The 69,488-nt window shown below is 50.5% G+C and overlaps 3 protein-coding genes across 3 annotated transcripts; 1 reads left to right on the forward strand and 2 right to left on the reverse strand.

Moving 5' to 3' along the window:
- Window positions 1-2,939: 2,939 nt before the first annotated feature.
- LOC121153908 (regulator of G protein signaling 9 binding protein) lies at window positions 2,940-3,824 on the reverse strand. Its single transcript, XM_040976676.1, has one exon. The coding sequence runs from the start codon at window positions 3,689-3,691 to the stop codon at window positions 2,978-2,980; it is 714 nt and encodes a 237-aa protein (XP_040832610.1). The 5' UTR covers window positions 3,692-3,824; the 3' UTR covers window positions 2,940-2,977.
- A 915-nt stretch (window positions 3,825-4,739) lies between these two features.
- On the forward strand, window positions 4,740-43,146 carry ANKRD27 (ankyrin repeat domain 27). The gene is made up of 29 exons (XM_040976487.1): window positions 4,740-4,830; window positions 15,705-15,836; window positions 18,612-18,722; window positions 20,516-20,672; window positions 20,890-21,044; window positions 21,494-21,553; window positions 21,645-21,698; window positions 21,798-21,863; window positions 21,946-22,022; window positions 22,590-22,711; window positions 23,463-23,541; window positions 24,376-24,508; window positions 27,356-27,448; window positions 28,015-28,145; window positions 28,456-28,538; window positions 29,819-29,934; window positions 30,559-30,651; window positions 32,197-32,394; window positions 32,579-32,653; window positions 32,748-32,867; window positions 33,777-33,821; window positions 35,338-35,463; window positions 36,626-36,823; window positions 37,560-37,679; window positions 39,060-39,221; window positions 40,084-40,195; window positions 41,504-41,582; window positions 41,760-41,832; window positions 43,030-43,146. The coding sequence occupies exons 2-29, from the start codon at window positions 15,735-15,737 to the stop codon at window positions 43,048-43,050; spliced, it is 2,961 nt and encodes a 986-aa protein (XP_040832421.1). The 5' UTR covers window positions 4,740-4,830; window positions 15,705-15,734; the 3' UTR covers window positions 43,051-43,146.
- A 3,408-nt stretch (window positions 43,147-46,554) lies between these two features.
- PDCD5 (programmed cell death 5) lies at window positions 46,555-51,308 on the reverse strand. The gene is made up of 6 exons (XM_040976488.1): window positions 51,156-51,308; window positions 50,149-50,186; window positions 48,442-48,503; window positions 47,671-47,762; window positions 47,021-47,092; window positions 46,555-46,708 (listed from the first exon to the last, which is right to left on the reverse strand). The coding sequence occupies exons 1-6, from the start codon at window positions 51,219-51,221 to the stop codon at window positions 46,661-46,663; spliced, it is 378 nt and encodes a 125-aa protein (XP_040832422.1). The 5' UTR covers window positions 51,222-51,308; the 3' UTR covers window positions 46,555-46,660.
- Between the last annotated feature and the right edge of the window lie 18,180 nt (window positions 51,309-69,488).

A 69,488-nucleotide genomic window follows, 5' to 3' on the forward strand; every position in this document is an offset into this window, starting at 1 on the left:
ACCTTCGGTAAATCATGACGCTTACTCACTAATCCTACTTACCAAAAGTATTTTTCCTTGTAGAATTTCAAAACATAAGCTTTTAGAACACACCGGGGGAAAAAAATAATTTACTAGCCTTTTTTTTTCCTCCTGCAAATATTATTTTACCATTAGCAAAAGTCCATAACTCATTCTTGGCATCCCAGCTCTTGTCTTTGCAGTGTCAACTAATGCCTACGGAATGCTTTTCCCTATTCCTTGTGTCATAATGTGAGATCAGCTCAACTCTTTCTAGAAGAGTAACAATGTTGACAGCAACCATCTAACTTGACTCACTTTTATCAGAAAGCAATCTAACATCCCATACAGAAAGGAGAACAGAGACAGGAGGTGGAGAGCAGTCTACTGGACAAGGCAGAAAGTGATTTCGCTTCTTACAGAGCGCAGTTGTATGAGGCAAGGCTGCAACTCCAAACAGTGCCTAAGTTCCCTAATGCTTATACTTTCCAAACTCAAACAGTTGTTTAGGTGGACCAGGCTGCAGCATGAATGTTATCATTCAGCTACTTTGTAACATTTCATCACTAATTGCAGGGGAAGACAACCCTCAGAAACAGGTCCTCATCTGACCTCAGCTAAATACCTACAGATCTGCCAAGTCCCTGCAAAGAGGAACAAGAAGGAAACCTGTTTGGTGTGGACTACACAGCAGCTACCTACTGTCCCTAATAAATTCTGCGAAACACTTTTTTTTTTTTCATTAGCCAGAACACCTAGATCATCATAGAAGGTTATAGTCTGAGAAACAGCAGTGTATCTTTATGACCCTTTGGGGGAAGGTGAAGAGACACTCTTTGCTGTGTTGTGGGAAGAGTTCAGAAACTTTTTATGTCTCATCAAAGGTTCCTTGGGTAGGGAGTACAGGTGCACCTGACCCTACAGTGGCCCCTATTTGGATCAACACCACAGCCCCACCCAACCGAGTGAGGTAGGGGGTGTTTTTATTTTAAGTATTGCTGTTTACAGCATTTTAATCTAGACTTGAGACCTGGGGGTTGGGGTGGAGGGACTTGTTTCAGAAACGTCTGAAAACAACCCAGGTTTTCCTTCTTTGAGATTCTGGAGCTGGTGTGCTGAGCAGGAGTGGACAGGGCTAGGCCGGAGATGTGGAAGGATTCTCAGAATGGAGTGCCCAGACAGCAACCCTGCTGCCCCTCAAGACACCCTTGTGAAAAACTGCTAGTTCCCTCCTGTTGGTCCCCATTGCTCATACTGATGTTAAAAAAAAAAAATCCTGGGCCCGGCGCGGTGGCACAAGTGGTTAAAGGTCCTCGCCTTGGACACCCGTGATCCCATATGGGCGCCGGTTCTAATCCTGGCAGCCCCGCTTCCCTTCCAGCTCCCTGCCTGTGGCCTGGGAAAGCAGCCGAGGACAGCCCAAAGCTTTGGGACCCTGCACCCGCGTGGGAGACCCGGAAGAGGCTCCTGGCTTCGGATCGGCATGGCATCGGCCGTTGCGCTCACTTGGGGAGTGAATCATCGGACGGAAGATCTTCCTCTCTGTCTCTCCTCTCTGTATATCCGCCTTTCCAATAAAAAAATAATAAAAATAAATCTTTAAAAAAATCCTTACCAGTTTTCAGCCAAATAAAAGTTTCTGTATTTTCTGGAGCCCAGGTGTAAAATGGCAGCATTAAACTATTCTGCCACCAAAACACCATCACCCCGTCTTTAAAAAGGGTAGATTTTAAACAGAGGTATACACATATTTAATAGCATAAATATCCTGGTATGAGTAAAGATGCCGTGTTGGACTCATTGGCACTTATGAATGCGTGGCCCAACGTCTTCAATAAAAAAAAATCGCCTTTGATCATTTGATCATAGTGAGGTGGTTATGCCCTTTTTATATGTATATATGATTACTGTTTCTACAAATCTTAAATTCCCAGTAAAGCTGCTACATTCTCAGTCTCAGAGCTGATTGGCTCAAAACATCTGTGGGCCAGTGTATGTCGGGACCCTCTGCTGGAGGAGGAGAGAGTTCTTGGGGAGGAGACAGGGGGCTGAGCAGCGTGCTTCACCGTAGCCTGCTCTCCTGCTGGCCAGCAAGCGAATTCTGTGGGATGGATAGGATTTAGCACTCGAGAGAGGATTCCCCAGCGCCGCTCCAAAGGAGGATCAAACACACCCGGTCTATACTGGTGGAAGAGCCACAATCCACCCCCCCTCCCAACCACCACCAGCACTAAGGAGAAAGTACCCGTTGAATGCAGCACGTGGCTCTTCCCAAAGCCCCTGTGCAGGTGTCTGCGGTGTGGATGGGGTGGCTGTGCCTCCGGAACAGATCCGGCGCCAAACCTCTCTTGCTGCCCTAATGGATCAGCTCTGCCAAGAAGCGCAATAGCGCACCGCAGAGGAAGCGCTCTGGGCAAACTTGTATCTGCACTCTCCCAAGTTTAGTCCCCAAAGGATTAAGGTCATCAAAAACTGCTTACTTCTCACTGCCTTTTGTTTCTCGTCCAGGAAACAGTTATCACCACTCACAGGGAACACAGCGGCTCCCCTCCCCCTATCCCTCTCCCTCAGGCGTCACTTCACTTCACCGCCTCTTTTCCAAACTGTCCCCCTGCAAAGCTTGGGAGACGCCGGCAGGGCGGGGACGCCAAACTGGGACCGCGCGTAAAGACGCCCAGCAGCACTGGTATTAACCCATTAACTCGGAAGGATCTGGGACGGCGACTGGCGAGCGTTTCTATTAATAGGGGATAAAGCTCTTGCAGACCTTAATGCCCTCGCGGCCCTGGGCCAAGTTAACTCCTCCCAAACCAGGGAGGGGAGACCACGTCCCGTCCAGGCAGACGCGCGCCTGAAACGCGCGTGTACACACGCACACCCGAGTCTCAAAACCGTTCCCTTTCACCAGGCGGACCCCAATCCCGCCCATAGTGGTGTCTCCAGGGAGGGAACTGGGAGGTGGGCGGACGGCTGTGGGTCAGCTCAGCTTTGCCACACATATGGCCAGGGCTACAGCGGCCAGCAGCACGGCACTGAAGAGGGTGGCAGCCAAGGCCTTGCTAGGATCGCAGGGTCCCGATCGCTCTTCCACCGACAGGCCTCCGGCCGAAGCTGCGCCCGCGCTAATGCTGGACTGGAGCTCAGCGCCTGCCGTCTGCCGGGCCTGCACTGTCCAGCGAGGCACGTTGACTTTCATCTCCATGTCTTGGATCATCTCGCCCACCTGAAGGACCTCACGCTCCAGCTCCTGTAGGTCGGCGACGTCGAAGTCGCGCTCCGCCTCGTGCCGAAGGTTGCGGGCGCTCAGGGCGCGTGCCGCCACCCCGGACGCGTCACCCGCCACCCCAGTGCGCACCAGCGGCCGCCGCGGCGCGTGCAATGGAAAAGCGGAGCCCAGCGCCAGCGCGCGCTGCATGTCGGCTTCCAGCAGGTCCAGGCAGCCGGAGAAGGTCACCCAGAGGCGCTCGAACTCGGTGCGCTCTTCGGCAGCCAGGCCCCGGTCGCGCAACTCGCCTGTCAACCGCGCTCCGGTGGCCACCGCCAGCTCGTGCGCCTTCTGCCGCGTCTTCTGCAGCTCCTCGCGCAGGTTCTGCGAGTCAGCCGAGCCGCCGACGGTCAGCACCAGGTGATGGTAGCACGCGGTCGTCCTGTTGAGCGCATCCAGCAGCGCTTTGCACTCTTCCCGTGCCATGGTGCCGCGCTCCTGCCCGGCTGCCGCCCCCTCTCCGTCTCAGACCCTCAGCGCCGCAGGATGCCGCTAGCCCTCGTGCTGGCCTTGGGCCGGGCGGCCTGACCACCGCTGCTCATGGCCCACGACTTGCTCTTGCTACCGTCGACCGACCCCGCGCGGACCCGCGACGTGCCTCCCCAAAGACTCGTGAGGCGAGACGGCGTCCCTGTTAGCTTGCTCGCACTGTCTTCCGCATCCTCTCCAGAGTCACGCGCGGTTTCCCTGCCGGACCCTCGCCTGCACCGCGGCTGCCCGCGACGCCGAGGCTGTCGCCTCCATGCTCTTCGGCCCTAGCCACAGGGCTAACGGACCGCCGGGGAGCAGCGCGTCTGGCCCGAGCGGCTGCCGAGGACCCGCCCACCGCGCCCGTCCCCGCTGGGCACCTCCACCCCCGGACCCAGGACAGGCGGGGCTGTGCGGGGGCGGTCACGTGTGGGGCCTCCATCTGTCCCTCCCCGGCAACCACGGTAGTGCTGCCCTGCTAACGATCGGCACGCCCACTCTTTTCCCATTTTGCAAAAGAGGAAACTGAGACCCCACGCGCAGTCCCCTCAAACAGAGGGGGGTTAGAACACAGGGACACTGAGTCCTGGGACCCTACTGGCAACTGGGAGCGGTGTGAGCAGTAGGCCCGGGCTCCTCTGACATCCAGGTGGAGCAGAGAGGTGCGCTCTGCCAGGCTGGCCCGTTCCCCGTCCGGCTCTCCCATCCGTCCCCGTCCAGGCCCCCTTTCCGCCCACCCAGCTTGGAGCCCACCTCTAGGGCCAGCCCAGCTCTTGGCCCCGCCCTTCCATGTCTGGACACGCGCAGTCGGCGGCGCTGGGCAGGGCTAGCCAGAGTAGGAAGCGCGGCGAGCCGCCCTGGTCCCTCCCCCGGAGGAGCCGGATTCCATGATTGCTCTACCCACGCGTCACTCGGAACAGTATCGGCCGCTCATTGGGCTTGTCTAGGACGAGGCTCCGCCCAACGGCGGAGCTAGGGGGTGGGCTGTGGCGCCCAGCGGCCGCGCCTGGGTGGTGGGCGCTGAGGTCCGAGCTGGGTCCCCGGAGCTGCAGCCCCAGTCCCGACGTGGGCTGGCAGTGAAACTATGTAGGTTTTAAGTAAGTGTCGTCCCGCGCCTCTCCTCTCCCCGGGTCTGCTGCGCTCCGGGCCTGGAGGCCCGGCGAGGCTGCGGAGGGGGAGGGGTTCTCTCCTTCCGTGGCGGGCGCCCCAGGCTGGGCCACTGCTGGCCCCTCGCCCCGTGGACCACCCCGTACGCCTCTCCCCTGCCGTCTCCAGGCCCTGGCCGCCGAGGGGCGCGCTCTGCCCACTCTGCCCCGCGCATGTGTGTCCAGGGGTCGGCGTCAGGAATGCACCCTCTTCTGAGCCCCGCGACTCCGGACGGGTGGACGGATCGACGGGCTGGGTGGTTGCCAGCCCCCCGCGCTCCGGCGTGGGGGGCTGTGGGTGCGGCTGGCGCCCCGAGTCACCCCTGCGGTTTCCTGGAGGCGAGCGGCCCGGGCGGAGGGGCGGCTTGGGGGAGGGTGCGTTTTGGGGCCTCACCCGGGGTTTGGTTGTGGTCCCCAGAGGTGATGGAGGTTCGCGGCCGAGGCAGGGGGGATGGGGGGGGGGAAATCCCTGCTTGCCTGCGGCGGGATGGGGGAGGGTCTCCTGGTGTCCCGTGGCGAAAATGAATGCAGGAAAACTCTTGAACACCCGGAGGTGTTCCCCGACTCCATCTGTTGGGTTTGTTCGTTGAAAAGGCATTTACTGCCCAGCTGCGCGCCAGCCTGGCGGTGCCTTTCTGGCCAGCCTTCAAAGTGTGCCCTTTGAGCACGGGTGGTCCCGACCTCATTGAGGGTTCAGGATGTTTGGGGACCTGAGAGAGGAGTATGGGCAGGCATGTTAAGGTGCACACGGACCGGAACTTCCCAGGCTTATGGGTTTTATTGGTGCGGAGAGGACTCTGATACACGCAGAGTGGAGCAGTGGTTGCATCCAGGGCGTGGTGTTGGCACACTGGCGTGCAGGGCTCGCTGCTCTTAGTTGTTTGTACTTTAAGCAGTATATCGAACGGCTTGAGGCCATTCTCCTCGGAAGGAAGGTCTCAGCTACCCATGGGTGTCGTGGCTACTTTAGAAGGGGAGCTTTGGGAGCAGAAGGCTGGATGTGAGAGTCTGGGCGCCAAGCAGCCAGGGTGAAGGTTGTGCTGCCCTGGGGAGTGTGTGCTGCGGGGGTGGGGACCCTTTGAAGAGTGCTACACACATCAGTGTTGGAAATATGACTTTGATGTGTTTCCTGTGTGGGCAGGTGCCATTAAATGGGAGCCCTGTGGGCCTTGGAGGGAGGAGATGCCGCATGGCAGTGGGAGTGGGGGCTTGTGAGCAGCACTAGTGGCAGGGAAGCCCCTCGGTGCTGCTTAGTTGCCCTATGTATTCCCAGCTTTAGCTCCCAGCCCTAGCTTGTTGTCGGCTTTACTGGAGTCTGGCTCCCGCCTAGGCTCAAGGTCTTAAGCATGCCTCCTTGTGGCTGCCAGATTGCATCGCCCTGGTGAGTCTGGTGTTTCCGTGACCTCTGCTCTGTTGGGACTGTGCTGTGTTGATCGCTCGCCAGTGCTGGGCAGGTGTCCAGCAGCTCCATCCGCTCCTCGAGGAGCTGGAGGAATATCGCTGTATCACGACCCGCTTGGACCAGAGCAGCCCCAACCTGATGTGTTCTGAGGTTGATTCTTACTGCCTGAGGTGCTGCGGTGTAAGCTTGGCGCTCCTGCCTTGTGCTCAGGACACGGGTGGAGACTTGGGTGCCTGGGGATGCCACTTGCAGCTCCAGGAGCTGGGTGGGCGGGTGCGTGGCATTCTGAAGGATGGTGATGTTCCTGTGTACTTTCTGTTCCTTCTGTTAACCCTGCACGTTCCAGCTGCTGCGGTGTGGGCCCAGGTCTGAGCACCTCACTTTGTTTAGGCGTTTTGCACTTGACTACTGTCTAAGATTAGACAGGCTAGATGTAGGCAGTGGATTCCCTGCCTCTGGGAGATATGATCACTTCATGAGAGCTTAAGTTCCTCTTTTTTTTTTTTTCTTTTAAAGATTTATTTATTTTTATTTTAAAGGCAGATTTTACAGAGAAGGAGAGACAAAGACTAATCTTCCATGTGTTGATTCACTCCCCAAGTGGCCAGAGCTGAGCTGGTCCAAAGCCAGGAGCTTCTTCAGGGTCTCTCCTGTGGGTTCACGGCCATGGCTTTGGGCCATCCCTCACTGCTTTTCCAGGTCACAAGCAGGGAGCTGGATTGGAAGTGGAGTAGCCGAGACATGAAACAGGGCGCATATGGGCTGCCAGCACCGCAGATGAAAGATTAACTTGGTGCACCATTGCACTGGGCCCTCGAGCTTCCTCTTAACACCCTCACTACAATGTGGCCGAGATCCTGTTCTGGTGACAGGCCAGAAGCACTGCAGTAACTCTCAGAGCATATGTTACATTGCTAAATTGCTTCCGTTGCTATTGACGGAAGAGAATGGAAAGTTTTCCTGTTCTTTGCTACCCCGACTTCTGAATCACAAATGAGAACCAACTGGAGAATCTTGCTTCTCCGTGGGCAGGCATGAGTTTGAGTAGGGGCCCTGGAAGGCTGGGAGCAGCTGTGGCTGGGATGGTTCTGCAGGGAGTGCAGTCCAGCGGGCTCAGGCCTCCGCATACTGGATTCTGCTCAGGCTGGCTGCATGCTGGCAGAATTCCTGGGCCTGTGTGGGCAGGCAGGACGGTGGGAGACCACAAAACTGTAAGTGTGCATGGCACCTCCAGAAATGCTCAACAGAAATGGGAGGTCTCCCCTGGCACCCCTGTTCAGAATGACTCGCCTCTGGGGGCGTTTGGTGTCTCCATGTCCACTGGATTTTCTGCCATTCCTTCCTCTAGGCCCAGGCAGAGCTGGGGTTTTTGGTAGGATAGCGTCAGTATTTTTTTGTATGCTGTTTTGAAATAGTAAATTCATTTTGACAAGGAAACTTGTCAGGATATTCAGGATATTTTAGCCTGTGATAAGATTCAGCCCTTGACCTGGCGCAGTAGCCTAGTGGCTAAAGTCCTCACCTTGCATGTGCTGGGAATCCCATACGGGCAATGTTCTAATCCCAGCGGCCCCGCTTCCCATCCAGCTCCCTGCTTGTGGTCTGGGAAAGCAGTTGAGGATGGCCCAAGCCTTGGTATTCTGCACCTATGTGGGAGACCCGGAGGAAGCTCCTGACTCATGGCTTCAGATTGGCGCAGCTTCAGCCATTTGACCACTTGGGGAGTGAAAAGGCAACTGATAGAATGAAAGAAAATATTAAAAAAAAAAAAAAGATTCAGCTTTGGCATTGCATGCCTTGATGCTATGTGAGCCTTTAGTTAGCACCAGGTGGGAAGGATGTGTGGTCCTGGACACAGCTCTTGGAACCCCTGCTGGATGGAAGGTGCCATTGCTGGTGACCAGGAACCCTAAAGGCCAGGAGAAGCAGTGGGCCCTGTGTGGGTGCAGCAGCTCAGAGCTGGGGCAGGGGAGTCTGCACGACTGGAGAATATGACCCTCCCTTCCCCTGCAATTTCACCTCTGCCTGGACTCTTTTAAAAAAAATCTATATTTATTTATTTTCATTAGAAAGGCACATCAGATTTACAGAGAGAAGGAGAGACAGAAAAATCTTCCATCCATTGGTTCACTCCCCAAATGGCTGCAACAGCTGGAACTGAGCTGATCCGGAGCCAGAACCTTGGAGCTTCTTTCCAGGTCTCCTATGAGGGTGCAGGGATCCAAACAAGCACTTGGACCATCCTCCACTGCTTTACTATGTCATAAGCAGGGAGCTGGATCAGAGGTGGATAAGCCAGGAACTTGAACCAGCAACTCACATGGGGGTGCCAGTGCTGCAGGTGGAGGATTAGCCTGTTAGGCCACTGCACCAGCCCCTTGCTTAGATTCTTAGTACATCCCTAAACTCATGAGCTGTAGCCAGAAAGTTTGCCCTCAGGTCTTCCATGCCCACACAGAAGGGGTTTCCACCTTCTGAGCTGCGGACTGCCCTCCTTCCATGCTGGGACTGCCTCCCCGAGCCTGCACTGCCCCATCTTCTGGGGTGCTCCCTTTCTCTGTCTGTCTCTCTTTCTCAAACTCTCTCTCTCTCCCTCCTGAGTTTCTTAGTCTCGGAGGTGGCATGCTGGCATTGTGCCAGCCGCTTGTCTGTGGGACAGGCGGCAGGTATGCTTCTTTCCCGGTTTCAGCCTAACCGTGCCTGTACATCCTGTTTCCCCTGAGAGTTTTGATCAAAGCATTGTACTGTAGTGCTGTGCACAGAGAGACAGCTTTGTTAGGACTCAAGAAGAAATACTTTGTTTCCTGGTATGACCTTGTCCTAACCAAGTTGCCTTGTCCGCCGTTGTTCTGTTGGGGACTCAGAAGAGGATCACCTGGGCCCTGGTAGTAGCTCAGTGCAGCTATCCGAATCATGGCTCAGCTGTCCCTGGGACCTGCATCATGCCCGGCTCTTCTCCCTAAAAGGATTTGCAAGGAGCTCGGGGGCCTTCTTCAGGCAGTGCCCTCCCGCCTCGGGAGAGGGAGTCTTAGCTGAGATGGGTCTGGCTGTAGCAAGGGGAATTGGGTGTGGGCCTTTGTAGCTGTCATGTGGACTTTGCCCATTAGGGAAATAAAGTTTGCCTGTGGAACATCTATGGCTCTCTCCCAGGCATATTTATTTTACATGATCAGTGGATAATAGTTGCTAAAGGGGTGAGTTTAAGAATACATTCTTGGGGCCCAGCACAGTGGTCCAGTAGCTACATTCTTGCCTTGCATGTGCCAGGATCCCATATTGGCACCAGTTCATGTCCCAGCTGCTCTACTTCCCATCCAGCTCCCTGGTTGTTGCCTGAGAAAGCAGAAGAGGGTGGCCCAAAGCCTTATGACACTTGTGGAAGTCCAGGAGGAAGCCCTTGGTTCCTGGCTTTGGATTGGCTCAGTTCCAGCCATTGTAGCCACTTGAGGAGCAAACCAGTGGATGGAAGATCTCTTTGTCTCTCCTCTCTGTAAATCTGCCTTTCCAATAAAAGAAATAAATATTTGAAAAGAATATATTCTGGAGTCCATGTGATAGCTGACCCTTAGTTTGTCCATCTGTGACATCATGAGGCTAACAGTGTTGGCTGAAAATAATTTTTTGTGAGGTTTAAAATAGACTGAAGGTATGTGGGAGTTATCCAGCTCGTAGTGCTCCCGAAGGGTGGCTGCTTTGAGCAATACTCTGGAGGGTTAGAACATGGAATAATGTTACATATGCTGTTCTGGTGTGGTCTCAAGGAGGCGTTACACAAATGATACAGGCATACAATTTTTCAGTCATTTTTCTTCTAGTTCATCATATATCAAGGATCTGTTTGCTCAGTGTTCTTCAATGCTACTTTTCTTTCCAAAATTATTTATTTCCATCTTATTTGGGAGGCAGTGAAAGAGACAGAAACAAAATCCATCCATTGGTTAACTACCCAGGTGGCCATAATAGCTAGGCTGCAGGGCCCTGAGGGACATCCAGGTCTTTCACGTGGGTGGCAAGGATGCGCCACCTGCTTCCTCCAGGATGGGAAACTGGATCAGAAGTAGAAGCGTGGGGACTCCAAACAGGCACTCCAACATGAGATGGGGATTTTCCAAGCAGCGACCTGAGGCTGCTGTGCCCCAATGCTTCCTCCTAATTCCTCGTTTCAGTGAAGAGAGAGGGTTTCAGGCTCAAGTTCAGAACGTGTAGGAGGGAATAGTATCTAGCCAGGTTTGAAGTAACATCAATTATCCCTATCTTCATTAACAACAACAAAATGTTTATTTCCCTCTACTTGAAAGGCATAATAACAGAAAGAAAAGATGAGAGAGATAATTAGATATATCTTCTACCTGCTGATTCACTTCCCGAATGTTTGTGCTAGGGCCAGGCTGAAGCCAGGAACCTGAAATTCCGTCTGGGTCTCCCACAGGAGGCAAGGGCCTAGGTCCTAGAACTGTCATCTGGTGTCTCCCAGGATGTCTCAGCAGGAAGTTGGATTGGAAACTGTAGCTCATACATGGGGTATGAGCATCCCAAGCAGTTACCTAACCTGCTGTAGCACAATACCCATCCCTGTTTTTATAATTTTAGACTGTCAGGCAGTCTTCTGTAATGCTGTCAGCCTGTTTAAAGGCAGTAGACATTTAAAGGAAAAGGTCAAACACTAACAACAGAACCTCTCTGTCTACGCATTGCTCAGAGGTGCCTGGTCAGAACGGGCTCTTGCACCACCCGAGAGCTGCTTACCAAGCTGTATGCCCTGGCACAGGACAGCATCCATAAAGCAGATGGCTTCCACTTTGTGATTCTCATGGAGATACCATGTGGGTAGGAGTAACTATGCAGTGTGTGTGTGATATGGCAGACCTGGTGATGATGGTGCACAGTAACCCTCTTGGGAACCCTGGAAGTGGGGACAGGCTGAAATGTGCATCGAGGTGTCCAGAGAGGTGCAGTGGCAAGGTCAGGGCTGTCATCTCCTTTCCCTTGCCTCTCTGCTGGATGGGAAAAACCATACTATTGTATGTGGTCAGCAGAACAGGCCAGGGACAATGGATGATCAACCACGGGATGTTTTTATAGTATACAAAATCGATACAGAACACATAAATTTAAAAAAAAATTTCATGTGATCTGAGTGGGGAAAACTTTAATTGCAGGACATGGAAAAAGACCTACTTAGAGAGACATACCATGCTTATAGATAGCATAACTAATTGTAAAGATGTTGACCCTGCTGCAGTCTAACGAAATTCCAACGAGAATTCAAGTCTGATTCTAATTCCTTCATAATCTGACAGTTGCATAGTGTGGGGGAAGGGAGGAGGATTTCTCAATGAGCTTTGATCTAGACTTATTATAAGACTTAGTCATGTAAAGTAATGTGGTCCAACCCTGCTCTGTTCAGTGTCTTAGTCACCAGCTGCTACACGAATATTTGAAGTGAATTGTGGTGTGCTGTTGGACTAGGGTCTAGCCTGGATGTTTGAGTGTCACATCCAAGTACCTGGATTTGATTCCTGGCTCTAGCTGTGGTTCCCAACTCCAACTTCCTTCTGCTGCAGACCCTGGGAGTCAGTGCTGATGGCTCTGGTGATTGTGTCCATCCCCACAGGAGAACTGGTTGAGCTCCTGCGTCCCGACTTAATGCACCAGCTCTTGTGGGCATCCGAGTGAACTGAGGATTGAGGCTCCGTGTTTCTCTCTCCATATCTCTCTGCCTTACAAATATACAAGAAGTGCCGTGCATATAAAATACCAAACTTGGCAGGGATTAAAAAAATAGATAGTAAAATGCCATAATGTAAAAACAATGATTGCATGTTGAAATAAAGTTTGGATATGTTAATGTAAGTGATTGAAATCAATTTAATCTTTTTTTAATGTCACTGGAAAATTAGAAACCACATATATAGTTGTATGCAGTGCATGTAATTATATTTCCTACATATTCTTGTGCTGGGCCAGACCAGTGATATACCCGAACCCCAACCATGCAAAAGACACGTGGCAGCATGGAGTCTTAACAAAAGCATTGGGTTATCAGCCAGTGTGGAAGGGATAACATGTCCATATGGAGAAAATTAGATGCTCAATCTACTATTTATTCAGAAATGAAATCCTGATTGATTTGAAGATCTGGATTTGGGAAACTGGAAGAATTTTAGAAGTTAGCAGGGACTGTTTATGGCTTTGGAGTCGGAAAGGATGTGGGTCCAGATTGCTTTTGCTACTTAACCAGCCCAAATCTTAGTGGTGTAAAACTGCTACAATTTGTTATTTGTCCCATTGTGCAGATTTCCCACATGGGTCCTCTACTGGCCCCACCTGGGATTTCCAACGTGACTTATGCCTTGCTGACAAATTGGCTATGCTACTGCGTGGTCTGGGCCTCCTCCATCCTCTTCCATCACCTGAACAAGTTCCAGCTTGGCAGGGTCAGGTGCTGAGGCAGCCACCGTGGAGTCTGCAGAACCTCTTGAGGCTGCTGGGCTTCTTGAGGTGGATGAAGCGGGTCACAGGGCTGGCTCGGGGGAGGGGCGTGGGGGGCAGACTGCAGGCGTTGGGGAAGTCACCTAGCAAAGGAGGAGGGAAAGTTGGGCCGGAGAAAGGAGGGATAGACATGACTGTACAAGATCGAAAAGGCCAAGATTGATAAATGGAGCTACGCTAAATGTTAAAGTATCTATTTCTGAAAACATTGGAAAAATGAAACAATTGATAGACTGGGAAGGTATTTTTGCAACATATTTTTGTATCCAGAGACACCAAAATGTATCCATCACAGGAGAAGGACCAACAGCCCAGTTGAAAGTCAGGCAAAAGACATAATTAAAGCAATTTGTAGACTTCAAGAGATGATGTTCAGCTTCATCTAATTTTTGTTTCTCTGATTTCATTATCAGAGAAATGAATGTTAAGAACAGGGAGACGCCGCTGTATGCTCACAGATGGTCTTGGTCCATGCAGGCTGCTACAATGAAGTGCCATGCACCCAGTGGCTTGTCACTGACAGAGATGAATGACCTACTGTGCTAGAGGCGGGAAGCTTAAGGTCAGGAGTCAAGCTGCTCAGACTTGCCTGCCGAGAGCCTGCCGTCTGCTTCAGAGCTGTCTTGTCTTATTTCTTTCTTAAAATTTTAGTTTCTATTTTATTTGAAAATTAGAGTAACCCAAGATAGAAATCTCTCATGTACTGGTTTACTCCCCTGAAACACCTGTCACAGCTAAGGCTGGACCAGGATGAGGCAAGAGCTCTGAACTCCTTCTGCGTCTCTCACATGGGCGGCAGGGGCCCAGGTCCCGGAACATCACCTGATATCTTCCGTGGTGTGTGTTAACAGGTAACTGAATCCAGAAGCAGTAGATCAGGTGCTCCCACTGGGGATGCTAGCAATCATCCCATCATCCATTGTGTAAGGTACCTGCCTGTGGAGGGGGTTTGTCAGGGGAAGCCCTTTTGTAAAGGTGGGCATCCCATTCCCAAGAGGTCTGCCCTCCTAACCTGTGATGCCCTGAAGGCATCACCTGGTGGGGGTGGGCGAGGGAAGCTTTCAGCACCCGAGGTTACCAATGGAAGTGAGGAGTTGGATGACACCAAGAAGTGTGGGTTAAGATGTGACATGAAGAAAGGGGCACGCTCAGTCACTTTGCAGGGGTGGAAGGCAACCCAGCACTGCCAGTGTCTGCTGCAGTGGCAAGCAAACGCATCCTTCGGCACTCTCCTGGGGCATCTGGGGAATGCCGCTAAGAACAGGTGTAAGGCCGGAAGATGTTCCTCGTACCATTGCTGTAATACAAGAAAGGTGGGACTCAAATATAGGATGTTGGATAAATCGTCACAGCTTCACGAGGCTGCACAGGAAGCAGTGAGTGAGAGCTGGATGGAGTGTGAAAAGGGACTGTTGACTGAGAAGGGTGTGTTCCAGAATAATTAGCATGTAGTATGGTGTAATACAATGAGATAAAGGCCGAGGCTCACAAAACAATATTTAATGTTTGTGACTAAGTATTCAAGAAATAGATACCCGGGCAGCAGGGTTGTGAGTGCCTTTGAAAGGGGGAGGAAAGGATGGGGTCAGAGAGAAAGGGATGTGGCAGGTGTGTGCGTGTGCATGCCAGTCTGTTGTTGTGCTTGCTGTGTGGTACAGTGAGTTATGTGGTCAGTTGAGACATCTGCATCCCAAGCCGGAGTGCCTGGGATTGAGTCCCAGCTCTGCTTCCAATCCAGCTTCCCGTTAATGTTCAATCTGGGCAGCAGTGGGTCCCTGCCACCCACTTGGGAGCCCTGGATGGAGTTCCTGACTCCTGCATTTGGCCTTGCCTAGCCTTGGCTGTTGCAGGCATCTGGGGAGTGAGCCAGCAGCAGATCAATGATCTTTGCCTCTGTTGCTCTGCCTTTAAAATGAAGGGGCCGGCATTGTGGCCTCCACCCGTGGTGCTACATCCCACAAGGGCACTAACTTGAGACCCGTCTGCTCCATTTCTAATCCAGCTCCCTGCTAATGTACCTGGAAAAGCAGTGGAAGATAATCCATGTGCTTGGGGCCGCTGTACCCATGTGGCAGACCTGGATGAGGCTACTGGCTTCTGCCTTCAGTCTGGTTTAGCTGTGGCCATTGTGGCCATTTGGGGAGTGAAGCAGTGGAAGCAATTTCTCTCTTTCTGTCTCTCTGTCCTTAAAAGTAGAATAGAATAGTCTTTAAATACAGAATTGACAAAGTGTTGTGATTTGCTAATTCCTTTTTTTTTTTTTTTAACTATTAGAAAGTCAGAGAGGAAGATCTTCCATCCATTGATTCACTCTCCAAGCAGCTGCAATGGCCACAGCTGCACCAATCCAAAGCCAGGAACCTGGAGCCTCTTCTGGGTCTCCCATGCAGGTTTAGGGCCCCAAGGCCTTGGGCCGTCCTCGACTGCTTTCCCAGGCCACAAGCAGGGAGCTGGATGGGAAGTGGAGCACGGGGGACATGCACCAGTGCCCATACGGATCCTGGTGCATACAGGTGAGGACTTTAATCTCTTGGCTACTGTGCTGAGCTCGATTTGGTAGTTCTGTATGGGTAGGTTTGCATTATGACTCAGTACTTTTTCATGTGCTTGAACTGTTTCAGCAAAGATACAGGGAGCATCTTTAGCACATTACAGTTTTGGCCATGGAGTATATAATAAAAATGGCCATTTAAACTTTGGTCATGAATTGGGCCTTAACAAGAATTTCTGACTTCAATGTACACATCATTTAATGAGCATATAGATCATTCCGGCATTGGTGAATTAAGTTTGATAGTGTCTGATGGCACGTTAAGGCTGGAGCAGAATGACAGGTGTTGAAAATGCCTTTTAGAAGTTGCTAGATGGAGGCTTGGATGTGTCCTGGACATCTGAAGGTACTCATTCTCTGCCTTGCCCTCCTCCATCCCAGGAAGCGCGCTTTGTCCCACCTGCAGCCCTTATGGCTCTGTATGATGAAGATCTCCTGAAAAACCCTTTCTACCTGGCTCTTCAGAAGTGGCGGCCGGACCTGTGCAGCAAGGTGGCCCAGGCCCACGGCACTGTAAGCATACTGGTCCCGAGGGTGGTTGGTTCCTGGGCGTGGGTGTGGACATGGGCAAGGCTAGAAGTTTGGAGTCGGGGAGGTTTCCAGGGAGCCCCCAGCTCAAGTGTGAATGAACAGCAAGGGATACCAGGAACTCCTCCAGAAGCCTGCTGGGCCTGCTGTCCCAGCCTCACCCTCTTCTGGGCCCTTCTAGGGATGCCCTGCAGGCCACTGCATTCTCAGGGTGCCTGCCTCAGTCTCTCTCTGGTTGGTGGACTGTGAGGGCTCCTAGGGCAATGATGATAGTTGATCCTATTGGCCATGTTCCTCCTCATGAGTCCATTGGAAGCAGGGAGCGTATGACATGTTGGTCTATAGCTCTGGTGAATGTCTCAGGAAAGAACTGGGAAAGAGGACACGGCCATGAAAGCTTTCAGGGGTGGTTAGGTCATGGGCGTGGGAGAAGCAGAAAGGAGGCATTAGCCATCCTGCTGTGTGGAGAGAGGGCCGGCCCCTTGGGGCGGGTCTTCCAGGTTTTTGGGTTGGTGGAGTTGGCCCGAGCTCCTGGGGATGTGTGTGTACTGGGTGCATTTTGGTGGCTGTGGCCATCTGCCTTCTTTCTTGGGCACTTTCCCCTTCTCATCTCCTGTTTGTGTTTCGCCTCCCATGCTGTGCGATTCTGCTCAGGTACACCAAGTGTCCAGGGTGTAAATGCAACGAGAAGTCAGGAAAAGTCAGGTTAGCACAGGTTGCCAACGGGGTCTGGCTGCCCCTCTGGGAAACCAGAACCAAGCTTCCTTCGCCTCTGCTGCAGAGGTCTGGTTTAAAGGCCCTTGGCAGCTGTCAGGATTAGTTCTGTGACTTACATGTTTGTTTCAGAATTTTTTTTTACTTTGGACTTTGTAAGTCATCATGTTCATTGAAAATAAAAATTGAGAGGCACTTTGTGAGATTCTGGGGGCTTCACGCATATGTGTGGGGAACACAGTGTTCCTTTAGGGAACCCTATAAACTGCTTGCAGGCTGGAGGATCGGGTGGGGACAGATGTCTGTCTGTATCTGTTGTTCTGCTTCCCTGTGCTGCCGGACATTTGGGAGGACGGGGTCTTGATTAGCCACCCTAGCTCCAGCCAGTCCCCCCTGGCATGTGGGCTGCTGTCTCCACAGCCGGCCAGGGTAGAGGGTAGGAGGAATGGGGCTGTCACCAGCAGCCTCCCTGCTACCCCGTCAGGTGTGCCTCTGCTTCCTGGGTGCACACCATCCCAGCATTCCAGAGTTGTGAACTGTGATGGCTTTTCAAACACAGCAATTGTTTTTGGAGCGCCTGAGACCTAGAGCTTCCTACTTGCCTGTTTCCTCAAGCTGAATGCTTTTTAGTATTTTTACTCTTTTTGAGTCATGAAATCTTAGTTCTGGAAGGAGGCTTACCTCTCTGCTTGAATCAGCCGCTTCCCTCGTAGCCACCTAATGTTGACTTGACCTTGGCCAGGCTACGTTGCAGGTGACAGCCCTCAGCTTCCCCTGCTTTGGGAGCTCCAAGGAGCATGGGGGAAGAGACCACCTGTGACACCATGAGAGCGTATCCTGGCGTGTTGCTGCTCCTGTCTCACACTCGCATGTGTGTCAGGCATTCCCCTGTGACACAAGCAGGAACCAAGGACCAATGACAGGCTGTAGACCATCTGCTTCTGGAGCTTTGTCCTGGCTGCCCTGGGCGGTGGCCCCATGAAGGGTGTTCTTGCTGGAGCGCCTTCCTTGGAGGCACATGTAATCCTGAAGAATCCTCTTACAGTGTTTGAGTCCTAGCAGGTGCACCTCTGGTCAGGATGCATGTGTCCCACACAGGAGTGCCAGAGTGGGTTCGGCTCTGAGCCCCGGGCCCTGACTCCAGCTTGCTGCTGAAGCAGTTCTTAGGAGGCTGGGCTGATGGCTGAAGAGTTTGGATTCCTGCCACTCACCTGGACTGAGTTTTCAACTCCTGGCTGTTTTAGGAATTTGGGGAGTGGAGCCTTGGATGAGAGGGCTTACTACCTCTCCAAAAAAAAAAAAAATTACGTGAATAACTGAAATTAAAAAAAGAAAAGAATCCTTGAGCTGAGCGGGGAGCTCCATGTGCTTGTGGTTGGCTGGGGTCAAGAGCTCCCCTGGTAGCTAGACTCCTCCCTCCTGCTGTGCTGTGCTGGGCCGCAGGGTGCTCTATGTTTGGTTTTGCACATTCTGGACTGAACCTGCTCCACAGCCCGAGTTGGGCACCCTGAGACATTTCCAGTGGGTGTGGCAGCCTGTGCTCGGGACCTTGGTCTCCAGCACCCACTGCATCGTCGCAGACTATGATCATAGCAAGGCTGAAAGCAGAGGAGGGGTAGTAAGGTCATAGTGACGTTGTCTTCAGCTGCAAGTGTTTCTCTCTCTCGAGTGGTGGGATTAAGTGCGACCACCCCATTTCCCTCCCCTGGACTCCTTCCTGTGTGGTTGGTCCTGGGAAGTGGGCTGTTGGCCACAGTGGGACATGGAGGGAGGTAGAGGCGGTGGCGGTGCTGAGTCCAGGAGGAGCCCGGCACTTCCCAGGTCCGAAGATTGTCCAGAACTGTATAGTCCTTGTCCAATTCCTGCCTGGTGTGGGGAGTGTCTGTTTCTGTCACAGCGGCTCACGGACCCAGTCTTAGTGGCCATGGGTGCGCTAGCCAGTGATGCCGGGCGACTCTTAGCCTGTGTGTCCTCCTGGAGACAGGTGGTTCTGCAGAAGCTTGAGTGGGGCCCCTGTCTCCCGATCTCCCTGTTGATTTCCTCCAGGTGCTGGTACCCTGCAAAGGCAGCCTGACAAGCAGCATTCAGTCCACGTGTCAGTTCGAGTCCTATGTCTTGGTTCCAGTGGATGAGCATTTTCAGACCTTAAATGGAAAGGTATTCAACTCTGGAGGGACCAGCCAGAGTTCACTCAGCGTTTGGGGTTGGGGAGGAGGATCCTGAACCCAGTTTCCTAGCCTTCCACGTCTGCATTCTTACGGGGTAACTGGTGACATGCACCCATGCATATATACACACAGCAGCCTGTGGAACTGCTGGAGGGGCTCCTGCCTTGGAGAAAGGGGAGCTGTTAATGCCTCAGGTCCCAGGGTGACGCCTTGGTGTCCAGAGGGGCCAGCGTCCCACTTGGCCCATGGGGTGGGAACACTTGCCATGCCAGGGAAAGCTTGTGGGTTTGTAAGTGAGCATCAGGAGTGGCTATCTTCTTTTAAAAAAAAGGGGGGGGGTTATTTATTTTAATTTCAAAAGCAGATTAGATTTATGGAAAGAAGGAGAGAGAGGGGAAGATCTTCCATCTGCCTGTTCACTCCCCAGATGGCCTCAATGGCCAGAGCTGAGCTGATCTGAAGCCAAGAGCTTCCTCTGAGTCTCTCATACTGGTGCAGCGTCCCAAGGCGTTGAGCCATCCTTGACTGCTTTCCCAGGCCACAAGCAGGGACCTGGATGGGAAGTGGAGTAGCCAGGACATGAACCTGTGCCCGTATGGGATCCTGGCGCTTGTAAGGGGAGGATTTAGCCACTGAACCATCACATCAGGCCCAGGGATGATTATTTTTTAAAGGTTTTTTATCCTAATGAGTTAATTTAAATAATTTAATCAGCACCTTATTTTTAATCTATGGAAAGTAGCTGTGGAATCTAGGAAACTTGGGGCACCCCTCCCCAGTGCCAGTCAAGGTCAGCCATTTTGCATTTGTCTGTCTTCATCTGTTCTCCACCTACACGCACAGGGTCCTCAGTCTTTCTCTATACCCCAAGGCAGTTCTGCGTATCCTTTTATTATTGTTGAAACACATATTTATTTGAAAGACTTGCAGAGACAGGGAGAGACAGAGAGAAGGAGAGGGAGAGAGGTCTTTCATATGTTGGTTTTACTCCCAGGTGGTCACAGCGGCTGGCGCTGGACCGGGCTGTGAGCTGGGAGCTCCTTCTCGTGTGGGTGCAGGGGCCCTGCTGCTTTCCCGGGCTCCTTAGCAGGGAGCTGGATCAGAAGCAGAGCATCCACACTCACATGGGATGCCACCATCACAGGCAGCACTTGACCCACATGTCCTTGGGGGAGCCCAGCTGCGCTGCCCTCCTACCTGGGACTCTGGTTGTGATTTGGGCCCTTGACTTGGCAGCTGAGGCTGGTGGGCATGATGGGGAAAGGCTGCAGAGTGGGGCTCCCAGAAGGTCTGCTCTGGGGTAGGGGGAGAGGAGCAGGCGTTTTCCTGCCCAGGACTTGCTTGCTCGTCATAGCTGTCTGTCACTAGTTCTTGTATGAACCGGATACTCTGTCTATAGAGAGCAGAGTAGTCCAACTCGTGGTGGCTGGGCCATCCCAGCCAGGGCTGAGTGAGCGGGGCGCAGGGCGGCAGGGCTGGGGGAGGCTAGCCTGTGTGTTCTCCAGCCCCTCCCTCAGCACAGAGGCACCCCCATTGTTGACTGTGCCAGACAGGAGAGTCTGTGTGTCTTCCCCCCCCGAAGGGTACAGGATTTCCTCTAGTGGAGGAATAGCCCTGGTGCTTCTTCCCTTGTGGTAATTGAGTATCACAGAAAACAAAGCAGGGGAGTGTTTGTGTGCCCAGCCAGAGTCACACTGCGGGGAGAATGGGGGTGATCTGGGAGGGGCTCTGTGGTCATGACCCCCGGCTGCTGGTGCAGTGGTGGGTGGCTTTCGTTTGCAGGAAGTCTTCATACAAGGGAACAGGATCAAGCTAGGAGCTGGCTTTGCCTGCCTTCTCTCAGTGCCCATTCTCTTTGAAGAAACTTTCTACAACGAGAAGGAAGAAAGTTTCAGCATCTTGTGTATAGCGCATCCTTTGGAAAAGAGAGAGAGCACAGGTAGGAAACATGGGTTTCTGGAACTTTCTCCTGGCGCAAGAATTAAAAAGCTAAGCATCTCAGGCTGTCCTCTTGTTAGAGGATGCTATCTGAATGGCAGCCCGTTGCCCTCTCTGCCCTCCGGCCTGGGAGGATGAGGCCCTGGGGTCTGTGAGAGGAGGACCAGGATGGGCCGCGTCCCCCCTCCCGGCCTCGACCCTGCACCTCTCTGTTTCAGAAGAGCCTTCGACGCCCTCAGATCCCTTCTCCCTGAAAACCATCGAGGATGTGCGAGAGTTTCTGGGAAGACACTCGGAGAAGTTTGACCGGAGCGTGGCATCCTTCCACCGTGCCTTCCGCGAGTGTGACAGGAAGAGCCTCCGTCAGCACATAGTCAGTAGCTCACGTGGTGCCGTGTGGGGCACACCCCGTCTCTTGCTCTGCACTTGATCTTAGCCAAAAGGCCGAGAAGCGATTCTTCTCTGGCTCTGAACCTGCCCTCGGGTGCCACCTCCACAGCTTGGAAACTCGGCTTCATGGGTTTCTCTGGGATGAAAAAAAGGGTGGCCTCAACCACTCTCGAAAAATTTGAACTCTGTGAAGTCTAAAAACAAGTAGTACTGTCATCTGTGTTAACCCTCAGGGGTAAATGCATGCTGACTTTTAATGCATGTATACCTTAGAAATGTATATTTTAAAAACAAGTCATCACAAAACTGACTCAGTGAAGCTTGCATGAGCCCCTGAAAGCTGATTGTGCGGGAAGTGCGTTGGGCGTGATGCTGAGCCGAGGGTCGAGGGTCGGTAAGGTGACACCCCCCCACCCCACCTCTGTTCCGCAGGACTCGGTGAATGCGCTCTACACCAAATGCCTCCAGCAGCTCCTGCGGGACTCCCACCTGGTGAGTGCACACAGCACCTCCTGCCCAGAGAGGGTGGTGGCATGCCCACCTGCAGGTCCAGGTCCCCTAAATCTGCTTCTCTTGCCTGCAGAAAACACTTGCCAAGCAGGAGGCCCAAATGAACCTGATGAAGCAGGCAGTGGAGGTGAGGGAGGGGAGGGCAGCCGCGGCCACACGGCCCTCTGTGGACCCACACACCCCCTCCCTGCCCCGTTGACCTTGGGCTCTGTTGCTGCTCTCACAGATGTACGTCCACCATGAGATTTACGACCTCATCTTTAAGTATGTGGGGACCGTGGAGGCAAGCGAGGTAGGTGCTCAGCGCAGGGCGGAAGCCTCCCCTTTGTACTCCTGGATGAGAAGTTTGAAGCCTCGTTGAAATCTGTTGTCAGGATGCCGCCTTTAACAAAATCACGAGAAGCCTTCAAGACCTTCAGCAGAGGGACATCGGTGTGAAACCTGAGTTCAGGTAAAGGGTGCGCTCGGAGCCTGGGGCACCGTCTGCGTCCTCGCGGCGTGCCCACGGGACCCTGCTGGTGTTGACGCACAGTGTGGTCACTCATGGGTGCAGAGGGAGGGCTGCCCTTTGCACCAGCATGCCAGCTGCGTGGGAGCTGAAGGGCATGGATTTTGTGCAGCCAGTCTGCACGTGGGCACCTAACCCACCCGGCTAGGGTGTGTGGGTAGGGTGTGGCTCCCTCCCTGCCATGCAGGCACCCGCCCTCCTGTTCATTTACCTTTCCCTTGGGGTGCACAGATGTCTCCAGTAGCAGTCCTTCTGGAGCTAAGTATTTCTGTTCACTCTACATCTCTGGCATAGCTCTGTTACCTAGCAGCCTAGATGGAGTTTCAAGCTCCCCCAGTGGTTGGTTGGTTTGTTTTGTTTTGTTTTCCTTGAGTCCAACGACTTCCTGGTACCTGTTTTGTCTGTTAAGTACTGTTACTGTTATAAGGAGCGTTACGACTCAAGGTGTGCCCTCAGATCCAGGAAGAAGGGCCCTCCAGCCGCCTTCTCAAGTTGTCCCTTTCCACACAGCTTCAATATCCCTCGTGCCAAGAGGGAGCTGGCACAGCTGAACAAGTGCACCTCCCCGCAGCAGAAGCTCATGTGTTTGCGCAAGGTGGTGCAGCTCATCACGCAGTCCCCCAGCCAGAGAGGTAGGTGCTGGGGCCAGGGCTGCCCACACCATCCTGAGGAGTGTGGGTGTCCCAGAGTCTGTTCTGATTGGGCCTGTGCTTACAAACTTTGTGGAGGCGGGGTTAGGGGGAGTGCTACATCAGACATGGTTAGGGTAGGATTAAAGAACAGCCTGGTAAGGATAAGGCTTTCTGTGTGTGTGGAAGCAGGGTGAGGGAAGAGCACAGGCATGTGGTGGCAGGGGCGTGCGTGACTGTGGGTGGTGGTGAGGCCCCAGCCCGACCCTGCAGAGGTGCACAGGAACCTGCATGAGAGCCTCGGGAAGGGAGCCTGCTGGCTTGCTGGGCGCGGTGGGGAGGGGGGAGCATTTCCACTTCCCTCTTTTGTATTTGCATTTTTTTTTAAACCCAGGAATGCGTTATTTAAAACTTCAGACTAGAAAAAAAAATTTAATAGAATGAAGCTCCACTTGGTCACGAGAGTCTCCCAGGTGACCTCCAGGAGCCAGGGCATTGGGTGATGGTGCTGGGCACGGTCACCACTTGCCCAGGCTCCCCGCAGCTGCCTGGGCAGCCTGCAGTTTAGTTACCTGTCTCTGGTACACGTTCCTAAGCTGTGGGCGTTTTCTGACCTGCCTTCGGGACTCTGCAGGAAGTGGTCTGGGGTGTGGTGATCTGACTGGAGCGTGCTCTCTGTGGGTTGAGTGGTCATGCACTTGCCAGTCCTCTTGAGTCTCATGATTGACTTTGAACTTGCATTTCCTCCTTGCAGTTAACTTGGAGACCATGTGTGCTGATGACCTGCTGTCTGTCCTATTGTATTTGCTTGTGAAAACAGACATCCCTAACTGGTAACGTGGCTTCTGTTTTTTTTTTTTTTTTTAATGCTGTTTTGAAATGGCCATACTGTGCCACAGCAGCTTTAGTGCAGTTCTACAATGAGCCTCCTTTTAAAAAAATTTATTTACTTTTATTTGAAAGGCAGATTTTTTTTTTTAATAGAGAAAAGGAGAGATGGAAACAGAGCTTCCATTGGCTGGTTCATTTTCCAAATGACTGGGCTGGTCAGGAACCAGGAGCTTCCTCCACGTCTCCCATGTGGTTGCAGGGGCCTCTTGGGCCATCCTTTGCAGGGAGCTTGATGGGAAGTGGAACAGCCAGGACTCCAATTGGTGCCCATATAGCATGCTGACACCATAGGCAGAGGTTTCATATACTACACCACAGTGCTGCCCCGATGAGCCTCCTTTATTTGTTTACCTTCTAGGAGCCACGTGCTGGGCCTCAGCCTCCCTGCCCTCATCCTGCAGAGAGAGAGGCTGGCTTTCCACTCACAGATGGGAGAACTGAGGCCCAGCGGGCATCCCCTTCTCATTCCAGGTCACACACCTGGTTGGTGGCTGAGCAGGAATTTGACTCCAGTTCTTTCTGATCCAGAATCTATCCTCTCTCCACAGGAACCCACAGCTTGCATTTGAACAGTCAGCTCTCTACACACTAGGCTGTGCTGGGGAAGTAATAGGTAGTTACGTTCGTTCTCCTAATTGCACATGCTCTGCATATAGATGGATGTGCCAACACCCCAGGCAAACAGGTGTTAGATCCATTGCTCACACTCATAGCATTGTTTTGGCAAGAATGCTGGTTGGTATCCAACAGTAAACTTTTCTTCTTGCTTTTGTTAGGATGGCGAATCTGAGTTACATCAAAAACTTCCGATTCAGCAGCTCAGCCAAAGATGAGTTGGGGTACTGCTTGACCTCAGTGGAGGCTGCCATTGAGTACATCCGGCAAGGGAGCCTTTCCACCAAGCCACCCGTGAGCTGCACCCCTGCCCTGCCCCTGGGTCAGGGTTCTGGGCTTGGTGCGTGGGGATGAGGTTCCCAGATGGTCTCCCCCAGAGCGAGGCCCACCCTCAGCTGTGTGAGGGCTGTGCGCCTCGAAGACCATGTGACCAACCAACCAGTGAGCCTCCCAGTAGACTGAGAAGGCAATGAGTTGTCCCTATTGTTTGCACTGTCAATATGCTGCTTCATTAAGCCCCTGGGGGGTTGGGTTCAGAACGGGGCTTCCTTGATGAAGACAGGCCTGAAGTGACTGATGGTTCACTGGTGCAGGTGTAGGGGTGAGGTGGCTGTGTGGTTGCTCTCTTGGCTGGTGGCTTGCTGAGCTTTGGCCAGAGGAGGTGGCTGTGTTTTGCTGTGACTTGTGAGGTCTTCAGGCGAGTGTGCCTTGCTGGCCTCCTTTACTACATCACCAGCTTACGAAGCCGCAGTGACAATGACAAACCACTGCATCAACTTGGTAGCCAGGGATGGCTTGGTAACGTTTTGCTATGTCTTTTTTTCATTGTGTATACAGATGTTCTTTCTAGAGTTCAGGATTGTGCTGCGCCTGTTGGCACGTAACCTGCCAGCATCACAGGGCTTTATGAAGAATTCAGATCTGTTGTCTGGGGTCTGGGTTGATCCCTGGCTCACTCACAGGGCTCATCCCCTCTCTGATGTGCTTGCCTTGTCTGTTTGCGTGAGTCAGGTGGAGTCACTGTCATTTTGGCATGCGTGTGTATTCGTGTCTGCAGGTGGGGAAGAAGGGTTCTTAGAGCAAGTTATTCTCTGTGAGGTTCTGAGGACCTGTGCTGCCCTTGGCGTATCTGGGCTGGTTTTCCATGGTAATCCCCGCCCCTGTTCCTTCCCTACAGTGGGTCTGATCAGTCACTATCTTTCTGGCTCTTGTACCCTGCAGTGGAGTTGGAGTGCTCCTTGTTGGGGTGTGGGCCAGGACTCTTGTCACCTGGTAGGAGGTGTCCACCCCTACCCTGTTGTCCCCCGTAGCGCGGCTGTCCTGCCTGCTTTCTTTCTGTGGCACTCTAGCAAGGTGTGGCCATGGTCATTTTGTCATTTGCATGGACTGTCTGAGGGATCATTGCATCAGAAGCCCCCATGGGACACTCCAGAACCCCTGCTTGTGTCTGTGGTATCCCCTCGCTGGGCCTCACTGTTTCTGGACTCCCTGGTATTTCCTGTCAGGAAGCCCCCAGGCATGGTATTTAGCTGGGACAGGCAAGTAGAGACGAGGGACCCCTCTTGTCTGGGCTGCCTGGCCCTGGCCTGTCCTGGTTGCAGAATGACTGAGTCTGTTGGGTGTCAAGCCAAGGCATGGGTTGTCATCGTGATCCACTGAAGTCCATGCCTTGCACGTTACAGGAGACGAGCTCCCTCTGTTACTGACAGAGTGTATCTCATGGTCTTGGGCAATGCCAGTGTGTGCTCACGGGCTCCTCTTGAGTGGGGAAGTCCCCTTTGAGAGGGCATGAAGCCCGTGCTGGGCATTGGTGTTGCTCCCTAGAGAAAGATCCCTCATGGCCTGCAAGGGTTTTGGGAAGCGTCAGAGCTGAGTGTCCGTAAGTCGGGTCAGGTTAGGTTTCACTGAGAACTGTGTGCTGTAGCTGCACCAGGCACATGGTCAGACCTGAGCTGACTGCATAACTTCCTTGCAGCCTGTTCCTGAAGGAAAACCTCAACCTTCTGAGACCAGTGGGTTGGCCTCTGGGTAGGGGACACAGGGACCTTTCCTGCCTTCCTGCTGTGGACAGATGACCTCTGTCCCTTCCCAGGTGGGCCCTTTCTCATAGCTCCATCTTCCCTGGAGACTCAGCCCCTCTCCTTGTCTGCCTGCCCTTCCCAGGGTCCCAGCAAGCTGAGGCAGAAAGCCTGTCTTTACTCACCTCTGATATTCATCCAGCCCTTATCTGCTCAACTGTAAACCACAGACAGACTGCAAATGCTTTAATATGGCCTGGGACGGGGGCAGCTCTTCACGGGCGGGGTGCTGCTCCTTGTTGGGCTAACTGGGGTACTGGTCAGAGGCTCCCTATTGGCAGTGGCCCCCAGGAACGGCCCACGTCCCCCTCCCAACCTCCAACCGAGGAGTTGTTGGCTCTATGACCAGGCTCCAAGCCTGTACAGAGAAGTGGTGCCCCAGTTTTGTGAAGTTCCTCTGGCAACAGCTTCAGCTGGGGAAAAAATTCCCTTTTCGCCCCCGACCAAGGTTCGTTTTCTGGAAGTTATGCTGTGACTCGGTCCTTTAGCTGCAGTGCTGGAGTGAGTGTTGATGTGTCCTGGTCATTCATTGAGCACTTGTAGGCTTCTGTGACATGGAGAGCCAATTGGACCAAGAGGGGTGGCTCCGGCAGGTGAGAAACACACAGAGTTGGAGTCTCCTTTTGTCTCTGGAATTCCCCCCAGGTCTTTGGGGACCCAGGGGCCCCTGTCTCATCTTCTATAGGATGGAATCTGTGGTGGTGGTGTTCAGCCTGGCACTGGTTGACAATTGGCTCTCCCCCGTGTGTGGTGCTATACAGGTGTAAGGGTGGACACCTGGGAATAGAAGCGGCCAGGATGTCCACACCCTGCCCAGAGGAGATGGCGTGAGCACACCGCCCTTGACACATGGAGGTGACACATTGCATACGTGTGACCTGCGGCCTGTCGCCCTCCTCTCCAGAGCCACCACTTCCAGGGAGCCCTGTGTGACCACCTGATGGGGAGGGGGGCATTCTCCATGCCAGGTGTCAGGGAGGAGCCACTGTCCCCTGTCCCCTGATGAGTGACTGAGCTGGAGGCGTGTCCTGTCACGAGCAGGCTGTGTGACCTTTCCCCCCAGGAGTCTGAGGGAGCTGACGACAGGCTGTTCCTGAAGCAGAGAATGAGCTCGCTGTCCCAAATGGCCTCCACCCCCATCGATTGCCTGTTCCAGGTGAGACCCAGGGTGTCTGCGTGTGATCCCGTGTCCTTCAGCGTGCGCCAGGGCCGTCTGTGTAAAACATTGATGTTCCCTGTCCCAGGTCGGGGGCGGGGAATCCCAGCTTAAAGTGTGCAGCCATCACGCCGGTCCACTTCCCGCAGTGCCAGGTGCGCTGGGCAGCGCACCTGGGGTCTGGACCATAAAGAATTTTACTGGACTGTTCATCTCTGTCCGCCTGGCAAAATACATGGTGGTGGCCCTGGCCTGGTGGTGCCTCTGCTGGGCTCTGGAGCTGTGTCCTGGGTTTCCATTTCTGTTTTAATTATGGCAAATGTGTGAAACAAGCAACTTGTTCTGCCACTGTCCCCAAATGTGGTTTCACCTAAACCGCCACCTTCTCACGCCACCCCACCTGGAATTGCTTTGTAGTAGCTCTCCAAAAGCTGATTGCGTCATCCGTTAAAAAAAAAAAAGATACAGGCACGGGTTCCTGAGAAGATTCTTGGGAAATTTGTGCTTTCAAAACATCATAACCGGTTCCTTAAATGTGGACGGTGTTTCTGGGTGTCACTTTGCAGCACATCGCCTCAGGCAACCAGAAAGAAGTAGAAAGACTCTTGAGCCAAGAAGACCATGACAGAGAAGCCATCGCTCAGACCATGTGCCACCCTCTGTGCTTCTGCGATGACTGTGAGAAGCTGATGTCTGGGTAAGGGGCGAACGGGGCAGGTCCAGGGTGACGGGGCCCCACGGAATCCTGTAGTGTGAGTGCGTGCAGATGCGTGGGTAGAACAGGACAGGGACAGCCGCCCCGCCCTGACAGAGTGGGGTTTGCCTGAGAGGAAGTGACAGGGGACACTGGAGTCGGCCACCTACCTTGCTGGTGCTGTAGGCTCATCATGAGCTGGCACAGCCCATCCCTGGGGCTGTGTGGGAGAACCTGTCTGGAGTCTCGCCCTGTGCACAGTGCAGCCAGGCCATTCCTGTGCTGAGTCTTCAATGTCTTCTTGGCATTTCAGGAGACTGAATGACCCATCCATTGTCACTCCGTTCTCCAGGGATGACAGGGGCCACACGCCCCTCCACGTGGCCGCCCTCTGTGGTATGTGGGCTCTGAGGGAACGGTGCTCGCTGTGGCCCGGTCGAGGCCTGGTTCATGGCCGGGGATTAGGGGAGGCAGTGAAGGGGGTTCGTGGGGAGCCCACCCCTCAGAATCCAGAGGCTGGGAAGAGAAGGGGAGCAGGTGTTCTGCAGGAGGCATCTGTGCTGCCTCCTGTGTGTGTGGCTCACACCTGGGCTGGCGAGTGAGGCTTGCACCCAAGCTAGGAGAATGGCTTTAGAATTATCCCCTTGGGGTTCTTTTTAGAAATATTTGATTTCATTTATCTGAAAGGCAGATTCATTCTCTCTCTCTCTCGTCTGCTAGTTTACTCCCCAAATACCCACGATAGTGAAGGCTGGGCCAGGCTAAAGCTAGGAGCCTGGGACTCATTCCAGGTCTGCCATATGCAATGACTTGAACCATCCCCTGTTGCCTCCCGGTGTAGACATGCCTGCTCCATCTGGATATTCCTGTAGTCCTGCCTGGAGGCAGTGTGTTTGTTTTTAAAAGTGGAGGGCCCAGCGTGGTAGCCTAGTGGCTAAAGTTCTTGCCTCGCACGTGCCAAGATCCCATATGGGCACCGGTTCTAATCCCAACAGCCCCACTTCCCATCCAGCTCCCTGATTGTAGCCTGGGAAAGCAGTTGAGGACGGCCCAAGGCACCCTGCACCCGCATGGGAACCTTGGAAGAACCTCTTGGCTCCTGGCTTTGGACTGGCACAGTTCTGGCCGTTGCAGCCGGTTGGGGAGTGAGTCATCAGACAGAAGATCTTCCTCTCTGTCTCTCCTCCTCTCTGTATATCTAACTTTCCAATAAAAAGAAAATAAACCTTTAAAAAAAAAAGTGGAAAGCCCAGATTCCTCCAGTGTTGCCAGCCACCCTCCTGTCTCTGAGAGAAGAGCCTGACTTCTGAGGGTGTGGGATTCCTATAGAGTTGTTCACACAGTAGGTGTCGTGTGGGGGTGGCCTGCACTGTCCTGAACTTGGCTGCTTCCCACTTGGTGACACCCAGAGCCGTTTCTCCTACAGAACACTGCGTCCTGTGAACCAGCCAACCCCAGGCATCCTCCATGATGCGTATGGCTCGGGTCCCCTAGAAGGCTCCCCCGAAGTTCCCCCGGTATATGGTATCTGGCTTTACGTCTGCGCTGTTTCCTCTCACGCCCCAGGCGTGTCCAGGCAACCAGGGCTAACACAGTGTGGCTGGTTTTGCAGTTGGGGTCTGGGCTGCCGCTCTGTGCTCCTTTTTTCTCTGTAACACAGTCCTCGTGTTCTGCAGGGCAGGCATCTCTCATCGACCTCCTGGTCTCCAAGGGCGCTGCAGTCAATGCCACAGACTACCACGGGGCGACGCCGCTGCACCTGGCATGCCAGAAGGGCTGTCAGAGCGTAACGGTGAGCTGGCTGTGCTGGCGCCACCCCAGGAGCTGCGAGTCTGGGGGGGATGACATCGTCAGGTCTGGTGCCAGGAGCTGCAAGTCTGGGGGCGATGACATTGTCAGGTTTACGTTGGAAAGTCGCTCAGCCTCTAAGATGAGTCCCTTCGTGGGCTGCATCCTTTGCTCCCCGCACGGATAGGACAGGAAGGATGAGGGTGGTGGTGTCACTGCAGGCTGAGCATCCTCCGTCCTGAATGTCTGGCAGCCCACATGTATTGGGTTTCAAGTTTCTCTGAGATGTTGCAACATTTGCCTATGCTCAGTGAGATAGCTTGAGGTGGGACCCATGTCCAAACACAAGACACATGGAGACTGTACATGCTGGTTTTGGCGAAGCTGTGTTTTGACTGCCACGTGAGGGCAAGTGTGGGATTTGCTGCCTGTGGCATCACGTTTGACAGAAAGCTTTCTTTTGGGGGCATTTTGTTTGTGGATCTTGGATCAGAGAAGCTCGAGCTGGAGATGAGATGGAGCCCAATCCAAAAACGGGACCCTTCGTGAGTGTCAGGGACATGCTGCCCGAGGGAGCTGGCGGCACTCACCCAGCCCCGTCCCCGCTGTGTCTTCTCTCCTTGGGCAGCTGCTGCTGCTGCACTACAAGGCCAGCGCCGACGCGCAGGATAACAACGGCAACACGCCTCTCCACCTGGCCTGCACCTACGGCCACGAGGACGTGAGTAGCCTTTGCTATTCCCTCCCCCCTCACATGCAGAGAAAGACAACTTTCTGATGAGTTCAAGGCTGTTTTGTTTTCATTTAACTTGTTTATTTGAGAGGCAGAAAGAAGGATGAAGGGGGGAATGAGCGTGGGCGAGAGGAGGAACAAGAGAAGGCAAATGAGCAAGGGAGCACTCATCTCCCAGTGCCTGCCGTGGCTGGGCTTGGCCAGAAACTGGGACCTCAATACAGGACTCCCACGTGGATGGCGAGAAGCCAACTCCTTGAGTCCTGACTTGCTATCCCCTCCACTTACACACCAGCAGAAAGCTGGGATCAGAGTGAGCTTAAGCTCACAAATTCAGGCCCCTGGATGACATGCACGTTCCAACCAATATCATCACACCTGGGCCAAAATGCCTTGCCCTGATGTGGCATTTCTGTGTTAATGATTATTGCAACACTGGGTAGGTGGTTTTATAAAAAAAAACTAAAATATTTTAAGTCATGGTAGAGCCACTTCTACAGAAGCAACAGAGAGCTAAATCACCCTGTATGTGATCCTGAAATGAAATCATTTCCATTGATTGCTGGACATGGTCGCATATCCCACTTTCTACTTTGTAATAATGTTGAGGAATTTCATAATCTCCAATTCCACTGACTGTTTCACCATGCACATGTTACTTTTCCCCATCCACTCTCCATGCCACTCATCTCTGCTGGTACTCACGCACAGATAGATTTATACAGGTAGTCAGGGGGTTAAGGTACAACAAGGTGATCCTACGCTTTTTTTTCCCTGCCAGTTTCTGTCCTAACTCAGGAGCACATTGTAGGCCAGCCAGTGTAGGTCCAGCCCTTTCCTTACTAGCAGCACAGTGACCTGTCATGGGTACTGGGCCTGGGGAGCTCCTGAGACCTGCAGGGGGTGCTCACAGGACCAGCACGGAGCTGCAGCCACGGCTGCAGGTTGTTAAAGTGGACAGATGGAAAGCAGAGCCCTCCAAGGGAAAAGGCTGATGAACAAGTTGGGGAAGCCATCCCCTGCTATGAAGGTGCCAGGCCATGATGCCATCAGCGATGGGACGTAACTGCATACTTGTGGGAAGTGTGATCTCCCGGGGGAGCTCCTGAGGGACCAGTGGCCATGATTCTGTGGAGGCTTGTCGCAGAAGGACCCTCTACCTAGCGTGCACACTCTGAGAAGGAGAGCACGCCTTCATCCCTCAGCCACATGGGGGGTGGGGGGAGCCCAGGAAGCCACCTGGAGCATTCCCCAAATCCCAGAGCCCAGGGGCATGCAGACCAAACGACAGCGGCCTCAGGCTGCTGCGGTAGCAAGGCTGTGTATGGAGACACCATGGTTTCTGCCATGGCTTGAGTGGCACTGGGATTCTTTCTATAAATACATTGATTGGGTAGCATGGACCTCCTGAGTCCCAGTCTTCCCTTGGGATGCGGTGCTTAGGAGTGATGCTATGGCCAAGCTGGGAAATGGACTGCAGACCAGGGGACGGTGCAGGTTCCTAAGCAGGGCTGCATCCCCATGTCTCCTCAGTGCGTGAAGGCTTTGGTCTACTATGACACACAGTCGCGCAGACTGGATATCAGCAATGAGAAGGGAGACACGGCCCTGCACATAGCCGCCCGCTGGGGCTACCAGGGCATCATAGAGACGCTGCTGCAGAACGGGGCCCCGACAGATGTGCAGAACAGACTGAAGGAGACGCCACTCACCTGTGCCTTAAACTCAAAGGTAGCTCCTCCCTCTGTGGATCCAGTAGGTTCCTTGCCCCCCCCGGGTAAGTGGCTGCGTTGCGGCAGCTTAGGCTCTTGATGGGTGGCCGTGGAGGACGCAGGGGGTTGTGGGATGTGTGGGTGGTGCTGTTTGCAGCTGCTCTTCTCACCTGGGGCTACTCATGTCCCCTCTGTCCACCCAGATTCTGGCCATCCTGGAAGCTCGCCAGCTGTCCTCCGACAGGCAGCAAAAAGCCGACAGGCAGCAAAAAGCCGAGGTGAGTAATGGGGCTGTGCCCGCTGGTTACGTTGGGGACTGAGGGCTGTCGAACCTACGTGTTATACCTGGTCCCTTGTCTGGCTCCACTGCAGGGTCCTGAGCGCTCCCCTCCACACTCTGTGGACTCCATCAGCCAGGGCTCCTCCACCTCCAGCTTCTCCTCGGCTTCGTTAAGCTCCCGGCAGGACGAGGCCAAGAAGGACTACAGAGAGGTATGGCTTCTACATGGAAGGCCGGGAGGGCAACTCGTGGCCCCGGGGTTCCTGGCAGCTGGTTCTTGGGGCTGCTGCTCCTCTGTGGTGGCCGCCTCTCCCACTGCCATGCACACCTGTGCTGCCTTCCATGGTCTGCTTACTGAGTGGCTCCTTGCTGGGTGTGGTGTGCGTGTGTTTTAGGGAGGGTGGAGAGGGTACGAAATCCTCTAAAGAAAAACAGGTGAAATCGGATTCTGGTTGCCTGACTTCAGATCTGTAGCGGTTTTCTCTGCCTTCTACCTCCCACCCCCACGGCATTCCAGTTAACAGCCAGGAGTAGCTCTGATTCCCTGCAGATGCTGTGCCTGCACCGCATCCCTCTGCGTGCACGCACCACATTCTGCAAAAGCCTCGTGTAGCCTGGAGTCTGTGCAGTGTCAGCCCTGACCGGAGAGGTGGGCAGTGTTGGCTGCACCGTGCCGGGTGGGTCCTCACCGAGTGTCTCTTCCCCTTGGAGGCCCGAGCTGTGGTCTGCTCGCAGAGGGCCCCATCAGCTTAGCTCCATGCAGCGTCACAGCAAGAAAGTCTGAGGTTACGGCTGGAATCTGGTGGCAGGGGGCACTGCCTGCAAGGCACCTCGTTCCCTGGATCATAAGAGTTGAGTGTGAGCTTCGAACTGACCCTCTCACCTTCCCACACAAGAAACACTTAAGGCCCGATGGATCTCAAGTGATGGCCAGACCTCCGTTCACTAGCCACCTCCCAGGATGCCCCCGCTGGGCAGTGGAGGAATGTGTTTGGAGGCACCATAGGAGACTTTATCACAAACAGCCTCCCACGAGTTGCCAGGGTTTCAGAGCACTTATATTTTTTCCATTATGTTAGTACTCAGATCACTTCGCTAACACTCTTCTTCCTTTCATTAAGGTAGAAAAGCTTCTAAGAGCGGTTGCTGATGGCGATCTAGAAATGGTGAGTTCTGGGTAACACCTCTGCCAGGCCTGGGTCTGGATTCTGGCAGCTGCGCCTGAGCTGCCTGGCTGGTTGCACAGCTGCTTTTGTGCCCTGGTGGAGTGACTGACGGGCATGTTGTGAGTGTGCCCCCTGTGCTTTGGATGGTGTTGTTGCAATGAGTGTGGCAAGAGGTTGGCAGGAATATGGAGCAGGTGCAGGGGTCCAGGGTGTGTGTGGGCCCTTGAGCCAGGGAACAAGGCAGGTAGGCAGGCAGGCAGGTAGGCAGGCAGGCGTGGCGGGGACAGAAAGTGGTGGAGGTGAGGACAGAGCCTACAGTGTCTGTGTGACCCGGAGCAGCCAAGGGCAGCTGCAACTCCAGGCCAGGAGGCCAAGGTCTGAGTGATCGGATGAGATGGTGCTGGGCATTTTGGATTGGCATCTGGGGAGGATGTCACAGCTCAAGCAACTGTATCTGTCCTAACAGTCACCTGATGGGTTGGAGTGGACAGCGAGATGGCCTTTGTGAGGTTTCTCAGGGGTGCTTTCCCTGGCTGGCCTCTTGGCCTGAGTCGGTCATACAGAGTGGTAGCTGTCCAGGGGTGATGGACAAAAACAGAAGCTGCTGAGCTATCAAGAATCTGAACATGGTTATCATTGGACTGTGCATGGCTGCTGTTAGTCCATCAAGGTGATGTGTAGTTCCCTGGGCTGGAGGGGGCACAGGGAGTCCAGGTGGCCATTGCTGGGCTATCCTCAAGATACAGGACCCAGGGGGACTCAGAGTTCTTTGGACAAGCAGAGGAGGATGACTTTAGGCTCCCCAAAAGCCTGCTGTGGACTGGCAGGCAGTGAGTTGAGACACTCATGCAGATGCCCAGTCAATACCAACCACCCGGTGCCTGGCCTACACCTACCTGTTAACTCACTAGCCCACCTGTTTGCCTGTGCCCCGGGATGCAGGGGGTCCGCATGACCCCTCCGCACCTAGCTCTAGACACATGCTTTGATCTTTTGGGTCAAACTGCGTGTTCAGTAGACTAGCCTTTGCTGGGACGTGTGTTTGGGCTTTTCAGGATTCTTTCCAATATTTTCACATGTGGACTGGTGTGTTACAATAGAAGCACTGGTATGGAGTCCAGGAGCCTGTGTGCACTTGGTCAGGTGCCATGGAGTAGCCGTCGACCGCTTGGTGCGTTTCTGCTGGCTGCAGGGCTGGGGGCTGAACCGTGGTGGGGATTGGTGCAGGTCAGAGGAGGCCCCAGGGATTGCGCTGTTGCAGCTCACTCTAATGTCCGCTGCATCTCCCTGTGTCCCCATTAGGAGACCCCAGAGAGGCCGGAGGCTTGAGTACCCCCACGTCCACAGGGGAGTGGAGGCCATTTGTAAACGGCTCTGTGGCTGAAGAAGGAAGTGCAGGCCCTTGGTGGTGTGTGTGTGAGAGAGAGAGAGGCAGAGACAGAGAGCATGACCTTGCGGCTTTGGATGCAGCCTGGGTGGACGTGAAGTTCCTATTTCTTCCTGCTCTGATCCCCAGGTGCGTTACCTCTTGGAGTGGACAGAGGAGGACCTGGAGGAAGCAGAGGGCAGTGGCTACACCACCACAGACCAGGAATTCTGCCACCCACTGTGCCAGTGCCCCAAGTGTGCTCCAGCCCAGAAGGTGCGGCCTGCTGGCCACCTGGGTGATGCTGCTGAGGGTAGGGGGAGGGAGGGAGGCCTGTCTGTCATCCTCTCAGGAATGTCCTGGGTTGCTCATCCCCACCCTGACCACGTGGCTGCCAAGAGGCACCTCCGAGGACCACAGCAGGGGTGCCTCATCTCACATGACCAGGGTGGCTCTAACTTGGAAAGCAATTGTGTAGCTCATAGCTGAGTCCTTGCTGCCCAGACTGCCCCCCAACCCTCTGTGGCCACTGCTGACATGCTAGTGTGACCAGGAAACAGTGGATAATGGCTTGTGTGATTGAGTGCCTGCCACCCAGGTGGGAGATGCAGATGGAGTTTCTGGCCTCTTGCGTTTTGACCTCATTGCCTTGACTGTTTTGGGTGTTCAGAAAGTGAAACAGAGGGTGGAAAAATCTCTGTGTCTCTCCTCTCTTTCTCTGTCATTCTTTCAAACCAATAAATCTTTTAAAAAATGAGTTAGTTCACATTTTCTAGAATTTTGTGAAAATGAAATCATATACACACATGCACACACACATATTGTTGTGTTAACTTAAGCATTATGTCAAATGCCTGTCCTCTATTTTCTTTTTAAAGTTTTTTTTTTTAATCTGTTTGAGAGGCAGAGAGACGGAAAAACATAGTTTCCATCTGCTGGTTCACTCCCCAAACCCCTGCATGTGCAGTGTCACGTTGGGAGCTGGGAACTTAGCCAGGTTCTTCCATGAGGATGTCAGCCCCTAACTGCTGCCTCCCCAGAGTGTGACATGGCAGGAAGCTAGGGCTGGGAGCTGGATCCAGGAAAGGTCCAAAGGACCACTGCCCACTGGCAGGCATCTGTTTCTGTGTTTGCCACGAGGTGAGGACTGGCGGGCAGTGTCTTCACGTGTGCGCACCCGGTTATTCCAGAACTTTTTGAGGATTGGACATTGTCCCCCAAGGAACGGTCTAGCACGTGAATGCAGTGTCTTAGGGGGCTGGCTTTACTACAAACAGAAATCAGTAGTTCGCTGTGGCTTTTTATATATGTATATAATGGCCTGGGTCCCACCAGGATCCCAGATTTTGCACAGCGAGCCAGTTGAGATGCATTGAGTTCCTGAGCCCCGTTTCCTGAATACGAATGACATCTCGTTTCCAACGTGTGCACCTTCTAGAAGCTAACAAGGCTCCCTGCCAGCGGGCTCGGGGTGAACGTGACCAACCAGGACGGCTACTCACCGCTACATGTCGCAGCCCTGCACGGGCGGGCAGACCTCATCTCTTTGCTGCTGAAGCATGGTGCCTACATTGGGGCCAGCAGTGCCAGCCAGGCCGTCCCACTGCACTTGGCCTGCCAGAAAGGCCACTTTCAGGTATGGCTCTGCCTCGGGCGGGAGTCGGGGGTTGTTGCAGAGGGTTTGGCTTGGTGGCTGGTCCGTGCACGGGTACATTTCTCTCCCTACAGCCCTGACAGTCTGAGCTGCACGTGGTGGGACCAGGACGTAGAGAGCCAGCTGCCTTCTCACACTGTCATTCACTTCAGACCCTAGCAAGAGCTGGTTCTTGTGCTGGGTGTTGGTCCTCAGGGTTCTGCCTGCAGTCGTCTCGCACTCTGTCTGCCAAGTGCTTCAGTGCTTTCTAATGCAGGCAGGACACCATAGAAGGGTCCTGGAGCAGTCCCGTTTTTCTTTTAGAAAACAATCTATGTGATGCCTCCATTGTCCTCTGTCGGCCTCACTGTGTAGTTTCTGGGAAGGACTCATTCAGATCTTCCATCTCTCGCTAACACCTAGAACAGAGCTTGAAGCATCAGTTTCCTCATCTGGGACGTGGGTCATATCCCCACCTCTGCAGAAGGCAGGTGCAGAGATTTAAATCCAAGCATGAGTACCCAGCATGCCGTCTGGCAGAGTGACTCCTGCAAGTCCATCGCTCCGGCCCAGCGGCAGCCTTCCCATTCACCCTTTCCTTACCCGTGGCTCCCAGGACAAGGCCTGTGTCCCTGGAGAGAGCCTTCACCGTGAGCCTAGACAGCTGTCAGCAGAATCCCAAGCTGGAGGGTTCTTCCCCACATGTCTTGGAGTTGACAGTTTTTCTTCTGTGGTCTAGGTGGTCAAGTGTCTACTGGATTCTCACGCGAAACCCAATAAAAGGGATCTGAGCGGAAACACACCCCTCATCTATGCCTGTGCCGGCGGCCACCATGAAGTCGCGGCACTGCTGCTGCAGGTAAGGCTGCTTCCTGGGCCTGCTGCCTAACACAGCTGTACGGTACCCTCACCAGCTTCACCCCTGCAAGTAGCAGGGGGCCTGGGAGTGAGCGGGACCGTCCCCTGTGCCCTCGTGCAGAGGGGCTTCATGCTGTCAACCTGCACGCGATGTTCTGGTGGCCCTGGGCTGCTGCTTCAGTGTTTGCTGTTCCGTCTGGGACTGACGACACTGCACATGCTGAAGGCATGGGCCTCGCCTGGCTTTCCGCGGAGGTGTCGTGACCAGAAGCCTGAATTGCTGCTGCTCCTTTCTCTCTCTGTCTGTCTCTCTCTCTCTCTCTCTCTCAAGATTTTACTGGGCCTGGTACAATCATTCCAATATATCAATTCTCACCTTGCAAGCTCCATGATCTCCTATGGCCACCAGTGTGTATCCTGGCTGCTCTGCTTCCCATCCAGCTCCCTGCTTGTGGCCTGAGAAGGCATTAAATGATAGCCCAAAGCCTTGGGACTCTGCATCCATGTGGGAGACCCAGAAGAGGCTCCTGGCTTTGGATTTGCTCAGCTCTGGCCATTGTGGCCACTTGGGGAGTGAACCAACAGATGGCAGATCTTTGTCTCTCCTCTCTATAAATCTCTCTTTTAAATAAAAATAAGTACATCTTAAAGAGACGATTTATTCGACTTAGTTGAAAGGCAGAATTAGAGGGAGATAAAGGCAGAGAGATCTTCTGCCCACTGGTTCACTCCCCAGATGGCTGCAACAGCCAGACCTGGGCCAGGCTGAAGCCAGGAACCTGAGCTTCATCCAGGTCTCCCCCATAGGGACAGGGCCACCAGCACTTGGGCTGTCTTCTCCTACCTTCCCAGGTACATTAGCAGGAAGCTGAATTGGAAGTGGAGTAGCAGGGACTGAAGTCGGTGCTCATAAGAGATACCAGCGTTGCAGGCTTAAGGTGCTGTGCCACAATGCCGGCCCTGTGCCTTATCTTCTAGGTAAAGATATGTTGACTGCAAAGAATTTAAAGAATCAGGGAAAAAGCCAACTTGGTTGTACTACTCAAAGGCAGTTCTTTTTAGTGCCTTCAAAGGTGTTTGTTATCTGGATAGGTGTGTTTTGTCGTTTGCCATTTGCTGTGTTGGTGTCAAGCCTCAGCTGTGTACTGGCTGTGGCCACCCTGTGGGTTTCAGCAGTTCTCCCTCTGTCCCTCCACATGGCCCCCGCTGTCTTCCGCTTTGACCACGAGCACCGCATGCACACCTTGGTACCTCTGAGCCTCACATAGTTTGTACAGAAAAGTTGAGAACTTGGGAGGCGCTCCTGCAGGCTTCCACTGGACAGTGCCCCTAGCCCCCTGGCCAGCACTGGTCCTCACACACCCCTACTCTCTCCTCCCAGCACGGGGCCTCCATCAATGCCTCCAACAACAAGGGCAACACGGCGCTGCACGAGGCCGTGATGGGGAGACACGTGTTCGTGGTGGAGCTGCTCCTGCTGCACGGCGCTTCAGTGCGCATCCTGAACAAGCGGCAGCGCACGGCCATGGACTGTGTCGAGCACGTGAGTGCAGCCTCCAAGGCCCTCCAGGGATCCCTCGGGGTTAGACCAGATCTGAGCTGGAAGCAGTCAGTCCTCCAGGTTTCCAGAACGCCTAGATAGCTGGGCATGCCGCCTGGGAAGCCAGAATTCATCCTGCTGTGTGGAGGTGCCCCCAGCCCAGTTCAGAACTTGAGGGGAAGCAGCCAAGTAAAGAAGGCTTTTCTGGTTTCATCTAGTGTGGTGTGTATGCGCCTGCCAGCTTGGCTGCTCTGTGGGGAGAGCCTGTTGGTCTGTGGATGTGCAGGAGTGGTGCATGCAAGAATGGTGATGACCAATGCCCGGCCCTTGCCAGTGCTATGAGAATTCCTTCTCCCCAGCAAGAGAATTCCTTCTCTCCTGGGGAGAAGATGTTCTTTTTGCTCCCAGTCTCCATGTTGAATTTTTATCCAGTTTTCTACCTGGGGATACAATGCTAATAGGCATACTGTGAGATGGTTGAGATGTTCAAGACATCATAAACGCAGTTCAGTTCTTTTCAGTGATATTTCCTAATTAGAATTGAAATATTTTAGATTCCAAGTTGCAATACTTTCTCAGAGCGATGCTGTGGATGAATGTGTGTCTTGAAGACTTAACAAGAGGGTGGAGGATCAAGAACATGACCTGTCCCTGTCAGCCCAGCCACAAGGAGTGCTGGGCAGAGGTAGAGCTGGGCTCCCACACTGGACAGCCTGCCCCACAAAGCTCTGGCCTCACCATCTTGGTTGCAGTTATTTCCCTGCCTTTTCTGTCCAGCCACATCGATACTGACATTTAGATTCCAAACAAATATTGGCCCGCTAGGAACAAAATGTCGCGGTTATCTCTCCCTGCCAAACTGTAGAACTCGAAAATCATGGAGTTGCTTCAGGTCGTCCCGAGCTGTGTGGCCTCGTTAGAGGATGCTGATGAAACAGACCACAAGGACTGTGTTACAGTGAAAATCAGGAAGAAATGTAAGAACTCACGTTCTGTTACTCTCTGCTTGGGTTCATTTGGAAATCCATGGGTACCTGCTGGTTTTCATGGACCACTGAAATGTCAAATGTGACCGTTGTCCTGACTGGGCTGGTGGGGATGGAGACAGGGGATATGTGTGACTCGTTCTGAGACAAGGCGGTGAGCTTTGCTTGATGGCTGTTTTCTGGCTGAGTGAGGACCCTGCTGAGCTTCTCCCTCCAGGGCTTGTGCACAGCCTCAGCTAGTTTCTGTCATGTCTCATATTCCAAGCCATTTCCTGTAAATACTACTTTTACAATTTTTTTTTTGAAGATGTGTTTATTTTCGGAAGACTTAAAGAGCCCTCCATCTGCTAGCTGACTCTTGCTAGATAGCTGCAGTAGCTGGGGCTATGCCAGGCTGAAGCCAAGAGCTTCATCGGAGTCTCACCTTTGGGTCCAGCAGCCCAAGCACTTGGGCCAATGGCTGCTACTTTCCTAGGTACGTTAGCAGGGAGCTGACTCAGAAGTGGAGCAACTGGGACTTGGACCAGTGCCCATAAGGGATGCCAGTGTGGCAGGCAGCACAGCTTAACTCACTGTGCCACCAACTAGCCCCCAGGTTTTAAAAATAATAATAACAATTATTATTATTATTATTTGTAGGTGTTCATAGATCGATAGTAATTAGAACAGCAGCTGCCAAGCAGTGTTGGATGTCAAGTGGTTATTTAAAATTTAATTTTATCAACTTACTTTTATTTTATTGGGAAGGCAGAGAGATTGACCAATCTTGCATTTGCTAATTCACTTCCTGAATGTCCATATAGAGCCAGAGCTGGGCCAGGCTAAACTCAGGAGCCTGAAAGTCAATCTGGTCTCCCCCATGGCCGGTAGGGACCCAGGTACAGGCACCAACACCTGCTGCCCCTCTCCCTCCCTGCCTGGAGGCTGGGCAGGAGGCAGACCTGGGACTGAGAAGGCAGGTCTCCAACATGGGATGTGGCATCCTAACTACCACCTCCAAGTGTTTTAAGTTCAGAAGGGTTCCTTGCTCCTTTTGAAAACCTTTGCTTCTTTTGAAAACAACTTTGCAGCTTTCAGTGCAATTAGGTTGGATAACCCCGTGGCTGGCTGGTTGTGACTGGCCGTGTGAAGTGACCGCAGGACGTGTCTGTGAACTGATGCCATGTCTTCCCGATGTCAGGGTGGGGCAGGGGGTGTTCGCACAGCAGTAAATAGCAATCCTTTAAGCAAGCAACAGACACATGGTTTTTAAAATCAGTCAATTTTGAAGTGAAAAGATGTCTTTCCTTTTCTCTCCAGGGAACTCAAAATTGTATGATCTGCCTGAGGAAACCTTCAGCAGACAGTTCTGCTTTGTTCACTCTGTGTGCCAGTTCAAGTGAGTATCAGATTGGAGTGGCCATCAGCCTCGCAGCTGCTGCAGGGCCCTGCCGCTGGGACTGGCCGGAGATCTGTAGCCGTTGAATGCTGCCACCCAGTGGACAGAGCGTTCACACTGCTGTCTCAAACGCTTCTGTTTCTTTGGGGTTTATATTTAATTTCTTTTGGGTTTCAGGGGAAGGACTTCAAGGGAAATGATGGCAAGAGATAGAAGTGTTCCTAATTTTACTGAAGATTCTTTACATGAGGTGAGTTGCTAAACACTGGCTGGCAGCCCAGTTTTTTTTTAAGATGTACTTCTTTTCATTGGAAAGCCAGATATACAGAGAGGAGGAGAGACAGAGAGGAAGATCTTCCATCCGCTGGTTCACTCCCCAAGTGGCCACAGCAGCTGGGGCTGAGCCGATCCGAAGCCAGGAACCAGGAGCCTCTTCCATTGTCTCCCACGCAGGTGCAGGGTTGTAAGGCTTTGGGCTGTCCTCAGTTGCTTTCTCAGGCCACAAGCAGGGAGCTGGATGGGAAGCAGGGCCACTGGGATTAGAACCGGCGCCCATATGAGATCTCGGCATGTGCTAGTCGAGGACTTTAGCCACTAGGCTACCATGCCGGGTCCAGTCCTGCTTTTTAAAGCCTAGCTGTTTTCAGAAGTCATCCACGGTAAACACGTGTCTCGGACAGTCATCTTCATCTCCTTCTCCCCTTGTTAAGAGCTAGCAGCAACTGACCGTGCAAGTCTGGAGGGGACAGTCAAGATGACAGGCGTCACTGTGACACTGAGAGATCGGTTTCTGAGTGGAGACAGTGAGGGGATAAGGATGGGAGAGGGAGGAGCGTGTGGGGTGCTGCAGGCCTGGGTGTGGAGTCTCTGGGATCCCTAGGGGTGCCCCCTTGTTGTAGTCCGCAAGGGAAGAGAACAGCAGTGCATGCAGAGATGAGTAAAGAGCATCCCCAAACATGAGACCGAGTTGTTTACGGAGGTCGTGCCTTCGTGGCCATCTGCCTCCTGTGCCATCTGCTGGCTCAGCTATGGGGAGAGGCCTGGTACACAAGCCAGGGCCCTTCCTCTGGTGGCTCTCCTCCTTAGTGACGAGGAAACATGTGACAGGGAGTGAAGAGTGGTTCTTCTCAGCATGCCGGATGTCCATTTCATCTGTATTGTCTCTCAGCTTTGCCAGTAGACCTGCAGACCTCTGGGAGGTCCGCAGTCTTTGACATGTGCCTGAAGTGGAGTGCTGGCTTCACCCCAGCTGGGAAATGGGGATAGCAATAGAACCCTCTGCTTAAGAGTTCCAAAGCCTAAACGTGAGAGCTTTGCCGTGTGTATGACACATCGCAGGACGGGCGTGTCACAATTGGAGTAGTGAACATGCTTAGCAGCTGTGCCGAGCTTGACTGCAAGACAGTGCAGGCATGGTTGATTTGACATGTATCTTTTCTTCAGCCAGAGAGGCAAGGGGTCAGCCTGAGACAGGAGGATAAGCTGCCGGAGCAGAGCGAGTCTCTGACTTGGGCCGGGAAAAGCAGTGAGCAGCCGGAGCTGCCTGGACACCCCACACGCACTGCTCCAGGCAACAGGGACAGTAGGCGACTGCTACGCAGACACACAGTCGAGGGCCCTGACCCTGCAGGCCACCACGCCACACACCGAGAGGCCACTACTTCCCAACCCTCACAGTCCTAAGGAATCGTTAACTTGGCTGCCGTGAGTACCCAAGGTGCTGAGCACAAGCAAAGCCTGGCACTACCCATCCCTTCCAGTGCCCGGCTTGAGAGAGGCTTTTCTGAGGTGAAGGACAGGCCACAAGACCCTTCCAGCTCTCTCCTCTTCCAGGTATAATGAATACACATGAGAAGAAGTGGACAGAAATCCCAGTGGGCAGGGCCGGAGCCTCCAGTCCAGGTGGTGGCCGTGTCACTGCCGGGGGTCTGAGCTCCTCCTGCTAAGCTCTGTGATGTGTAGCAAACTGCAGGTGCAACTCCCCGCGCCTGCAGGTTAAGCCAGAGACAGTAGGGGCCAGGCAGAAATGTCACACTGGAATGAAGAAATGGAGCCTGGGCCATGTTCCTTGGTAAAGCAACACTTGAACCCAAAGATGCCTCAACGCCATTTTGACGTTCACTCGAGTGACACCTTAGAACATAGCCTACACCACGCATACGGAGGAAGTTGGATTTAATTTTTCTTTTACAGTGTTTCCAGAGCCGTCCCGTTCTTTCGAGAACCTCCTTTAAATCTCACACCCGACAGATGGATACTAGAGTCGATTTGGCACATCTTTTCTTAGTCTTTTAATTCAAAACTTACAGCACAAAGTTACCTTAAGTTAGAATTTATTGTCACTTATTCCTTTTTATAAATTTCTATCGATTTTTTTTTTTTTAATGTTCCTGGTCTAGAGCTACAACCATGGGTTTAGTACCTTTTCAAATAACTTTGTAATAAGCAAATGGGATTGTGCATGTTCTTGGAAATACTTGTGTACGTACAGAAGGGAGGGCTGATTATTTTTCTACAAAGTAATTTATGATTTATAATTTTCTAATGTGCCTTGGAAATGTGCCAAATGACAGGAGAGAAATAGTAAACTTTATGATTTTTGAGTGCGTCATGGTGTACTTTTCTAATGTGCCAGGGAGCAGGCGTTTCTCAGCCGTTCTGCCACGAACATCGGAGGAGTATCACTTACAGGGGTCACTGACGCTGAGCATCTCCACACCCTTGACCAAGCCGACTTGACCAAGCAGGCACAGTGCCCAGGGCCCATGACACTTTGAGGGCCCTGCAAGAGTGTGTTCACTGATTCAGAGTTGTGGGTACAGCATCCTAGCCCAATCAGAAAGTAAGGGTGTGGTTTTACAAGTTATGATCCCAGTGTATTGTTCCTCCCTTCCCCCACTTGGAAACAAAACCGCCTTCCTGACTGAGGCGGCGTGGTTTTGTGCCTTCCCAGGCCAGTGAGTCAGCACAGGCGTCAGTTACCAAAAGTCAGTTGATCCTGCAGCACCTAATGTTTTGGGTGGTGCACTCTAAAAAAAGTTCCACGTATACCCGTTTAATTATAAAGTTGTCGTGGGTGACAGAACTGTCAAATGAGGAAGCAAGCAAAAAAAACATCGTTTGGTGTTTTTGCTTGCCCTATCGAAGGAAAAACTAGACTTAATAGTTGACTGGTAATATCCGAATTTCCATTCTGGGTAAAAAAGGAAGTTTTGCAGTAGTGCCAGTTCACTGATTTCAATGGGAAAGTGCAGACACGCCACCCCTCCTTGAGGACTTATCCTTGAGTACAGAACCCCTTTGCATTCTTAGTGCCTTTCCAAGGCAAGGTTTGATAGTGTTAAAGCCCGCTCATGTCAGTGGCTGCAGGAAGCATGTAACAGTTGCTCAAAACTGTTTAATGTTGCTCCAGCATTTTTATATTCAACCTAACACTAAATTGACCTGTAATGACTTTTTAAAATGTTTAAAAATCTATTTGAAAGGCAGAGCTGGATACCTGCATCTAGAAGTCTCCCATCTGCTTGTTCATTCCCTAAAAGCCTGCAATAGCCAGGGTTGGATTAGACTAAAGCCCAGAACTCTATCCCAGTCTCCCTTGTAGATGTTAGGGACCCAGGTGGTCTACTGTGTCTCAGGGTACACATTAGGAGGAATATGGAATTGGGAACAAAAGCCAGGACTAAAATCCAGTAGGGAAGTGGGCCTCCCAAGCCACATCTTTATTTTTTTAATTGATTTATTTTTATTGGAAAGTCAGATTTACACAGAGAAGAGACAGAAAAATCCTCCATCTATTGGTTTACTCCCCTAGTGGCCGAGGCAGCTGGAGCTGAGCTGATTTGGAGCCAGGCACCTCCTCTGGGTCTCCCATGTGGGTGCAGGGTCCCAAGGCTTTGGGCCATCCTCAATTGCTTTCCCAGGCCACTAGCAGGGAGCTAGAAAGGGAAGTGGATCAGCCAGAATATGATCTGGCACCCATGTGGGATAGTGGCACGTGCAAGGTGAGGACTTTAGCCACTAGGCAACTGTGCCAGGCCTCCCCTCAAGCCACAGATTTTGACTTTGTGATTCTACTCACTGAAGAATGTTAGTGCTTATTCCAGCACTGACTCTTCATTATCTACTGTAGTTAGAAATCTAAATACAGTAAATCTCAGGAGGACCACACCCCAAATTTCCTAACATATTTCTGCCAGTAATATTACTTAAGAATGTTCTGAACTTAACTCCTGCATTGAGTCCCTCAAGATGAAGATGTTGAAAAGGTCCCGCCAGGTGGATCCTTATGACATTATGAGTCAGGCTTCCAGACGAGCGAAAGCACAGCATTAGCCATGACACGCGCGTGAAGCCGTCTGCCACTTCTCGGGATGCTCCTGCCGAAACATTTTATGTGTTGAACTGTCCCAACCGGCTCGTGATCATGACAGGTCCTTTCTCTTACAAGACACATTTCTTAGGAATTACTAGCTATGTCCTAGAGAATGTGGTCGTTATGACTGAGGGAAGTATTGCTGTGGCTGTCTCAGATGGAAATGATATTTGTTCGAAATTAATCTCAGCCTCAAAAAAGCAGGTTATAGAAGAGATGAAAGCCAGGAGTTTCTTACTTTAAGTACTGTTTGCAAGAAGAGAACAGCTTCCTCGCTTTCAGGACCCAGTCTTGGGAGTATTAGTTGTGCCCCAGTGGTAAAGCTGATTCAGTTTCATTTGTGGGTCTCAATTCCACATGACTAGATACTGCTATCTTCTCACTGAAGAGGATTGGGGGAGCTTCTGTATAAGCTAAGGATGCTTGCTTACCAAGAGTTAGATAAATTTTAAAATGTAAAAGATCAATTTGATTTATTGTAAAAAATAAATTTATGTTGCTACACATTTAAAGCTTTTGGCAGGAGGGGGCAGGGAATGTCAAAATGCAGCTCTTCCAGTCACTTGGCTACAGGTCTGAAACAACTTGCTGAATTACTCTATTTTGCATAACGAGTTTATTTTTAAAGGCATATAGACAATAAACAGAGTAAACATGTAACCAGATCTGTTCCATTAAGCTCCAGTTTCCGAACTTTTTTTAGTTAATAATCGTCATCTTCATCAGAATCCATTACTTTTCTTCTGTTGAACTGGGGGGAGATTAAATGAGCATCATGTTAGAACATGTTTAAAAAACTGTAACTCAGATTTCCTGAGAAGAAAAACATCTGTCTTCTGTAGTAAGATGCTTCTGTGCGTCTTAAAACAACTCGGTGAGCTAAGAGGGTGGGGATGGGAGACAAGAACCTCACATCCCCGACAATAGATTCATGAGCATTTTTTCCAAAATGGCCTGTTACAGAATGAAAGCGTCTGCGGGTTAAGACACTTTGATATGGTGGATATACGTCCAACACGAACATTGCACGTCCTTTCGCCACGTGGATTTGAGGGGTACTTACTTTAACTGTCGTTTTCTTTTCTGTTTGTTGGCTTACTTTTTCAAGGATTTCTATTAAACCTTGTTCTGATACCTAGGATAACCAGAAGGAAAAGCAGGACTTTTTTAAAGAAAGAATTCAAAGTACATGGATATTAAGAACATCTTTCCCTCACTAATTCACACCCGTGTGCAGACCCCTCTGCTGCCCTGAAGGAATCACGGACCCTCACCTCCCACACACGTGTGCCTCCTGGTGGGAGGGGCCCCGGGGAAAGGACTGATCGGATTGGCGGAGGGTGGCAGGTCTGGCAGTGCAGGTGGGCTTCACAGGATATGCTGCTCGGCATTATGGCAGCACAGTGACCAGCCCAACTCTGCCCTGCACTGGCAGGATGTTCACTGGCGTTATGGATAGCCTTGTTTCCAGTGTAGGAGCAGTTTCAGCTAGTAGACTGTCAGTCATCAGGCCACACAGACACCAAGGCACCACAGAGAGGGAGGGAGGGGAGAGGCCAAGGATGCTAGGAGGGCAGTTAACGTAGCACACATGCTGGGCATGGTGAGGCTCTCCTTTAAACATGTCCTCACAGGACGCCTCTGCAAGAATTCCATAATCTGATGTATATAAAATCCACCTTTGGAAGGTTTTGATAAAACAGGGTGACATACCTTCCCACTTAGTTGTCCATATCTTGCCATCTGAATAAGGTAATTTTCTACTGCTTTAGATTTTTCAGGCTTTACAAGTGCTAAGTTACTTACTAAAACAAAAAACATATGCAAAAGGTGTTAAAACTACATGCAGTATTGCACCTGAAAGCTATGTCTTGACACTTCCAAGGACTGCACAGCCTGCACATATGCCTCCCAGTGAAGCAGTAAGGACACAGTACTGTCGCCCCTCAGAAACACAAGTCCTGTCACATCAGGCTCAAAGCCACATGGAGGCAGTGATGGGACCTAAATTAAACTTGGTAAACTCAGTACCCAGCTCCTCTTACCCCTGCCCCGTGAAAGGCAATTTGTCTATTAGCATGCAGTAGTGATGGAGATACAACCACAGCTGCCTCTTTAAAACTCAAATAGGAAGATACTAGTTGATTCTGATTGGCCCATTGGACTCTCTGGTTTTTATTAAGAAAATCCCAGACTCAGACTGCAGTGTACCTCTAAGCCCTACTTGAATACCAGCAACACTCTGTGACTGACACTGACCAAGACCTGTTTCCTGTGAATTTTATCAGATGTATACCTAGAGGATATTGCCTGGGTTAGGAGTAATTTTCACAATAAAACAGATTTTTCTCTAGGTTTACAAAACAACTTTTTACAGTGACTCAAGTAATTTAGGTTAAACAAATAGTTAGATAGCAACAACTGTATGTCTGTCTTACAAAAAGCCAATTTTTGTAGCAAACAAAAGAAACTGAAGATGCTTACACCTGGCCCGTGCTGACTGATCCAGAACTTGGGCTAAGATACTGTTTCTCATTTCTGCTTCCCTACAACAAAAAAACACAAACAAAATTAAAACGAAGCTCTCGGCATGTCTTGTCAAAAGCACACAGAAGTCGGTCACATATCCACAGACAGTGGATGCTACAGTGGGTGCCCTGCTCTCAAAGGAAGAACTTCCATCGTGAAGGTGTAACCCTACCAGGACGCAGGGGAACTGGGGCTTCAGTGCAACCACCACTGCCAATGACTTAGGAAGTACTGAGTGAGCAACACGTTCTAGAAACATGCAAACATGCGATAGGGATTCAGGCATTCAGAAGACCAAGGGCTAATCCATGTGACCTCCTCACAATAGATACTGAGCCCCAGGCAGGCTCTGTGACAGAAACACAGGCAGCTGTGGCCTCACCAGACCCACAGCCTATGTTTCAAGATGCTAGGTTAACTTTGCAACTATCCTTGTTTCTTACTGTGACTCAAGTAGCAGATTCCCACCTCCCTGCCCCCGATAAATAAAGCCCTTTAATACACGGCTTGGAGGGACAACAGCAGGGATGCTTTGGCTCCGTTAGAGGGAGAGCTGGAGCTGGCTGTGCCCAGTGCTGAATCCCTTCGTTCATGGTATGTGACTTTAAAGCTCACTTCCATAGCCCACTTCCAGGTCTGGAGTAGCTCAGCCCTGCCACTAGCTACTGTAACTGCATTCACTGAACAGAAGGTGTCAGCAATGTTTAGATACACTATAGCAGGCATCTGTCTAATGAACAGCCATCATCAGTACCAGGCACACGAGGCAACCCTGCAGAGAAGGACTGCAAGGAAACCTGCCTGCTCCTGGCCCTGAGTGCAGGAAGGAAAGAAAATTGGTCCCGTGGGAATTTCAAGAATCTCAACTTGGAGCTTAGGCTCTGCAGGGTTGTTACTTGAACCCACACTCCCAGGGTGGTAGCTTTAACTTAAGAAGTCTCAGGATGTGCCCAAGTGGCAGCAGAGGCTGAGGCTTTTATACCCGACCCCAAATTCAAATGCCAAACTGTGAAAAAAAAAAGTCCATCTTGGAATAAATGAAAACCAGGTAGTTTTACTTCTTTTTTGCATCCCCGATTCCTTTCTTCTTAATTTCCTCTCCTCGACCCGGCCAGTTTCTGGAGGCCCAGCCCCCTTGCCTGACACAAAGTGTTCAGCAAGTATTTGCTGAAAGAATGATGGAGTTGGCAGGTGGCCTGAGGGGAGGAGGGAGGCTGGGCCTTGATCCAGAGCCATAGGATTTGTTCCCCAGGATGAAGAGGAAGCAGGAGGCAGCAAACAACAGTATACTCAGAAATTGTTTTACCACCAATTTTAAAGTAGTGGTGAGATAGTATAATTGATATTCGGTCATAACCTTGCCCCCGAGGGACAGTGTTTATCACTAGTAGGATAAAAGAAGAAAACATTGTATTCACTAAGTACTTTTACACCTCACTACCACCTCCAGGAGGAGCTTCTGTGACTTTGCTCATTTTAACAAAATCACAGCCAGGGAAACAAGCACTCATCACAATCCAAGTTATGGGGTTTCCCTAGACTTTTATTAAACAGTAAAACGACCCTGATAGTCACGGCTGAAAGCGCAGCCTACTATAATAACCAGACATGTGCACGTCTGTCAACACCAGCCCGCTCCAAGCGCCGATTTCCACTTCTCACCTGTGCTTTGCTTCCTGTTGTGCTGCATCGCCAGGATCCTAAAAAAAATCATAATTGTTGCCATTACAATGCATCTCCCAGAAAGGGATGGAGGCAAACTAGAAAGGCTTGGTTTGGAACATGCACCAAGCCAGCAATGGTTTCCTAAAGTTAAGGGAAAATCACTGGGAAGGAGAATCTGGGGCTTCCAAAGTCACAATGGGATGGAATATTCGGGCGCACAGACAGCACCTGGGCAGGAAGGTCGTCCCTGCACAGCCCCTGCCTGGGCATCAGGTGTCCCCAGACCACCGCACCTTGGTGTCAGGACCTTCAGGGTCACCTCAGGGCTCCCCACCACCACCACAGCGCCCTGGGATGTCCGGACCCCCAAAGGTCACCTCAAGGCACCCCAGACCACAGCGCCCTGGGGGATGTCAGCATCCCGAGGGGAACCCCCAGAGGTTGGCGTTCCCTCAGTTCACCCCAGACCATGGCGCCCTGGGGCGTCAGGATCTGAGGCATAAGGACCCCGAGGGTTACTCAGGGCAGCCCCCAGAACACGATGCCCCGGGCATCTGGACCTCGAGGGTCACCTAAGAGCACCCCCAGTGTCAGGGTCGCCTCTGGGCACCCCCAGACGTCTGCGCCCCGGGCCATCAGGACCCCGAGGGTCACCTAAGGACACCCCGGTGTCAGGGTACCCCCAGATCTCGGCGCCCCGGCACGGAGCCCCCGCTGTGCGTCCGAGGTGCCCGATGGCCCAGGCTCCCGGCACCTGCTCCCCGCGACAGTCCCTGATTCTATCGAATTGCGTTCAGCTGGGTCCGATCGAGGGCCCGAGCGGGGCGGGCAGGGGGAGTGAGGCAGCCGGGGACTAAGGGGCGAGCCGGCTCGGCGAGTCCCCCTGTTCCCCGGCCCGGCAGGCTCGCGTGTGGCCGGTGTCCACCACGCGATGGGGACACGGGCAGCCAGGCGCCGGGGCCGCGCCCTCCTCCTCGGGCGAGGGCGGCGCCGGGCGCACTCACTCCGTGCTTGGCCTGCAGCTCCGCCAGCCTCTGCTTCCTCAGCGCCTCCAGCTCCTCGTCCGCCATGGCGCGCCCGTGAGGGAAGCGAGAAGCCGCCGGACACTCGCTCCCGCTCACTTCTTCTAGAAGAGCTCCCGCAGCCCCTCAGCGTGAGCGCGGCCCGGGCCACTGCGCAGGCGCGCGCAGCTCCCAGGCGTCACCAATCCACCCCGGAATCGCCTTCAGGTCGCCCGTCAGAAGTCCGATTCCGCGATCGGTGTTTGGGGTTCCCGAATGGAGGTGTCGGGGCGTCGTGGGGCTGCGTTTTGGGAAGAGAGTGAACGCTTACGGCGCCCACAAGGGCAATAAGTGAGTTGTCCAGCAAAGGGTCAGGCGTCAGGCGAGGAGCCAGGCCAGGGCGCTGGTAGCCGTGGTTACTCCGCGTCCCACGTGGGCTGAGGAGCCGGCAGCCCCTTACTTGCTTGCCCGGGAAGTGGGAGAGGGGCCGTGAACGCCAACCACAAACCCGAGGCCCCTCCGCCTTCATCTGGGGTGCCCTGGAGGGGTAAGGCGTGGGTACGGGATCCTCATCTCCCTAGCGCTGGGCCCCTTGCAGGTTATCAGTGTCGCGCTTTTTTTTTTTTTTTTTTAATTATGGCGAAAATATACAGCTGAGGCTTAAGATAAAACTGTCCCTGTTCATCGTTGGTAAGCTCACTGTGGCCGTAAACACAGCTGCATTACAGCCCTAGAACTGTCACCACGGCAAGCACAAACTCTCCCCATGCCATAGGAACTCCGCCCCTCTCCCCCGCCCCTGCCCGCCACCATTCTGCTGGGAAGGAAGAGTGACAGATTTTTTTTAAAGTGTATCCCAACATTGCTGGTACAAAGACAGTCCAGCATCCCATTGTCTACACTTGTCCAACAGTTTCCTTGGGAATCCATCTTAGGTCTGGAAGCAAGGATACATATTGCATTATACCCCCACATCTGGATATGGTAGACCCCAGTACTCCATCATTATACATTTCCATAACTGAGAAGCCATGAAACAAGGTCAACAACTGGTATGAGTTAGAAAAACAACAGCAACAATAAATTACAGCTCCATGAAAAAAAAAAAAAAAAACCCACCACTTAGTAACCAACACATGGGTGACAAAAGGGAGATACAAAAGTCTCTTGGGAAAAATGATGCCACCGTATAATCCATGAGCCAGCAATGAATTCAACAAGAGAAAAGAGAGTATTTGGAACAAATAAAATTGAAATAAGAAACGTCAAAACACGTGGGACGCAGCCAAAACAAAACAAAACAAAAACCGTATGGATCGGATTATTGAAGTTACACTTTCCATACTGGTTTCCTTATATAAGAGAGAACATACGGGATTTGTTCTTTTGTAATTGACTCATTTCACTGAGCGTTAATGGTCTCTAGTTGGGACCACCTAGTTGTAAACTGTATAATTTCATTCTTAATAGCTGAATAATATTCCATCGAGTAGATGCACCACGGTTTCTTTAACCACTCTTCCTTGGATGCACATCTAGATTGTTTCCACGTCTTTGTAATTGTGGATTGTGCTGCTACAAATATAGGATTACAGATCCCTTCCTCACATGTAGATTTCATTTCTATTGGGTATATTCCTAGGAGAGGGATAGCTGGGTCATGTGGTATATTTATTTGTAATTCTCCAAGCACTCTCCATATTGATTTCCACAGTGGGTCTGTTAGCCTACACTCCCATCAGCAGTGAAGGAGGGTGCCCTTCTCCCCACATCCATGCCAGCAGGTGTTAGTTGAATTCTGAATGTAGGCCAGTTTCACTGGAGTTAGGTGGTATTTCAATGTGGTTTCCATTTGTATCTCTTTCATGACTAGGGAGCCTGAGCATCTTTTCATATGTCTGTTAGCCATTTGAATCTGTTCTTTTGAAAAATGTCTGTTCATTTCCTTTGCCCATTTTGTTACAGGGTTTTTTTGTTTGTTTGTTTTGTTTTGGTTTTTTGTTTCTGTCTCTTGGTTTCTGAAGCTCTTTGTAAATCCTGGGTATTAGTCCCCTATCACTTGTGTCGAGTGCAAAAATTTTTTCCCATTCTGTTGGTTGCTTCTTCACTTTGTTGATTGTTTCCTTTGCTGTACAGAAGCTTTTCAGTTTGATGTAGTCTCATTTGTTCATTTTGGATTTGATTGCCTTTGCTTTAGGCGTCTTTTCTAAGAAGTCTTCCCCTGTTCCCATTTCTTGGAGTGTGTTTCCTATGTTTTCGTTGAATAGTTTGATGGTTTCTGGGTGTAAATTTAGGTCCTTGAGCCAGTTAGAGCTGATTTTTGTATAATGCGACAGGTGAGGGTCTTGCTTCTTTATTCTACAAGCTGCTATCCAGTTGTCCCAACAGCATTTTTTGAATAAACCAGGTTTTTTACCTGGATTGTTTCCTGTTTTCTTGTCAAAGATTAGTTGAATATACATGTGTGGATTTCCTTCTCGTGTTTCTATTCTGTTCCACTGATCTTCTTCTCTGTTTCTGTACCAGTACCAGACTGTTTTGATAACCACTGCTCTGTAGTATGTCTTGAAGTCTGGAATTTTGAGTCCTCCAGTTTGATTTCTCTTTTTCAGGATAGCTTTAGCTATTCGTGGTCTTTTGTGATTCTAGATGAATTTTTGTATCATCTTTTCTATTTCTGAGAAGAATGTTGTTGGGATTTTGATTGGGATTGCATTGAATCTGTATATTGCTTTTGGTAATATGGTCATTTTGATAATGTTGATCCTGCCAATCCAAGAGCATGGTAAGTTTCTCCATTTTTTATGGTCGTCTTCTATTTCCTTTTTTTTTTTAATGTTTTATAGTTTTCATCATAGAGGTCTTTCACATATTTAGTTAGCTTAATTCCTAGGTATTTAAGATTCCTCTGCTCTATTTTAAAGAGGACTTTACTTAAAATTTCTTTCTCATCCATGGAATTACTTGTGTACACTAGTGCCATCAACTTGCGTTCATTCATTTTGTATCCTGCTACCCTGCCAAAGTCTCTTATAAGTTCCAATAGTCTCTTGACTGAGTCTTTTGGTTCTCCTATGTAGAGAATCATGTCGTCTGCAAATAGAGATAATTTCATTTTCTCTTTTCCAATTTGGATTCCTTTAATTCTTTTTTCTTGCCTAATAGCTCTGGCAAGAACTTCCAATACTATATTGAAGAGTAGTGGTGACAGTGAACAGCCCTGTCTAGTTCCAGATTTTAATGGGAAGGCTTCCAGTCTCTCTATTTAGTATGATGCTGGCATTGGGTTTTTCGTAAATTGCTCTGGTTGTGTTGTAGAATGTTCCTTCTATGCCTATCTTGCTTAGGGTTTTAAGCATGAAGTGGTGTTGGATTTTAGCAAATGCCTTCTCTGCATCTATTGAGAGGATCATGTAGTTTTTATTTTTCAATTTGTTGATGTGTTATATCATATTTATTGATTTGCGAATGTTGAACCATCCCTGCATGCCTGGGATGAATCCCACCTGGTCCGGGTGAATGATCTGCCTGATGTGTTGTTGGATCCTGTTGGCTAGTATTTTATTGAGGATCTTTGCATCTGTGTTCATCAAGGATATTGGTTTATAGTTCTCTTTTTTCTGTTGTTTCTCTATCTGGCTCCATGCATGTTATTGGTCTATTTAGATTGTTAATTGCTTCTTGATTCAATTTTCATGGAATGCATGTGTCCAAAAACCTATCCATCTCTTCTAGGTTCTGATTTGTTCACATATAGTTGTTTGTAATAGTTCTGATGATTCTTTGTATTTCTGAGGTATCTGTTGTTACATCTCCTTTCTCGTCTCTGATGCTATTGATGTGTCTTTTCTCCCTCCATTTTTTGATTAGTCGGGCTAGTGGGGAATCTATTTTGCTGATTTTCTCAAAGAACCAATTTTTTGATTCATTGATCTTATGTACCATTCTCTTGGTCTCTATTTGATTTATTTCCTCTCTTATTTTGATACTTTCTTTTTTCCTACTAATCTTGGGATTGCTTTGCTGTTGTTTCTCTAGTTCCTTCAACTATAAGGTTAGCTGATTTACTTGATGCCTTTCTGATTTCTTAACATAAGCATTGATTGAGATGAACTTTCCTCTTAGCACTGCCTTGATTGTGCCCCATAAGTTTTGATATGTTGTGTTGATGCCTGCATTTGTTTCAAGCAATTTTTTAATTTATCCTTTGATTTTCTCTCTAATCCATTGCTCATTTAGTAACATATTATTCCGTCTCCATGTGTTTTCCAGTCTTCTTGGGTATTTTGACTTCTTGGTCTCTAATTTCATTCCATGATGTTCTGAGAATATGCATATATAATTTTGATTTTTAAAAATTTGCTGAAGCTTATTTTGTGGCCTATAACATGGTCAAAAATTCTGGACAAGGTTCCATGCACTGACAAAAAAAAATGTGTATTCTCTATCTGTAGGATGAAAGGTCCAATAGATGTCACCTAAGTGCATTTGCTCTAGAGTTTGGGTAAGTTCTGTTGTTTCTTTGCTGAGTTTCTGTTTTCTTGATCTGACCATTGATATTAAAGGGGTATTAAGGTCACCCACTATGATTGTATTGGAGTCTGTTTCTCCCTTTAAGTCCATTAATGTTTGTTTCACGTAGCTAGGTGCCTTGGCATTTGGCACATATATATTTATTATGATCTCTTCTTGTTGAATGGATCCCTTGATCATTATATGGTATCCTTCATCTTTTTAAATGTTTTTCACATTGATGTCTATATCATCTGATACAAGAATGGCTATCCCCGCATATTTTTCCTTACCATTCACTTGGAATATCTTTTTCCATCCTTTCACTCTCAGTTTCTTCTGATCTTTGTTAGTGGGATGTGTCTCCTATAAACAGCAGATACATGGGTTTTGTTTTTTGATCCAGTCCTCTAATCTATGGCATTTGATTGATGAATTTATACCAGTTGTATTCAATGTTAATATGGATAGGTGGTGATTTGGTTCTGCCATCTTAGGATAGTCTTTGCTATAAGTATCTGACAAGGTAACATTGATTTGTTTCCCATAGTCTTACAATAAGTTTTGAAATCAGGACATGCAGGTCTTTCCATTGTATTATTCTTCTTAAGATTTATTTATTAAACCTGAAAGATTTGGAGAGCGGGAGAGACAAATCTTCCATACAGTGGTTCACCATACCAAACACCTGCCTCAGTTTTTAAATTCTTTTTGATGCTATTGTAAATGGAGTTGTTTGTTAAGATTTATTTTTGTTTATTTGAAAGACAGAGTGACAAAGGATAAAAAAGGAGAGAGAGAGAAAGCACATGCTCAATTCACCAGTGGAATCCAGCATTGCAGATGCCAGCCTGGAATTGTTTTCTTAATTTTGTTTTAGGATCATGCATTATTTGTATGTAGAAATGCAGCTAATATTTGTGTGTTGATTTTCTGTGTGGCTTTGCTGAACTTTTTCAGGGCCAACAATTATTTATGTAGTTATTTGAGAGCAGAGAAGGGAATGATGGTGGCATCTAATGGTCCAGTCCCCATATGCCTGGGATGGCTGGAGCAGGGATGAGACGAGAGCTGGGAGCCAGGAACTCCATAGTGGCCTCCCACATGAATAGCAAGGACCCAATTACTTGAGCCCTAATTGCTGCCTTTGGAGGATGTTGGAGTCAGGGGCCAAGGGGAGGGATCAAACACAGGCACTCTGATAAGAGACATGGGTGTCTTAACCAGCATCTTAACTGCTAGGTCAAATGCTCACTCCAGTGTATTTGTTTGTATTGCATTGTTTGATTAATTTTTGTAAGTTCTGTGGGCCTGGAGAAAAGGATTTGTCCTTTACTGGTTGTGGGACAAGTGTGGCACATCTTTGTTACATCAACGTGATACTATTTTTAAAAAGATTTGTTAGAGCACAGGGAAAGAGATCTCATTTACTGGTTCACCCCTCAGATGACTGCAGTGGCTGAGTTAGGACCAGGCCAAAGCCAGGAGCCAGGAATGCCATCCTTGGCGTTCCAGTTGGGTTGCATGGATTCCACCGTCTGGGCCATCTCTGCTGCTTTCCCAGGTACTTTAACAGGGAACTGAATCAGAAGCAAAGCAACTGCTATACTCACTGACACTCTGATGTGAGGCCCCAACAATGCAAGTGGCAGCTTAACCGGTTATGTCACAGTGCTGGCCTTAACTTGATACTATCTTTATTTTCTATGTACCTGTTAAGTTTTAAACTGTACTAGATCTACCAAAAACTAAAAAGGCATTTTCAGTGTTATGTTTCTTTAAATTTCTTCTTTAATTTTGGGCTATTATTTATCAAAGCAGTTCATAGTGGATGCATATTTTATTTTTTGTCAAGATTTGCTTTTAAGGTTTATCTTATTAATTCAAAAGGCAAACTAGGGGAGGGGATACAGACAGAGACCATCCATCGTTTGGCTCACTCCCCAAATGGCCACAACATCTGGGACTGGATCAGATTAAAGCCAAGAACTCGGTCTCTGGATTCAGAGTCCCAAGCGCTTGGGCCATATGCCCCTGCTTTTCCAGGCAGGCATATTAGCAGGAAACTAGACCTGAAGTGGAACAGCCGGGAGTCAAACCAGTTCCCATATGGGAATATAGCATTGTCAGTGGCAGCATAACTTGCTACACCACGATGATGGCCCCAGAGTGATTCATTTATTTGAAAGGTAAAATATGAGAGAGAGAGAGAGAGAAAGAAAGAATATGTTCCATGCAATGGTTCATTCCCCAAAATAGTTGCTCTTTATGCTTCTATTAAGAGCAACACCCCATATGAACAAGTTTTGAAAAATGTATTCTGACACTCGTTGACATAGTAAGGAAGTCTTTTACACTACTGCCAATTCAGACTGCTCCTTGCCTGCAAGGACAGTGGAGATTTATACCCAGGAGGCATCAAGGGTTAGAGGATTTCAGACTGAGGCTTAGCTATCAACAAGAGTGGATGATGAAGTTGTCCAGATACGAAGGGTGAACAGATGTCAGGGATAAGGGGAGGGCCTAGAAGGAGGGAGTCCTGTCGAACAGTGCATCCCAAGCTCTCACCTTCTCAAGGACTCGCTTCTACAATGATCTCTCTTGCATCTGCATATCAGCGTTTCCCTCTAGGTCACTGCCACGGCTTAGACACATTCCATAATATCTTCTTTATTTTGAAAGATTTACTTGGATCCAGTGTGATGGCTTTTGGTGGCTAAAGCCTCACCTTGCATGTGCCAGGATCCTATATAAGCGCCAGTTCATGTCTCAGCAGCTCCGCTTCCCATCCAGCTCCCTGCTTATAAGCCTGGGAAAGCAGTGGTCGTTGGTCCAAAGCCTTGGGCACCATGTGGGAGACCCAGAAGAAGCTCCTGGCTTCGGCTTCAGATTGGATGATCTCTGGCTGTGGCAGCCACTTGGGCAATGAACCAGCAGATGGAAGATCTTTCCCTCTGTATCAACCTGAAACAGTGTTCAGATGGGATGTGGCTTAACTTATTGTACCACAGGGCCTGACCCATATCTTCCTTCCTTAAAAGCAAGAGCAGCGACAACAAAACCTAGCCTGATAGTATGGTCAAAAGCTAACTCAAGAGGAGCTAAACCTAAGAGCTGCCAGCAACTTTTAGGAGAAAACAGAGGAAAAGTTCCCTGACCACTAGATTTGGTAATGATTTCTTAGTTATGACACCTGAAATAAAATCATCAGAAATACATTGAACTTCATTAAAGTTAAAAACTACATCAAAGGCCCATCAGTAAAGTGAAAGGGCGACCTATGAAGTAGCGGAATGTCCCTGCAAAATCACACCTGACAGCACATGATGGCCAGCACATATACATAAACTCTTAGTCCTTGCTTCCCCTCCTCCCTCCCCCTCGCCATCCCTTCATTTTATTTAAGATTTATTTCGTTTTATTGGAAAGTCAGATATACAGAGAGGAGAAACAGAAAGATCTTCCATCCGCTGATTCACTCCCCAAGTGGCTGCAATGGCTGGTGCTGCGCTGATCTGAAGTCAGGAGCCAGGAACTTCTTCCGGGTCTCCCACATGAGTACAGGGTCCCAAGACTTTGGGCCGTCCTTGACTATTTTCCCAGGCCACAGGTAGGGAGCTGGATGGGAAGCAGGACTGCTGATATTAGAACCAATGCCCATATGAGATCCCGGCGCATTCAAGACGAGGATTTTAGCTGCTATGCCATTGTGCCGGGCCTAGATTTATTGCAAAGTCAGGTAAATATAGAGGAGGAGAGACGGAGAGGAAGATCTTCCATCCAATGATTCATTCCCCAAGTGGCCACAATCGCTGAAGCTGAGCTGATCCAAAGCCAGAAACCCGGAACCTCTTCTGGATCCCCCAGGTGGATGCAGGGTCCTAAGGCTTTGGGCCATCCTTGACTGCTTTCCCAGGCTCCAGGCAGGGAGCTGGATGGGAAGCAGGATCTCCAGGATTAGAGCCAGCACCCATATGGGATCCTGGTGCATTCAAGGTGAGGACTTTAGCCACTAGGCTACTGTACTGGGCCCTATAACATATACATAAATTCTATAATTTGACCACAAAGAGCCTTTCTTTTGACTGTTTGCAAGTAGAGTAGGCAGGATTTCAGCCTCAGTTCCATGAGAAATTGCTGTGGTGCATGGTCCCATGTTTTGAATAGCAGGTGCATAGGATCTGCCAGGTACAGGGCCTGGCAAATCCCAGCTTGCTGCACTGCAGTGCAAAGTGCACCTTGGCCCCTCAGGCTCATGGAGGAGTGTGCCTTTGTGCCGTCTCTGGTTGGTGTCCACAGCAGTGCGGCCTGAATCAGTGTGTCTTCTGCGGATCTGAGAGGGCAGAATAAAATCACCGAGTCGGCAGGTCCACATCAGAGGCTGAGAGAGCAGTCCAAGTTCATCCTCTTCCTGGAAAAGCCCCAGGTCCCCACGAAGGGGAGCAGCACTGTTGAAGAGCTCAGACTGGCCACCCGGTCAAGCCCCTCTGGAATGTCCACAAGGAGAAAGCCAGGGCTCGACTATCCTGACCTTGACATCATCTGTCACTGAGGAGAAATGCAAACGAGTTGTCAGTCTCTTATGGCCTGTACCAGTGTCTGACTCCGGCATCCATGCAGAAGGTGCCAAGGAAGCTGCAGAACAGGACAAAGGAAAAAAAAAACAAGCTTTGTTGAGAACTTGTGATACATCCTCAGTCAAGCCATGGAGAGGAGAGGAAGCAACCTGATTTTAAAATGATCCCGGGGGACGCGGAGTGGCAGCCTAGTGGCTAAAATCCTCTCCTTGAATGTGCCAGGATCCCACATGGGCACCGGTTCTAATCCCAGCGGCCCTGCTTCCCATCCAGCTCCCTGCCTGTGGCCTGGAAAAGCAGGAAGCTGGATAGGCCAAAGCCTTAGGATCCTGCACACACGTGGGAGACCTGGAAGAAGCTCCTGGCTCCTGGCTTTGGATCAGTGCAGCTCTGGCTGTTGCAGTCACTTGGGGAGTGAATCAGTAGATGGAAGATCTTCCTCTCTATCTCTCCTCTTCTCTGTATATCTGACTTTCCAATAAAAATAATAATAGATATATTTTTAAAAGAAGGGCACTCCTAAAATTGATTTTTTTAAAAGATTTATTTTATTATTTCTTATGGAAAGGCGGATATACAGAGAGGAGAGACAGAGAGGAAGATCTTCCGTCCGATGATTCCTCCCCAAAGTGAAGCGCAATGGCCGATGCTATGCCAATCCAAAGCCAGAGCCTCTTGCCAGGGTCTCCCACGCGGGTGCGGTCCCAACTTTGGCCGTCCTCGACTGCTTTTCCCTCCCAGCACAGGCAGGGGCTGGAAGGGAAGTGGGGCTGCCGGGAATAGAACCGGCGCCCAAATGGGATCCCGGGCATGCAAGGCGAGGACCTTAACCACTTGCGCCACCGTGCCGGGCCCCTAAAATTGATTTTTAATGTTATTTATTTGAAATGGAGGTTGGGGTAGAAAGAGACGGAGGGGGAGATGGAGAGAGAGAGAGAAGCATTGTGGCAAGCTACAGCTTGCAGACTAGCATCTGACATTGGAGCGCTGGTTTGAGTCTGGCTGCTCCACTTCTGACTCAGCTCCATGCTAATTTGCCTGGGAAAGCAACAGATGGTGTCCCAAGTGCCTGGGCCCCTAATGCCTGTGTGACTTCAGCTGGCTTCTGGCTTTTCCTTGGATCACACCTGGCTGTTGTAGCCATCTGGGAGGTGAACCAATATACAGAAGATCTTTCTCTTTCTGCTTTTCAGATAAAAAGAAATCTTTGAGTGGCACTGCTTGTGAAGTGAGCCACTCAGAAGGAGACAAGTACTTGTGTGAGCCTGCTTTGTGGGGTGATTCTGGTGTCATGAGTCCAGTTTCCAATGCGACAGTATTTAGGGATAGCACCTTTAAAGAGATGGCTGCATGGAATCAGGAAAGGATAGCTCTATTCCTGCGTGAGCCATGCACCAAGAGAAGGGAGGAGACCCCAGGCATGTGTGCACACAGAGAAAAGGCCCCATGGCACCCCAGACGCCAGGTGGCCACCTGCAAGCCCAGTGGAGAAGCCTCAGAACAAAGTCTGCCAGCTAGCCCTTGGGCGGCCAACCTCCAGAGCCAAGAGGAAACAGATTTCTGTGGTGGGAGACCTCAGTCTGTAGTTGCTTGTCCCGAGGCTCCGGCAGAGGGTGGCTCCAGAACACAGTCACACATTACAGCGCGAGGCCTCTGTCTGCAGGTGGGTGATGTCAAGCGATGTCAACTCCAAAAAGCCTATGGAAAGTGGAATTAAAAGGTGACCTAGATGCTGTCATATATGTATATATAAATGATATCTGTGTGTGTGTGTATATATATATATATATATATATATATATACATATATTGCTCTGTGTTTTCTATCAGTTTCAGTTTTTTCTGTCTGGTTTCAGCCTAAGAAGATGGTCTCTAAATCCCACAGGGTAACACCGGTACAGCAAGGCAGGTCCTGTGCCCTAGTTTGCTCTTCCAGGGACAGGCCACCTCCTCTGTCCAGAGAGCTCCAAGTGCCTGGAGTCCTAGTGTCTCTTTGCCAGCAGCAGAGGGCGCCCTCACTCTACCAGCGGGAATAGTGTTCCTCATTAGAATACAAAGCAGAAGACACCCTAATTGCCATCTTTTGCCACACAGAATGTCTTTACAGATGAGGCTTTAATCTCCCTCGTGCATCTCTTGCTGTAAATTCACGCTCCATGATGGTACCATATGCCTTGGATTCACGTGGAGAACACCACAGTGAACTCGGCTGTGTGCGTGGGCTTCAGTGCTGTTTGTACACGTGCTGAATTACACATTATGATCTCGCTCTCTTAAAGGTTGCGGCTTAACAAGTTGTCTTGTGTCGGTGTATTGGGCAGGATCCCGCAGCCGATCGGTTGCTATGTTGCAAAAATGTGCTACTGAATTCACCACCAAGTACAAGATCCAAGAGGCAGAGAGGAGATGGGGCAGCTCAAGAAAAAAAAGCATCTGGAGGCAGAGAACAGAATGGAGTGGGATTGCGTCTGCGGAGCAGGTGTCCATCTCCCTCTGGTCTGTTTCTGAGTGACAGACGTTGATCCTGCACGCTATTGCACTCAGTATGTAGAACGGCTCTTCTTCAGAGTGCACTCCCTGCTAAGGTGGCGTATGAGATTGGGATCACAGTCCCAGAGCCTCCGTGCCAGAGGCAAGGGTGGGGCTCTCGTACCTGTCAGGACTTCCCACTCATGAATGTGTAACAGGCAGAATATTCCAGTAATTTCCCAGGTGCCTTTATGTTTAGAGCAGCCACTACTTAAAATGTCGTATAGAAATGCAACCCATCACATATCAAGTATAATGCATATGCAGATAATACCAATAAAAGGCTTGGCTATCAAATGACCCACGTTGCTCTGAATCCACAGGTTTTGCAGCCTCAGGTGCAGCCAACACCAGATCTGAAGTATTTGCAACCAGCCCAGTGTTGTGGCCCAGTGGGTTCAGCCATCACTTGCAGTACTGGCATTCCATACTGGAATGCTGCTGGACAGTGTCCAGGAAATGGGATCATGCACAGAATACTGGGCAAAGGTCCTTCTCTTTGGTAATTTTTCAAAGGATTAGCTGGAAAAGGTGCTTTTTTTTTTCAATGCAAATCACACACTTCCTTTACACTAGCTGATATTTACTGCAAAGTCTGTTACAGCAGATGATGGTTTTAGCATACAGGTGATCTTCGGGGTGTTTTCAGCGCAGGGAGATGAAGGTGCACCTGTCCCAGGACCACGGACCTGAAGTTCCAGCAGCGTGTCAGCTGGGGAATGTGGCAGGTGTTTAGGAGTGGGCTCCCCCAAGTTCAAAGTAAGCGTGCTGTTCTGTGGTTCCCACAGTGTTTTTTCAACGACTGTGGAATTCACTGAAGTCTTCAATCAGCCATCATCCATTTTACATTTTTGTAAAGATTTTTTTTTTTTGGAAGACAGAGTTATAGCTTGATGGAGAAAGAGATAATAAGAGATCTTCCATCTGTTGGTTCACTCCCCTAATGGCTGCAATGGCCAGGCTGGGTCAGGGTGAAACCAAGAGATGGGATCTTCTTCCAGGTCTCCCATGCACATGCAGAGGCCCAGCCGTTGGGTCATGCTCTGCTGCTATCCCAGGTCATTGGAAGGGAGCTGGGTTAGAAGTAGAATAGCAAGGACTCTAGTTGGTGCCCATATGGGATGCCAGCATCTCCCACGCAGGTACAGGGTCCCAAAGCATTGGGCCATCCTCGACTGCTTTCCCAGGCCACAAGCAGGGAGCTGGACAGGAAGTGGAGCTGCCGGGATTAGAACCAGTGCCCATATGGGATCCCAGCACATTCAAGGTGAGGACTTTAGCCGCTAGGCCACGCCGCCGGGCCCATGATATTCTTGACTTTGTGTTTCCTATAGTCAATTAATTGTCACAAAATGTTCTCATTGATTTTTTTTTGCAAGTTTTGTAACTATGACCAATCGATTCCAGTGATGCAGTTAGCTAGTGTAGTTCTGGCCTACAAGGTGACTGCTGCTTTTATTTACATGAAGGATTAACATAAAAGTGAAATGACATATTTTGGAACATCACTTGTTTGTCAGATAATAGTTGTATTTACAGTTGTTTTTGGTTATGTATTTGAAAGGCAGAATAACAAAGGGAGACTGGTGGAAAGAGAGGGAACCTTTTTAACCCAAGTACCAGAGCCAGGCCGAAGCCAGGAGCCTGAAACCCAAACTTGGCCTCCCACCTGGGTGGCAGAGACTCAAGCATCTCAGCAGCCATCATCACTCCCCTCTCCCCTACCAGATGTGTACTACCAGGAAGCTGAGTCAGAAACAGACGTGGGACTGGTACCCAGGCATTCTGAAGTGACATGTGGGTGTCCCCAGCCATGGCTTACCTTGCTGTACCGTACCACTACCTGCGAATTAAAACTTAATAGCAGGGGTTTTCCTGGGTGTTGGTGTGTGTATGTGCTTGCATTACTTACAGCTATAAACACTAATGTTTAAGCTTGACTAGTATTACTAGCTCCCCCCACACACACTATTTTTGTAGATGTAGACAAAGAATAGCAAATCAAGGGCTGATTTATTGTGATTACCAACTTCCAGTACACTCTTCTGCCCAATTTCGAGCTGCAACATGATGTTACCCAAGGTGGAGCTGGGAAGATACAGGAGCCATGGCGTATCTTTTCTGCAATACAGGTGCAGTAACTGTAAATAACCTCACAAGCATGGATGACAGTAAAATATTATAAATTCATTGGATGAGGAGATTGGAGTATTATCGCTTTTGTTTTCATATAATTTATTAATCAGTTTAGTTTACTGTTCAGTAATGGCTATCTTCAATAACCACTAGCAATTGGCGGTTGTGCACTAGGAAGAGTTGGCTCCAGAACACCAGTGGTTAAATAACCTTCCTTTGTCTGTGCTTGCTCTGGCCAGCGAAGGACCTGATGCCTGTCACTGCTCAGTGGTGTTGTAGGTTCTTGAACTTGATATAAATAGGTTAATGCAGCATACATTATTTCTTAATTTTTAGTTTGATTTGTAAAATTGTACATGTGGACATGTTTCCATACAAGGTGTAGTCTTCAAATCTGTGATGATATGAATCCCTTCATCGCTGAAGTATTTTGCTTGGCATAATGTGTTCCCAGTGTTGTACAATTTCACAGCTGTTGTTTTTATTGCTAAGAATTTTTTGAGTAAATGTGCCAGTGCATGTTGATCCAGTCATCCATTGATGGGCATTTGGGTTGTTTCTGGCTTTGGACTATTACAGATAAAACTGTGATGTACCTTTGTGACAAGTCTGTGCGCAGGTGTGTTTTTCATTTCTCGGGTCAATACACAGGAATGAAATTGCTAGGTGATTTTATAAATGGATTTTTAACTTTATAAGAAATTGCTAGATTGTCTTGCAGAGTGGTTGGAGAGCTCCAGCGGGTGGACATCTTCACGAACACCTTGGGAAATGCTAACCCCCCTGAGCAGGTGGCCCACTGGGCCTCTGGTTTGCATTCCCTGAAAACAGTCATGTCCAGTGGCTCTCTATGTGCTTACAGGCAATTTCAATATTTTCCTTTTTAAAAAATATTTATTTATTCAGGCCAGTGCGGTGATGCCGGCATCCTGTACAGACACTGGTTCTAGTCCCAGCTGCTGTACTTCTGACCCAGCTCCCTATTTATGACCTGGGAAAAATGGTGAAGATGACCCAGCTCCTAGGGCCTCAGATGCCTGTGCGAAACATGAAGGAAACTGCTGGCTCCTGACTTCAGACTGGCTCAGCTCTGGCTTTTGCGGCCGTTTGGAGAATAAAAGCAAGTAAATATAACTTGGAACATTAAAATGAAAACATAAGTAAAAATAAACTTTTAAAAAGATTTGTTTATTTGAAAAAAAAAAAAAACAGAGAGGAGAGACAGAGAAGGAGGACTTGCATCTGCTGGTTCATTGCTCAGATAGCTATAGTCACCTGAGCCGGGTCAGGCTGAAGCTACAAACCAGGAGCTTCCTCTGGGTCTCCCCCGTGGATGCAGGGGCTCAAGCACTTGGGTCACTCTCCATGGCTTTCCAAGATGCATTAGCAGGAAGCTGGATGGAAAGCTGGGACATGAACTGGTGTTTATTTGGGAAGTCAGTCCTACAGGAAGCATCTTTACCTGCTATGCCATAATACCAGCCTCATTTGAGAATTCTCTTTTGTGAAATGTCGGTCTCAAGTCTTTTGTACATTTTTGAAAAGTAGTTGTAGAAACAGTCCACAAGTGTCATTCATCTGATGAATACATAAACAAATAAAAGGTGACATGTCTGTCTGTTTCAATATTTGCCTATTATCTGGTAATTAAAGGGATAAAGTCCTACAGCTTGCATGAGTGCAGCTTGAAAACATTTTGATAAGTGACAGAAGCCAGACACATAAAGTCAAGTATTGTATGATTGCGTTTCTGTGAAGTGTCCAGCATAGGCAAATATATAGAGGCAGAAAATAAATTAGTGGTTGCCTAGGGCTCTGGGAACTGGAGCAGGTTAAGGGTAATGGCGAAAGAAGTAGGTTTTCTTTTGGGGTAATGAAAATGTTTCAGAATTTATCGTGGTGATAGATATACAACTTTGTGACTGTGCTAAAAGCCATCGGATTGTGCATTTCAATGGTAGATTGTGTAGCCTGTGAATTACGTCTCAGTAAAACGGTTACAGACGTGAGTTTAATTTTCATTATCGATTTGTAGAAGTTTTTTTATGTATTCTGGATATAGGTCATTTCAGTTACTTTTGAAAAGCAGAAATCTTTAGTTTTGAGCACAATTTATCAATTTTTAGAATATTTGATATTTTAAACATTTATTTATTCTATTTGAAAGGCAGAAAAAGATGGAGATGGAGGTAGAGAAATACAGATCTAGAGATATAGAAGGAAATATCGCCTATCTGCTGGTTTGCTCTCTAAATGCTCGTGACAGCTGGGCCTGGGCAAGGCTGAAGCTGGGAGCTTGGAACTCAACCCAGGCCTCCCACGTGGATGACATGAACTCAACTTCGTGAGCCAGAGCCCGCTTCCTCCCAGGTGTACGCCTGGATGACACCGGGTGAGGAGTGGGGCTAAGGCTGGACCCCAGACACCACAATAAGAGATGTCTGTATCCTCATGGGGTCTTAACCGCTGTGCCCAAGGTTACCTCTCATACATTTAAGAAATTCTCTGGGGGCCACCTGTGGCACAGCTGTTTGAGCTGCTGCCTGTGACATTGGCATCCTAGATGGGTACTGGTTGTGTCCTGGCTGCCCTGCTGCCAGTCCAGCTCTCTGATAGTGTGCCTGAGAGGGCAGCAGAAGATGGCCCGGGTGCTTGGTGCGTGGGTCCTGCCACCTGTATCCTAGATGGAAAACTCAACTTGAGCCTGTTTGGGCCAGGCCATCGTGAATGAAAGATCTGTCTCTTTTTTCTTCTTTTCTCTGATTCAAGCTTTCAAATAAACCAATAAAATATTTTATTAGAAAGGCAGATTTACAGAGAGAAGGAGAGATAGAAATTCCTCCATCTGCCGGTTCCCTCCCCAAGTGACTGCAATGGCCAGAAACTCATTCCCAGGTTGCCCTCAGCCCACTTCCTGCCGCTCCTCCTGGCTTTCCTGGGAGAGGGGGTGGGAGAGGAGAGCCCTGTGAGAGCTAGGAACCCCCTGGACCCCCGCGCCACTCCCAAAGGCTTGCGGCGCTGCGAAGGTCAAGGTCTTCGTGTTCTTGAAGGCTGCCAAACTTCCGAGGGGCCTCTAGCCACCATGGGCTTCTCTGTAGAAAGACCACAGTGAGGAGAGTGGTATGGCTGCTGCTGCAACTTTTTTTTTCTTTCTATTTTTGAATGTGAAAGGCAGAGACGGAGGGGCATCTTCGATCTGCTGATTCTCTCCAGCTGGACAGGGCTGGGCTGAGCAGAGACGGGGAGGGAGGAAGCCAAGGGGTACAGCCCAGGTTTCCCAGGGAACCAGGCCTGTCCAAAGACAGGACATGGGACTTGGACTCGGTACTTATGACCTTACCATTAAGGCTAAGCACCTGCCCCGACTTGGCCTCTTGATAGCCACAGAAACATATTTTGCAGAAGGAACATGAAAAAAGAACTATGTGCCCCAGTAGCACATGCTACAGAGCTAGAGCAAACCTGCCTGGAAATTATTGTAGCAACAATGAAGTTGATTTGACCTGTTGGGGCGTCATCATGTGATCCCCTGTCCTCGGTCCTCAGTCTGTTCAGAAAAGAAAGGAGTGATTTGAAGAGTGCCTCTTCTGACCTGGAAACATCATCATGTATTCAGGAGATAAGAGTAACATTGTTAAAAGTGGTGCACACTGATACATCTTCAACAGTTAAAAACGGAATTCCCAGGGGAGGGGCACCAGGGTCCCCAGGGGCCCAGCTGAGCTAGGGAAGGGACATGAGCTGGGACTCAACTCCCAAGGGCTGGACCCACAGGCCACCCTTTGGCTCACAGGCCAAGGCAGGAGAACAGGAAGTGGCCCCAGAAGGGTGAGGATTCACTGCCAGCTTTGGTTCTCAGCCTATGTGTGAACCAGTCAGATACCAGAAAGGTGGAATTACAGGGACTGAGCTGGACTTGAATCACCTCTTGAAAGCCCACAGACCATCAGGAGAGGAGCAGTGACCGGAAGGAACACTGGGCACTTCTGCCAGAACAACACCCTCCCCGACACAGCGGGGGCTTCGTGCAGTGCTGCTAGGATCAGCGTTTCGCGGCTAATACCAGGAACCCACAAAGCTATTTTTTTTTGTCAACTCTTCTTGCATACTTAAACTTAAGGCTTTAAGTGTTAATTTATTTCTTGTAACTATTTAATGGCTCTACTTATTTCAGGTGGGATCGGCTGGGCTGATAGATCAAGGCACACTCATGGGTCAGGTGGTCAGGGCTGGCCCCTTGGTGCCTCTTCTTTGTTTCTTTTTAAAAAGATTTGCTTATTTTTATTGAAAAGGCAGATTGATAGAGAAGAGACAGAGAAAGATTTTCCATCTGCTGGCTCACTCCCCTAAATGGTTGCAATGACTGGAGCTGAGCTGATCTGAAGTCAGGAGCCAGGACCTTCTTCTGAGTCTCCCATGCAGGTGCAGGGGACCACAGGCTTAAGACATCCTGTGCTGCTTTCCCAGGCCATAAGCAAGAAGTTAGATGGGATGTGGAACAGCTGGGACATGAACCAGCGCCCACATGGCATGCTGGCACCTTTAGGTGAAGGGTTAATGTTGACCAGTGTGCCAGCTCTTC

This window comes from Ochotona curzoniae, unplaced genomic scaffold (assembly GCF_017591425.1).
Source record: "Ochotona curzoniae isolate NIBS_2020 unplaced genomic scaffold, NIBS_Ocur_1.0 contig_2699, whole genome shotgun sequence".
In the NCBI taxonomy this organism is placed as follows: domain Eukaryota; kingdom Metazoa; phylum Chordata; class Mammalia; order Lagomorpha; family Ochotonidae; genus Ochotona; species Ochotona curzoniae.

Coding starts and splice junctions, on each gene's coding strand:
- PDCD5 (XM_040976488.1), bottom strand. CDS start 51,221: ATGGCGGACGAGGAGCTGGAGGCGCTGAGGAAGCAGAGGCTGGCGGAG. Junction 48,504..50,148: donor CAACAGGAAGCAAAGCACAG/GTGAGAAGTGGA, acceptor TTTTTGTTGTAG/GGAAGCAGAAATGAGAAACA. Junction 47,093..47,670: donor ATGGACAACTAAGTGGGAAG/GTATGTCACCCT, acceptor TGGTTATCCTAG/GTATCAGAACAAGGTTTAAT.
- LOC121153908 (XM_040976676.1), bottom strand. CDS start 3,691: ATGGCACGGGAAGAGTGCAAAGCGCTGCTGGATGCGCTCAACAGGACG.
- ANKRD27 (XM_040976487.1), top strand. CDS start 15,735: ATGGCTCTGTATGATGAAGATCTCCTGAAAAACCCTTTCTACCTGGCT. Junction 21,554..21,644: donor TCCTGCGGGACTCCCACCTG/GTGAGTGCACAC, acceptor TCTTGCCTGCAG/AAAACACTTGCCAAGCAGGA. Junction 41,833..43,029: donor CTGAAGATTCTTTACATGAG/GTGAGTTGCTAA, acceptor TTCTTCAGCCAG/AGAGGCAAGGGGTCAGCCTG.